Source organism: Adiantum capillus-veneris, chromosome 20, assembly GCF_014529385.1.
Source record: "Adiantum capillus-veneris isolate H3 chromosome 20, ASM1452938v2, whole genome shotgun sequence".
Lineage (NCBI taxonomy): Eukaryota > Viridiplantae > Streptophyta > Polypodiopsida > Polypodiales > Pteridaceae > Adiantum > Adiantum capillus-veneris.
The window spans coordinates 39,997,878-40,069,966 of record NC_140950.1 but is presented as its reverse complement, the minus strand read 5'-3'; the positions used below and the strand labels follow the sequence as shown (position 1 = coordinate 40,069,966).

The following is a 72,089-nucleotide window of genomic DNA, read 5'->3' as shown; positions in this document are numbered from 1 at the left end:
AAGCTTTTAAGGCCTCTAAAGCCTCCTCCTCTTCTGTTCTCCAATTTGCAAACTCCTCACGCCATTCGTCCATGTTGTAGATTGCACATCTTCATTGCTAGTGGACTGAAGGTCTGTGTAGCCCTCCTCCGTGGGGGCACCAAAATGATAGCGGGAAAAAGAGCAGTGCAATCGGGTGGCCTCTGTACTCGTGCACACTCCACAAACCACGCCTCATGCAAACAAGCAAAGAACAAAACAAAGGGGGCACCACCCTAAATTAAGAGGTTTAGGGACCTCACACATAGTGCACATAGGCAAGTGAGACTTCTGGCATTATGATGGCATCAAAACATATGGCAAAACACATAGAAACGAAGCTTAGGGACCTTATGTAGCATATATATACACAAGACATCAGCTTAACAATACAACGGCATCTGATCATACATAACAAGGATATAGAGAAGCAAGCCAAGGATGGCATAATCCCTTGTCAAAAACAATCACCCCAGCAAGTAGGTATGATCCTACTAGCAACACATCAATACCTTAGAGAATGATGGCGAGGATGGTGGCCATGGAGCATGAGAGAAGACTCCTTATTTAGGTTTTAGGGCTAGTAATGTAGCATACTAGAGGGAGAGAGAGAGAGGGAGAGAGAGTAGAGCTCCATCCATAGCTCCTCGTTGTGAGCAATGTCGTCAGCTTCGTTGCTTGGTGAAGTGGGTGAAGTGTTGGTTTTGAGTGAGAGAAGGCCTCCTTATATAGGTTTCTGAGAGGGTTTAGGATTAGGGATAAACATGCTTAAATCCGCTAATTGGGGTTACTTTTTGCTTAGGGTGGTCAACAGATTGAGGTCACCTGATATGTCACCATCAAGATATTCTCTAGAGTGATGTGAGAGGGGAGGGTAAATGCTGATTTTTCTGATTGTGACACATGGGGATAAGACCTTGACCAGCATTTAAGAGCAGGTAAGGTGGCTGTTGAAACTGGAGGTTCTGCACATGTCAGGGGGGGACCTGCGGGGGGGAGGTGGCAGCTGGGTCCTCCTGAATATCAAATTCTCAAAAAATCCTCAACCATGGCTTATTTTGACATATGTTCTTTGAAAAAATCAGCATGTCTCTTTTCAACTCAAAAGTCTTTATCCCTGTTGACTCACCTTTACCATAAGATTTTCCCTTTTTCTCCTCTTGTAACTGCATTGTTGATGCCCAATCACTGCTTCTAGTAACAGTGAACTGTTACCTACCAAATACTTATTGTGCAGTAAAAAATATTTACCATGGGTAAAAAAAGTTACTGTAGGTAAAAAGTGATTTGTATTTACCATGTAGGTGAAAAATATTTACTGTGGTAAAAATTATTTACTGTCGGTAAAAAAGTGAAAACGGAGTATGCTGTGCTGTGAGTCCACACGAACATCCTCGTGTAAATTTCACTAGAAATTCACACCTAGAATGGGCTATTCTGTAAGATATAGGTTGTAGGCATGCATAAGCGCTCGTTCCCACGTATCTTCTGTCCATGGCACTTTTTACTCTTTGGTGCTTGTGAAGTAGATTTTTCTTCTCTTTCGAGATCCCTTGGACTAGAGTATCCTCATCTCCCCAACAACTGACTGTGCCTTTATTGCATCTTCAGAAGGGGTCCTAAAAACCATGCATCAGGTCTTTATATAGTTTGGACATGATGGTGGTTCTAACTTCTGAAGACATGAAATCCATCAATTTGGCAATGTTTAACGGCACCTTTTGGGCTTCAGTCCCTTGACGTGGGGAAGATGGGATCTCCATTTCTTCGATAGGATTAAGTAGTCCCTCTGTAAACATTCTTTCCATCAAGAAGTGAGTACGCCCACTTTCCCATGACTTTAAGTCACTTTCTTCTTGGATGACACTAGGTATGGCTAAGGGTCTATGGACTTGGTGAGGTTTTTGTTGCATAGGGAACACGGTGTCTGTTATCTGGATCTGCCTAGGTGCTAGCTCTAGATCCCTTTGGGTATCTTCTAGCAAACTCCTTGATTGCTTGACTCGCTCAATCTCCTCTGTAGGGTTTGGATAAGATCCTATCTTCTTCTTGGATCCTGGCCATTGTGGCTCATGAAGATCTTCCTTGTTGGTTTCTATCTTAGTGGTCGTTTTGGTCTCCATGGTTTCACCTGAATCAGAATCCTCTTCAGCGTTGTTCATATATACGGGGTCGTCACCAGTCCCTATGTTGGTCTTTGAACTGGGCTCTGACTTCGTTGCTTTTTGCGATCTCTTCCTTCGTGGTTTCTTCTTTTTCTGAGATTGGGTAATTGATGATGTGTCTCTTTCCTCAAGACGGAGCGCCTTTACCCAACAATCCCCCACTTAAAGGTGACGTGCCGATAAGTGAGACCTACTAGCGAAACTACTAGTATGTACAAGAAAACTAGGTGAGAGACTCTCTCAACCTACGCCCCACTAGCTCACTTTGTCAATCTACACGCACTCATATCGGTTGTTTGCGTAAGCTCTTCTAGTTGCTCATAATGACTTCACATACCTCCATCATCTGACACTTGAAAGACACAAGCATCCTCATCCTTTTCCTCTTCAAGAAGCAAATACGAGACATCAACTTCACTATCGGAGCTAGAATTAGTAGTACTGCCCTCATCAGTTGATTGCTCTCCACCTTTGAGCTTTAAACCCCCTTTGAGGTTGGCAATAAAACGAGTCTTCTTTAACATGGGGTCTGTGGAGTCTCATCTCTAAGAGATACACACCAATGATCCCAAACACGTGTAAACTGCTTCAAGTAATCATCAACACTTTGATTCTCTTTCTGCACATGATTTAGAATCTCATGCCAAACAGTATCTAGCTCCTCTCCTTCTCTAAGGCGATTCAAAAAATCATGCTTAACTACATTCTCTAGATGTGGAGAATGTCTTAGAAAATGATGTCAGGAAAAGTGACATCTAGCAAGTACGATATGTACTTGTGTGGGGGGGTAATTGCAAACACTCAACGAAATGAGTGAGAGGGACCCTCACAGACTTTGCTCCACACTGGCTAAATCGAACACCATGAGTCCCTAGACCATGTTGCACACCTTGTGACCAACAACATGTGCTAAACATTTTTTATTTATGTTTCTATGTTGATGTCAATGCACAATAACCCTAAAAGGAACCTAAATCAAAGACTTAATTCACGGGAAAAGTGCCATACTTAAGTCACATGGTACAGTCACAACGACATACAAGGTAGGTGGGTCAAGATGTGACTTATATTACCCTCTCTCTGTGAGAGCGTTGTACAAGCAGACTATTGTATGCTTATAAGCTACCAACTAGGTATAGGATGCACAATAGCATACCCAAAGGGTACATGCTACAATAACTTAAGGAATGTTCCTCAACCCAGCATTTTCTTTATCTTTCCTCTTTCTCTCAAGGACTAACGATAACCTTCTAAGTATGATAGTAGACAGAATACTAATTTAATATTGGCATAAGGACTAAGAGCAACAAATGCTAAGAACCATCTATTTTAACGGGCTACAAGCCAGCTATTTTCACTCCATGAGTGATTGTTCTTAAGATCAAACAAGATCTACCCAATGGAGTACCCATCAACATTAATGGACAAGCAAGAGTCTTGCCATTGATAATATTTTGGGTGTCACTTTAGCACTACGTGTTTTTTGTGTGAAGATCGAGTTGAGTTCTTCATGATCTTTAACTTGTATAGGCTTATATATACCACATTATATAGATGCAGCAAGCATTTCAGACTGTACGACTATCCACAAGAACTAATAGTCCCATTTGAGTAGATCCCTTGGTTCCTCTATAGCACTAGGAGTGTCTATAGAAGCACCGTTCTTGGCCTAGGACCCAGTTTTCCAAGGCAACACCCAAGGTTAATAGTTTCAATTGCTTATGCTTTACAAGAGGTATGCATAAGCTAGAAGGCTTTCATCCACATGACAAGGTCATGTAAGAGGATTGCATTTTGGGAAAGTAGTGTTTTAGGAACCACTTTGGCAACCTGTCAGTTTCTCTCTTCATTGTTCATTAGGATACTGTCATGGTTTCATTCCCTATTGCAACAGTTATTGACCTATATGGTATTGTTTGGCACATGTTGTTAATCACACGGCGTGTAACATGGTCTAGGAACGTATGGAGTTTGGTTTAGCAAGTGTGGAGCAAACTATATGAGGGTCCCTCTCGCTCTTGTTGTTGAGTGTTTGCAATTACCTCCACACACCAGTACATCTCATACTTGCCAGATGTCACTTTTTCTAACATTGTTTTGTGAGACACATGTGGAGAATATGTGTCTCTAGGACTGACACTGATGCTTGTTTCTTACTAATGTGTTGCGATAGAGTTCTTAGGTGATGGTCACATCCATTTGTTAGACCATTTTGAGCACACAATACCAAGAACAATATTTGTGGCCAAAATTTGTCAGGTACTAAGTACACACTTGTTGAGGTTATACGTATGATAAACAACATTAATGGATGGTTGTTTACATACATGGCAAGGCTATGTTTTGTTATTGAAAATGTTTATTCTTTGGAACTTAGATATGATTAAGGTTTCACATTCTATTATGGTCCAAATTTTGTCTCAAAGGCTTTCACGTACATACCATGGAAAGTCTCGTCATGAAAATGTAGATTCTAATAAATTTGTGTTAAATGCATGCATGCTAGGTGTTATGGGCCCTAGTGTTTAACACAAGTTTGTTTGGAAGGGCATGCAAATTCATGAACACGATAGCTTACGAAGCATATTGCACCACAAGTGCCATATTTCTATGACATTTATTGTGGATCTACCAACTACCACGGGACGAAATAGGTGTTTGTAGAATCAACGGTCTAAACTATGAAAGTTTATTCCAATCAAGTTGGTTTATCACAACCGTATATATTATATGGATTTCACCACATTTTGGTGCGTAATTGTGAACCCACATTTACCAATCCTTTTTTGGGCATGTTTGTAAAGGGTTGGGGAGATACAACAATACATATTACCACTCGTCTAGAAATGGATGGGCAGGTAAGTATTAATCTATTGCTAAAGGATATGCTAAGAGCATGTGTTAGCAAAAGAAGTGACACAACTAGAACGATTACCTTTCTAGGTTGGAGTTTGTTTTCATGATGCAAATCTCATTGTGACTAGTTTTAGTCCATGCATGTTATTGTCAGGTTGTCCACCTTGATCATCATTTCTAATGAGGTTGTAGGTCTGTAATTGTTTAAATAGGTAACAAACTCGTCATGATATCTTGATGAACAGGTAAGAGAGAAAGTGACACTACTTTCCCATAATGCTATGCTCTTATATGACCTTGCCATGTGATTGAAGAGCAAATTAGATAAAAGCATACTAAAAAATACATCCCATTTGTAGAGCGTAACAAAACTTATTTGGAAATAAAATGAAACCAAATCAGATGCTTATGATGAGTTTAAAAATACCTTACACTTACCCGGATGGCCAATGCATCTTTCCACCTAGAAAGATACATTACCAAAGTTCCTTTGACCTGTTAAACACTAAAAATAGAGATTATTGAAGAAAAAGAAATTTTAACTGTTAAACGTGGGTGTTGCCTAAGTAATTCGAACCCCTTGGTTTGACCTAAGCAACCCAAATCCGTGGGTGAGGGTCTGGAAAGAACTCATGGACTACCCCTTGAAAGAGAAATTACAGTTGTAAAGAGGCCAACAAATGACCAACAACACGTATAGGGTGATTTATAAATCACAAGTTGGGTCATACCCCTAAAAACTGGGCTCCTAGAGACACATCCAATGCCTAGAAACACGAGATCCGTTCAAGTTGGAATCGTATTCGCAATTGGATATGTGCTAGGCGTAAAAGTCTATACCCTTGGGTTCTTGTGGGTAGTCATGTTGTCTAAAGCACTTATCTCATCCATACATCATGGTATAGATAAGCATGTACAAATTTAAGATCATCAAAAACTCAGCTTGATCTTTGCACTAAGAAGTACATGGTGCAAAAGTGACACCTAGACAATCATCAATGGCAAGACACCATAGTAGAATAAGGGATAGAGAGAGAGATAGAGAGAGAGAGAGATAATGTTGGGCTAAGGAAAATCCCTTATTCTACTATGGTGTATGCCCCTGCATATGCTTCTATGCAAACGATGTATGTGGCGTAGCTTATCCTATAAGCATACAACAATCTGCTTGTACATCGCTCTCTCATAGAGATGTAGCAAAAAACATAAGTAATAGCTTGACCCACCTACCTTGGATGTGATCGTGCCTGTATCAAATTGACTTACTTTTGGCGCTTCGTTCTTGAATGAAGTTCATTTGATAGAATGATTTTAAACATTCAATATCTGTTTGTGTCCTTGATAGAGTGCTCGGTGTTATAGCGAAAGCATAAACAATGATGAGGTGGAAAAAATTCCACCGAACTGGCACGCCATGCATGCAAACTAGAATAGAAAGTGATAAGCCATTGGCTAGAGTGATGGTCTCAATAGAATGAGCCAATACCATAAGTGTCGTGCACAATGGGACTGGCATGGATACCAATATAAGACTCGTAGGCCCATTGACTTGGGATCAAGGGCATTGGCACACAGGTTTGGGGATTTGGAAATATAGGGATATAAGCTCACATTTTTTGTTTGACAACATTGAATTATGATGTATCCCTACCAGTTCAGATTGTGCACAACACTTATGGTATCGGCTCACTCTATTGAGACCATCACATTAGCCAAGTGTTCGTCAATTTCTTTTCTGTTTTTCATGCATGGCGTGCCAGTACAGTGGACTTAATTCCACCTCATCATTGTTTACACTTCTGCTATAACACCAACCACTGTGTCAAGGACACAGTCAGCTATTGAATGTTCAAAATCAGTTAATCAAACGAACTTCATTCACGGGTGAAGTGTCATAAGTCAATCTGATACAATCACGATTACATCCAAGGTAGGTGGGTCAAGTTGTGACTTATGTTTTTTGTTGCATCTCTATGAGAGAGCATTGTACAAGCAGACTATGGTACGCTTATAGGATAAACTACAACACATACATCATTTTTACAAAAGCATATGCAGGGGGCATACACCATAGTAGAATAAGGGATTTTCCTCAGTCCAACATTCTCTCTCTCTCTCTCTCTCTCTCTCTCTCTCTCTCTCTCTCTCTCTCTCTCTCTCTCTCTCTCTCTCTCTCTCTCTCTCTCTCTCTCTCTCTCTCCCCTAATTCTCTACATGGATAGTGAAATTAGACATGATTTTACTAAAATCTTTCTACGTCGGTATGGTAAACGGAAGGGCGAAGAGCCATCTATTTTGGAATGGTTAAGAGCCATCTGCTTGTAATCCATTAGGAATTGCTTTAGAGACCAAACAGATCTACCTAGTTGTGTCGTCTCTAATGGATAGGCAAGAGTCTTGCCCTTGATGATTGTCTGGGTGTCACTTTCAGACCACGTACTTTTAGTGCAAAGATCAAGCTGAGTTTTTTATGATCCTAAACTTGTACATGCTTGTCTATACCATGGTTTATGGATGAGATAAGTGTTTCAGACAGCATGGCTGTCCATAAGAACCCATGGGTATAGACTTTTACGTCTAGCACATATCCAGTTGTGAATATGATTCCAGCTTGAACGGATCTCGTGTTTCTAGGAATTGGATGTGTCTCTAGGAGACCAATTCCTAGGGGTATGACCCCACTTGTGATTTATAAATCACTCTACACGTATTGTTGGTCATTTATTGGCGTCTTCACATTTGTAATTTGAAGGAAAGGCGCTTAAAATATGCCAAGGGGTAGGGTAGTCCATAATGTCCTTCCAGACCCTCACCCAAGGATTTGGATTGCCAAGATCAAAGGAAGGGGTTCGAATTACCGAGGCAACACCCATGGTTAACAGTTTAAATTTCTTTACCTTCACTCTATTTTTAGTGTTTACCAGGTCAAAGGAACTTCGGTAATGTATCTTTCTAGGTGGAAATATGCACTGGCCATCTGGATAAGTGTAAGGTATTTTCAACCTCGTCATAAGCATATGATTTGGCTCCATTTTATTTCTAAATAAGTTTGGTTACACTCTACACGTGGGATGTATTTGTGAGTATGCTTTTATCCAATTTGCTTTTCAATCACATGACAAGGTTATATAAGAGCATAGTATTTTGAAAAAGTAGTGTCACTTTCTCTCCTACATGTTCATCAAGATATCATGAGGAGTCCGTACCCTATTGAAACAGTTATAGACCTACATGATAGGGTTCTATTTGGCACATGTCGTTAGTCACAAGGTGTGCAACATGGTCCAAAAACTCATGGAGTTTGGTTTAGCCAATGTGGAGCAAAGTATATGAGGGTCCCTCTCACTCACGTTGCTGAGTGTTTGCAATTGCCTCCACACACAAGTACGTTCTCTGAGATATATTCCACATGTGGAGAATATGAGTCTTTGGGACTGACCCTGGCACCTGTTTCCTAATGATGTGTCATGATAGAGTCCCTAGGTGCTAGTCACATATGTTTGTTTGACCATTTTGATCACACTATATCCGAAACAATTATAGTGGCCAAAAATTATTGGATAGAGACTTGCTAAGAGTACAAGTATTGTAAACAGTATTGACGGATGGTTGTTTAGAACTATAGCAAAGATAAGCTCTGTTAATAAAAATGTTTCATGGTGGGTACCTAGATGTCATTATTTTTCACAGTCTGTTATGGTCCAACGATTTAACAAGGCTTTCAAGAGATTACAATGGGCTATTTACCCATTGTTTTTCCTCCTATTATTGGAGTGCTATAAGAATAATATTCACCATACACATTGGCAATTAAAATCATGAAAATGCAGGTTTGAGTACGTTTTTGCTAAAGATATGCACACTAGGTGTTATGGGCCCTAGTGTTTATCAAAGGCTTACTTGGAGTGGCATACAAATTCGTGAAGTTGATAGCTTACAAAGCATTTTTCACAGCAGGTGCAGTATCTCTATGATATTTACTGTGGTGTACGAGTTGATGGCTCGGTATGGGTGCTTGTAGATAACAACTCACTTCAATACTACCACTCTTCCAAAGATGGATGAGAAACTGGTAAGTATTGATCTAGTGCTAAGGGATTTGCTATGAGCATATGTTAGCAAGAAGCAACCCAAATGGAAAGATTATCTTTCTGGTTTGGAGTTTGTTATCATGATGCAAAGCATGTTGTGACTAAGTTTAGTCCCTGCATGTCAAGGTTGCCTACTGATAGCAATGACAACAAGTCAAGGACTTATTAATACAGGCTGATGAGTCATGCCAGCAAGTCACTGGTATGGAAAGTAAGAAGAGATATTCTCAAATGTTCCAGTATCTTCGGAAAGTTTGACTCCTGGTCATTGAATTAAACACTCTTAGTTGTGGTAACTGGTTTACAATACTTAAGTGAGTTATAAATAGAGTCTACACACTATGTTGGCTTTGAATCGGTTACACCAACAATTGCACACGGACAACAATATGGAAAACCAAGATGTTTCTCTTGGTTTCATTGAACCTCCTACTGAACTGTGTACTGGGCACATGAATAGCTGGACCTCTGAGAGGTGCCACTTTGGAAAACATTAATGTCCTTGAGAAGATCTTACCACTTGTTTTCGAGGACGAACACACTTCTCCAAGGGGGGAGTAACGTCATGCCAAGGGTAGGACTAGGAGGGCACGGCCTTGGCAAAGTGATGTACACACTTACAGTATAGGGGTCTATATATAGCTAATAGCCAGAGGGCCATGGGCCTTATACTCTTTCTTGCACAACAGATATGGCTTTGATCCAGCTTCGAGCGAGTTTTTCCTTCGGAATTTCAGGACAGCTAGCTACAGCAAACGACCAGGTTAGACAATTTCACGTTTTTCTATGATTTCACCTTTCAAAGTGACAACCATTGCCTATTGTACAAAGCAAAGTGCTCTGACGACATTCATGAGAAGCAAGGCTTCTAATCCGTGCCAAGGTACTGCCCATTAACTCGGGATCAAGGGCACTGACACACAAGTTTGAGGAATTGGCTCTACATACCAGTATAGATTGTGCGCGACACTTAAGATATCAACTCAATCTCTACGGGCTATCATTATCACCAAGGGCTTACACCTCTGCGTGCATGGCATGTCAGTGAGGTAGACATAATTTCTCCTCATTATTGTTTACGCTTTCGCTATAATACCAGCTATTCTATCAAACATTTTTTATTTTTGTTTCTTTTGTTGATGTCAATGCACAACAAATCTAAAAGGAACCTACATTAAGGACTTAATTCATGGGCAAAGTGCCATACTTAAGTCACCATGGTACAGTCACGACCACATACAAGGTAGGCGGGTCAAGATGTGACTTATGTTACCTCTCTCTACGAGAACGTCGTACAAGCAGACTATTGTATGCTTATAGGATAAGCTACCAACCAGGCATAGGATGCACAACAGCATATGCAAAGGGTACACGCTACAGTAACTTAAGGAATATTCCTCAGCTCAACATTCTCTTTATTTTTCCTCTTTCTCTCAAGGACTAATGATAACCTTCTAAAAGTATGATTTTGATACATGTTTTGGTTGTGTGTAATCATGAGGGGGATAAAGGCTAAGAGCCACAAATGCTAAGAGCCATCTGTTTTCAACGGGCTACAAGCCAACTGTTTTCACTCCATGAGTGATTATTCTTAAAATCAAACAGGATCTACCCAGTGGAGTACCCATCGACGTTAATGAACAAGCAAGAGTCTTGCCATTAATGATATTTTGGGTATCACTTTAGCACTACATGTTTTTTGTGCGAAGATCGGAGTTGAGTTTTTGATGATCTTAAACTTGTACATGCTTATCTATACCACAGTGTATAGATGCAACAAGCATTTTAGACAGCACGGCTGTCCACAAATTAAGACAAACTTGCGAATAACCACCCGACCATCCTATATATAGGCCCCTAACACTCTGACTCTTAGCTATATAGAGACCCCTATAGTGCAAGTGTGTCCGTTAATTTGCCAGAGCCCCCCTCCGAGAAGCATTTTTTTCCTCAAAAACAAAAGTGGTAAGATCTTCTCAAGAACACTAATGTTTTCCACAGTGTCACCTCTCAGAAGTCTAGCTGTTCATGTGACCAGTATACAATTCAGTAGGAGGTTCAATGAAACCAAGAAAAACATCTTGATTCTTCTGATTGTTGTCCCTATGCAATTGTTGGTGTAATCGGCTCATATATAGACCCCTATACTGCAAGTGTGTCAGACAATTAGCTAGGGTCGTGCCCTCCTTGTGCTCGTAGTTGTTGGTAATTTGCCAAGAAGTGGAATCTCTGTGAGTGCGCGAATGCGGTGCATGTACAGAGGGTGAGAAGGGGAGAGGGAGTGAACACGGGATCTCACTGTGTGAGCACAATGTGAGAATGAGTGAGAGCTCCTTATTCTTTGTATGTATAAAGAATAAGGAGATAAATGTGGGTGGCCGAACATTGGCCGGCGGACTCAGGCAAAGCACGGTGAGGTACACCGCCTTTACCTAACATTCTCCCACTAAAGGCTGTGTGCCGATAAGTGGCGAGAGAAGACTAGCCTACAACTAGTATATACAAGAGGTGAGAGAAGACAGCTCTCAGCCTATGCCCACTGGCATAACCGCTCTAGTGTAGATGAAACATGCATATCACTAGGGCTAGAGCACAATGCCAGTGTTAGCCATCGCACGACTGACAACTCTCACTGCAAATGCACCAACACATAAGCAAGATCAGGTCTCGAGACCAAAAGGTCAGACATGAGAGACCCAAAAGCCAACAAAAAAATGCACTATATGTGCCAACCTATCCCTGTCAGCAACCTCAGTGCCATATGCATCCTCATGAGGAACCACCTGACTGTGCATCACTATGTCAACATCGTCTGGCAAAGGCATATCTGCTAAGAATGACTGCAAAACTCAAAAATCAACACCACTGCAATCACACACAATTGTCTAAAGGACACTGTTGCCCTCAAACGTACCATATGCATCATAGAATAATGCATCGGTCTCTGGCTCAACTGATGTCACCTCAACTGATGAATGGCCAAGCTGTGTATTCCAAGAAATACCACTATCTACGTGAACGTCACCACAAGACAAATGCACAACTTGCTCTTCATGCACCACATCCGCAAAAGAGACACGCCTCGTCTCCTCTCCAAACATGGCTGCAAATACACAGAAACTACACAGCCTCGTGTGTCAGAAATATGCAAAGGGTATACCAGACCACTCCTAGCACCTCTAGCTATCACCAGTGATCCCCTATGCATCTAAAATGACTGCTCTCCAAGCAGTACACAATATCCACTACTCTGCAAAAACTGATGCACTGAAATGAGACTCTGGCTGAGTCTTAGTACATAACGTACATCTTGTAGTGTAAGCAATGCACCGCTAGGTAAATACATGCATACATCTCTAGCACCCTCTATTGTTGGGCTTGCGAAGCTATGGGGGATGCCGCCTGAGAATAGCCATGGTCTTGAGGGCGTGCAATAGATGAGAACAAGAGAGAGAAAGAGTCGACACAGCAGGAGAGCCAAAAAAAGATACGCTATATTAATTGATAGACAACCATATATAAAGTGATACTAGCCATGCAAACTGCAAAATAACTTGAGCTATGTCTGCATGCTATAAGAGATTGTGCCCACCATGGGTATGATGACCGAACCAGGCTTGTAAACCAAACAACCCCCCCCCCCCCCCCTCAAGCCCAAACCACTGACAATGGACTCGAGATAGACAGACCATGGCAGAGTTCATTCACCTGAAACCATGAGTAGAAGTCCTCCCCCTTGACTATAGCATAGGTGTGTGTGTACTTCCCTTAAACAACCATCTGTGTGAGACATACCAGAACCCGACCAAAGAACAAAGGGGTGGTCTTACCCCTTTTTATGTGGCAGTGTCTATAACCCGTACAAAATTTTTGGCATGACTGACAACTTTAAGGTAAAAGAGGTTTTGGACTGAAAAAGATAATTTTGTTGACAAAAGACTAACCTTGGATAAAACTATAACACTGAATTGGCAAAAATAGTTTTGAAATATGAGAGAAGATTGGTAGTTGCAGTTGAGAAGCATCTTGGTTGGCAACCCGCTCAAATGTGGACAGCTTCTAGAGGCTTGATAGCAAAACACGCTCCAATTGAAAATGAAAATTGGCCACCGCTACTAACCTTGTCATATTTGAATTTTTTGAGTTATCGAATCATTAATCGTCAATCTTAACCGCCTTTTAAATGCTTGTCAAAAATGCAACTGCCAATCATTGCAGCTCTCGGTATTTCAAAACACCTTTTCTAGTTGCCAGGGTCGTCGATGCTCATAACCCGGCTTCACAATTTTGGCAGATGGTGTGAAAAGGTTCTTGGTTGAAGACGAAAAGAGGCAAAATGGAGGGGCCTTTGCATGAAAGAAAGAAAAATAACAACCCACCTGATGAACCTGTGCGCTATTCCTCTGTGCTCGAGAGTTGGAGATGAAAACAAAATTTTCCCAGCATACCAAGGGAATTAATGGTGGTGGTGAGCAGCTCTGAGCATGTCAACATCAAGAACCTGTTGTCGCTGGTTAAAGCAAGGTCATGTGTGCGTCCCACTTTTGGCAGAGAGCAGCGCCAACTGTAAAAGCGTGGTTGTTCACTACTATCACCACCAAACCAGGGGGCCTGCGGTCCTGTGTTTCAATATGCAACAAGGCTCAACAGCCTTGACGGTACTCTTGTCTGCCTAGAATCCACACAGCGTCAGCATCTTGAGATGTTGTGACTGTGTAGTGGGTTGTGACTGGATCTGGACTCTACCCACAACCTCTTGAGAGGTGTTACCGCCTTGCAGTGTTTCAGTATGCTGTTGCGACTGCCCTGCCTTGCTAGCACCAAGCTTCTCCTCGCTTTGATGGCCCACCTGGGCTCTGATACCATTTCTTGGGCTTGCGAAGCTATGGGGGATGCCGCCTGAGAATAGCCACGGTCTTGAGGGCGTGCAATAGATGAGAACGAGAGAGAGAAAGAGTCGACACAGCAGAAGAGACAAAAAAAGATACGCTATATTAATTGATAGACAACCATATATAAAGTGATACTAGCCATGAAAACTGCAAAATAACTTAAGCTATGTCTACATGCTATAAGAGACTATGCCCACCATGGTATGATGACCGAACCGGGCTTGTAAACCCAACATCTACGTCATATGTTGAACCATCAGCAAACCGCACACAACCAAGTCTCTCACTAGAAAAAGAGAAAAACAAATCACGACATGGCGTCACATGAAATACTACATGCTTGTCTAGTAGAAAACACATAAACAATGTGCTATCTCAAGACACAAAGTAGTCTGAAGGCAAGCTAGACTCAAAAGTGACATGTCTGTCACATGCATACTCTCTAGCATCTGCCCTCATAGTAGCACCATGCATCTGCCTCTTCCATTGCCTCATACACCTGAAGCAATGACGCCTAATATGCCCATCGTGGCCGCAGTGCCAACATGTCAGTCGCGATCGTGAGCCAGAAGCACATGTGACCTGAATCGTCTTCATATCCAAGCCAAAACTATGGCAAACAAAGTGGGAGGTAACTCGACCACTACACAATGCTCAAAAGCATGATCAATCGCATCAAAATTGATGCTCACATATGCATAAAACAACTCCCCAATCTGCAAACTCTGCAAGCATAAACTGGGACAAACTGCTCAATTGAGCGTAAAGCGTATAACCATATACGCAAGAAGAGAGCAAACTAGCTCAAAATGCGTCCCACAAGAGAAACTACCTGCAGAAATTTGCAAAAAACTTGTCAAACCTGTGACTAGCATGTATTGTAGCCACACAAGCATACACAAATCCTCACTCCTACGACAATGGATACAAGTTGTCCAAATTGACAAAACCTGTCAAAAGTGAGAGTAAACACTCGATCACTATCAAAAGGGGAATACATCGACACTATACCATCAAAGAGAAAACTACTGCGAATACGCACCATGGGGAGAACTCTTGGGAAAAATCCGACAGAGTTTCCCCTGGAAACTCAACAAAAACTCAAAATCTCACCAAATACGCATGACAATAGACACTGTCTTAGTAGCAAAATCCACAAATGGTCTACATGCAATGCCAAAAGCCTGGCAAACTAACTCACTCCTGATCGAGTATCTCTATGGACATGTACCTACCCAAAAACATTGCAAACCTCTAAACCTGCTACCTGTGAGTTATAGCTAGCTCAAACTTTATCGGCATAATGCATACATAGCATGAAACTGCACAAACCGTGCTAAAAAAGCTTTTTGAAATGCCCCACACAGTCAAACAATGCGCATGAAACCGCATCCGGATGTGTATAAACTCTCCAAAATTCACATCCCAAAGTATCCCTTGCATACGTAGAAACAAGGTGAATTCTCTCTCAAATAGCACCAGAGTGTGCCATACATAGCCAAAGATGCAAACCGCATCACTCTCTACACTGTAGGAATCAAACTGTAGAACCTCGACATGTCGAGATTGGTAACAGGCTGCTGTAAAAAATTCAGCACTTCGAATTTCAAAATTCTGATACAATCAGCGCATCTGGAATATGCCAAAACCCCAAGATAGACTCTTGGATCACATGTATTCGAGTCAGAGCATGAGAGATATGCCAAAAACCTTCGTTTGCGACCAAAAAACGCAGCATAAACTTGTTCCTATTGCAACTATAATTCAGAGTAGAATTTTAGAAAATGGACATCACCATCGCGTCTGGAATGTGTCAAAACCCCAATCTAAACTCCTGGATCATATCCATCCGACTCCATGTGACGGAGGTATGCAAAAAACACTGTTTCGGGAGCCAAAAACAGCAAAAACGAGTTGCAACACTTCTTGTCCTGCTCTTTTTCTGCAAAATTCAGCAATGGATTGCTACACAAGCTCTACACTAGGTGAATATACATGCCTAAGCTGAGATCTGACACCGTCGAGCAGTATCCACTGCCGCAGAGCTCAAGCCGCCATAGCCAAGCTTTGTCGCTTTCGTCTCTCCGAGAAGCCGTCGCACATGCGTCGCCAAAGCTTTGATACCAATTGTGAGTGCACGAATGCGGTGCGTGTACAGAGATTGAGAAGGGGGGAGAGAGAGAACACAGGATGTGGGTGGAGCTCCCAAACCTCACTATGTGAGCACAATGTGAGAATGAGTGAGAGCTCCTTATTCTTTTTATGTATAAAGAATAAGACCGGAGGACACGGACAAAGCATGGTGATGCACACCGCCTTTACCTAAGAATCTCGACCTCATAAAAAATTTGTACTATGATTTAATTTCTATGGATTTTTTGAAAATACAAAAAATCAGTTCAGCTTCGTTCCCCTAGATGCTTTGACAACACCGCGAGCTTAATGTTCTTCCTTGAGAACTTTGCCAAACCAATAAGGAGGATTGCGAAGGGGGGGGCACCCTCCCTTAAACTTGAATTGGCAATCAAAGGTGGCTTGCCTTGGGCGGCCACCGTATGAAAAGAAGTTCGTTGAGAAGAACTCAACGATGGTAGCGACAAAGGAGAGGTAGGTGAAGACCCCACCCTCGCTACAAACCTTCAAGACTCGAGTGCAAAAAGCAAAAAACGATCCTTTACGCAAACTCGCCAAGCCAGAGCACACTCAATTTTGTGCTAGTTGACAGCGGTCCTTTCCCTTGCTAAGCAATTGTGCACACACGGTTTCTCTTCCTTGACGCCCTCGTTTCTTGCTAAGCAGCCATACCTACGACCTTCGTCTTCACGGCCTTTGCATGAGCATGCAAAATCATGCAAGCCTAGAGAGAGACCACGCCTCTTGTTTCTCAAAAAGCTATGAGCTGTGATACTAGTGTGAAAACCCAAGGATCTGCCTTGACAATTCTGCGCCCTACCAACCTTTATATAGGCCCTTGCCATCTAATCCCCTATCCACACCTAGCAGCCAACCCATTACTTGGGTGACCCTGCTAGGTCTGCCCTTGGCATTACACCATCATGGGTAAATGGTACCAATTGTCAGTACCACATGTGTAAATACCCCCACTACTTGCATGATGCGACCACCTTCTCTCTTTTTAACCCCATCACCCCACTCTCCCCTAACAAAAAAAAATCGCCATCTCTATTGAAGCTTGCCAAACCATGGACCCACCACTCTTATGCTATTTACGAGATATGCATGGAATCCTCTAAGTCTAAGATTAGAAGATATCCTCCTTGGTCCTCATGCCACTAGCAAAAGCTCCTCAGCTGCTATGGCCAATCAGGTCCTTGGAATATCCTCAAGCTCTTAATATGTTGACGTGTATAGCACATGCATTGTTTCTATGACATCTGCAGTCCATAAATTGAAGGCTAGTTATAGTTGTTTGATTTATGATGGGATGCAAGTAACATGAAAAATGCTTGCATAGAGAAGATATTGTACCCAAAATCCTTTTGAATGGATCATTACTTTTTCACGTGTCTCTGCTTTTAGTCTTATTGATGTGATTTTTTTATGTTTTTGCTTTCTCTCTCACTCACTCAATCTCTCTCGCTCTCTCTCTCTCTCTATCTCTCTCTCTCTCTCTCTCTCTCACACACACACACACACACACAAAGTCTCAATCCCAACCCCTACTCACCTCTAGTTTATAAGCTATGTTACAAGTAAACTAAGCTTCTATTGGGGGGCTGTTTGAACTAGTTATCTATGCCGAACCAGTAAGACTAAGCTCCTTGGAAGACAAGGAGCTTAGTCTTACTAGTGTAATGTAGGACGTTAGGACTGATTCAAACCGCCCTAAAGGAGCTTGAGTGGAAGGCCCAACATTGGCCAAAGGACAAAGTGTTTGCACTCCCCAAGACCCAATATACCTATAACAAGCTGATATACAAAGTAGAGTGGTTCGCTCCACTTATCAAGAGATGGAAGGAAAATTGTTCGGAAGAGAGTTGGCGGAAGAGGGTTAATGTCATATGGGAGATCAAATGGCCAAGCTCCATGAAGATGTTTACATGGAAGGTGCTATGGGGAGCCATCCCAACTAGGAAGAAGACTTGTGCTAGAGGGATTGGCACTAACACTTGTTCTGGTTGCAGAACAACCTCAGAACAATCTACCCGTGAAAATCTGTGAGTGGGCGCAAAAGACTTGGAAGATGTCTTCTATACCAACGACCTAATCCTGGGAGGGTATAGAGTGCAAAACCAAGCCATTTTGATTTGCACCCAAATCACTAGATACTATTATCTGAAACAGATATAAAAAACTAAAAACCTTCACGTTTTTGAGGGAAACTATGTTGTGGCTCAATTCAATGATGTTGCGATTGAGAGCATTGAGCTCATGTACGTTGTAGGATCAAAGAGAGAGGCAAGCGTTGATTTTGAAGAATACCGGCTACTTGAGTGGGAATCCTTGACAGCTCTTTGTCAACCTCCTATTACGTATTTGTACAAGAATGAGTCCCCCGTCAAGGCACATGTAGTGCTTGAGATTGATTATATATAATTTTCTTAGTCATTATAAATGAGTCCCCCCTCAAGGCACATGTAGATTGTAGTGCTTGAGGTTGATTATACATTCTTTTTTTAGTCAATATCTACTAACATAATGTGGCGGAAGGGGGAGCCATTTACACGTGACGCAATCTGCGACTTGAAGGCTAAAGTTCAAAACAAAAACAAGCCCCTTTGCATGTGATAAAAAGAGAGAGAGAGAGAGAGGGAGAAGGCGGCCAGGCCGGTAGTACTATTAACATCTACAATCACAATTGTGAGTGTCTCAATGTGGCAAAAAAAGAAGAAGAAAAAAGACTAAGCTCCTCTCCCTCTCTTAATACCAGAATACATCTTGACATTTGACCTTGTTATAAAAACCACTCGACTGACAGTAGGCTTACGTTGCGCTCTCTCTCTCTCTCTCTCTCTCTCTCTCTCTCTATATGCAACGTGTTACGGACATGGAAAGCTTAAGCTCATTGCGGGTGGCTTCATCTTCAGGGAAACAGCCCGTAATTCCTGAGGCGACAACAAGGGCTCCTTGCTCGACCCGCACAACTCGTTTTCCTTGCTCCTGTAGAGTGAAACTTGCTGCTGCAACCAGAGCTTCCCATGGCGAACTGGACCAGCAAGCGCGTTTTGGTGAACGAGTAAGTACCTGTGTGTGTGTGTGTGTGAGAGAGAGAGAGAGAGAGAGGGAGAGAGGGCGCGGGGGTGTGTGTGTGTGTGTGTGTAGGGAGGGAGGACATTGAGTTTGCTGCGCAAATGTCACCTTTCTTCTGCCATTGCACCACTTCCACAGAGGACATGGGACAGTGCTTCATTACTTGCGAGTCGTCCTGTTGCCAGGATGATTGTAGCTAGTGCTATCCTGCATTATGCGTCACTACTAAATAGTGGTTCACCGGGAATGCCTTTCTTTTTGATGGTGCTACTGATGTCTGGACAGTTGTTTTATGGCTTCGAGGTATCCTTCATTGGAATCTCTATTTTCTCATCACTGGATGGGTCACATCTCTGACATCTTGGCGGGGACTTTCATGTCATGATTCCCTTGCAGTTGTGCTGTAGGAGGTGTCAGTTCTATTCTTGCATGCTTTGTTTTTATACACATGCCAGACATGTTCCGTGATGGTCATGCATGAGTCGTCTCCCATGGTTGCAACAAATGGATTTTGAAGAAAATGTCGAATATTTGATTTAGTCTTGTTGATCAGGTACAAATCCTGGCAGCAAGCTGACTAGCTTTTCTACACAATGAATGATCAAACACCAAGTAGCTTGCCTTTGTTTCTACTTTTATTTTGGCAAAAGCTTATGCATTCCTGTGTAGCTTCTCAGTTTCCCTTGGTCAAGTGGGCACTTTTGGTCAATCAGGCTTGACTTGCATCGGCGTAGTACAGAAGTCTTGTTGGATGATGTATTGAAGAGTTCTCTCTTAGGTGAGGTGGCTTGTTTTGAAATTCTTGTGGGCTGGTTTTGATAGTGCATGTGATATGTGTGCTCAAGTGGTTCTCCATTCTTTGATTTTCTCATGAGGAGAGGGGCCTTGGGTGTAACCAAGTTAATCATCCAGCCTATGTTTCTAAGGGATGGTATATCAATGTTTTCGGGTGGGATTTGTAGGTGCCACATGCCCCTTTTTCTCCTTTTATGTGCTGTATTATGGGGGACTTAATCTTCCTCGTGGATATGCAAGAGCTGGTTCTTTTGCAGGAGATTACGAGGAAGCCGTTGGTTTAAAGACTATGTTTGAAAGATTAAGGGCTGCCAGATTTGGGATGTAGTCATATAGGTTGGATTTTTCTATCTAATGGACCAATATTGGATGTCCTTGAGATAGATATATTATTCTATAACTATGCAGAAGATATTGCTTATATGGTGAGTTGGGATTTTGGTCCTTGCTTTTCCCATATGTAGTGGACCATGACTAAATGCCCTTGATTACGATCTTCTAGCTGACCAATACTAGAAAGGTTGTTGCATTTAGGGTTGCAAGAATTTGCACTCAAAAGTTTGGAGATGCAAGAGCAGCTCAAGATAATAGTAAGTAGCAAAACTTAGTGTGCAAGTACAAGGATAAGGTGCCCTAGAATGATGGGTGTATATACCATGCACGAGGAAAAAGTACCCTCTAGTGACGGGAAAAAAGTGCCCAGGCGGTCCTTTGTGCTCACAACTTCACACGCATCTCTACCAAGATATGGTAACAAATCCCTTCTAGGATCGTTGCAATGATCAAGAGCTTGCACATAAAGCATAGGGAAGTGCTAGGCCCTATGAACTATGACCCATCTACAAATGCGAGTAAGCCCAAACCTTGACATAGTTTTGAACTTTCCACAAGTCAAAGCCTTCGTGAATAGATCAGCAAGGTTGTCCTTGAGGCATAAGCCAAGCTGATCTCTCTAGCAGAGAGTATCCGCGTGACATATTGATAGTGCACCTTAATGTGCTTTGTGCGAACATGAATTAGTGGATTCCTTGCAATCGCCAATGGGCTTAGATGGTTTGTTTAGATAGTTCTAATAGACAAATGTCAATACCTAAACAGGTTACCACAATTTAGAGGAGTTTTACATAATAAAGTGCAACTCCGAAAGCTTCTTTGCACTCTGTGTCACAACTAGAAGTGGCCATAGTAGGTTGTTGTTTGCTAACCCAAGTTTTGCTTCTATTCCTTTGTTTGAAGTAGTAACTTAAGATGGATAGGAGCGACTGACAAGTTGACAATTGCGGCAACAAGTGCGTATATGCCTTTATTCCTATGGGCAACTTTGATAACAAGAGATGCTACAAATCTGCAACTGATGCCACTTACCTCTCTTAGGGCCCTTTGGATAGGGGTACACAACGGTTGTCCAACTTTTCTCCAAATCACCCTCTTTAAATAAATGCCCAGCAAATGGGTAAGGCCAAAAGATAGGGCACCCTCATAAATGAGACTCTAGATGTCGGTATGCACAAATGTCAGCCTTGCTTCAACTGCATGGCTTTACTAGGAACATATTATCACCCTTTCAATAAATTTTTTTTCCGAGAAGAAGATTCTTCCATTAGTTAATAAAACTGCCCATAGGGCTACAAACCACATCTACTAGAGAGGGCTACTACTCACCCTTTCAGTATTCATTGAATGCACCAGCGCTTGCATTCAAACATTCAGATATCATCAAATTATCATAGAGGATCTTATGTAGATAGAATCATAGATACGAAGAGGACATTGGTTGTGGGACCTAGTATACTATGAGATGAGATGTGGGCCGGTTTCTTTCTCTTAAGAGAGGGCTTCGTTCCTCTGTCGAAGGTGATGGTTGTGGTGATGAGAGATGCCTGGTGTCACAATGTCAGGCGCAACGGAAGTGTTTAATGATTTAGCTTGGATCTAGTACTCTGCACAAACACAAGGTTACTTTACTTAACTTGAAAAGAGAAACTGAACTGAACACAATGGAGGAGAGATAGCTAGAGAGAGAAAAGAGAGATGACACTCCATGTCGGGTCCCAACCACCCTCAAGGGCCCCCTTGCTCTGGCATAAAAGCAAGGGAGCTCTTGAGATGTTGATTGGTACTTGCTAGATATGCTTGGTATTGTTGAGGTGCTGAAGCCTGATATGTACTGGGCCCTGGCTAGAGATGCTTGGTACTGCTGAGGTTAAGGGCTGGATATTGCAGACGCTTGCGCTGAGGGGCTGAAAACTGATGCTGAAATGCTGGTGAAAAATGCTGGAGTGCTGAAGAACGGATGAGATGATTAGATAGATAGTTTCTTACAAAGTTCGGTGAGGCTTGGATGAGATGCTAGATAGATCATAGATTGTCTGGTATTCGGAATCCTGTGTGGACTAGGAAATGAATGTTGATTGTGGACTATATGCTTATAGGACTGTTATTAAAAATCTAGTGAGAACCAGGATATGTGTGGGTGCATGCTTTGAGCAAGAATTAAGTTTCTGTTTTGCAGAGGTAATTAAGGGCGATTACTCTACTCTTAAGGGGTGGGGTGGGGGGTATGCCACAAAGTGATGACATGAAAAGCCTACACTGGACCAAGAAGTGAAGAGTCGATCTAAACCCACATCAGACTTCTACTCTCTCTGACCAAAGACCAGACCAACCAACACTTTACTGACATCTCCACCAAAGCACCATATCTGTATCAAGTTCTATGAATGAAGCAGGGGGGAGGGGGAACTTTGTTGTGAACGCCTCTATGCGCGCAAGGCCTTTTTGGGCCTCTTCTAGATGTCCTTTTCTCACTACCACTCCCTCTCTCTTGTTTATCCGTCACATGGTTGCTCTCTTTAATAGTTTGTCCTTTCTCTCTGATGATGATATGTAGGCCGTTGAAGGGTAAAACAGGGCTGAACATGAGTGTTTTCAGAAGACAAGTTTTATATGCTGGGTGCTTGAGAATTTTTTATGTGCTTGCCTCACGTCTTGTTATTTGTTTTGTTTACAGAAAAAGGCACTAGATGCCGTGATTGCAGACATAAATAACTCCTTTGGCAGAGGCAGTGTAACAAGGCTTGGAAGTGCAGGTGGAGCACTTGTGTAGGGTTTCTTACATTAACTGAAAACGCTTTTAGATGCTGACTTCTGTGGATGTGGTAACTGAGTTGTGAAATGCTGAAAGACTCGGTGGGTCCTTTGGCAGAGAGACTTTTCCGAGTGGCTGTATCACACTAGACTTGGCACTAGGAGGTGGCTTGCCCAAGGGTCGAATTATTGAGGTATACTTCCATGTCTTTTCTGATTTCGTGTGATGTTCTTGTTCTTCAAATAAGCACTGGACTATAGAAAGATGTCAATATCATATATTTCTCCTTGAGATCTGTTTTTGCCTTTGACCTTATTGGCCAACTTTTAACTTAAACAATGCTGTCAGAATTCTGCAGGTTGCGCATAGAATATTCCTACACCTAGTTATGTCTAACATTTCTGCACCTGGCACATGAATATTTCCTGCTCAAAGTAGTTGTCTGCGCATTGAACATGGATGTTTTTTACTTAAAACAGTTTTGCCATTATATGGTAATCTCAGCCGTGTATTTTGCTGCCGAAGAATGGTGAGGCGTTATCCAAGATTTAAAGGTGAAACAAGAAACATCATGTAGCTAGCCTTGAACTGGCCAGGCACAATAGACCATGAGATGCTTGGAATTTGTCAATGATGCCGGTCGTTATGAACATGCAATGTGATCTTTGTCTTGCTAAATCATTTGTAATCAGGTATTCATCCCTCACCATAATGTTAAGCTGTTTGGGTTTTGTTTGTTTGGGTTGATTTACCAGGTTTTTGGTCCAGAAAGTAGTGGGAAGACCACTTTGGCGCTCCATGCTATTGCACAAATCCAGGTTTACTTTTTGATATTCATGTGTTAAAATGCGCAGTAAATAATGATGATCAGAATTTTGCAGCACATTGCTTTTAATTAACTTGGATCTATAGTCTCAAGAACAAGACTTTCAATTCACAATAGTGAGACCCCGTCTTTCCAAATACTTGTAGTTGATAGTATAATGGTTGGGAAGATTGTGACTATGCCCATTGGCTCACATTGTGGACTTTTGTTTCTGAAGTGGTGGTCAGTTAAGTTGCATGCCTTGGCTAACAGCTCACTCATTAGAAGTTGCAAGGTTGCTGTTTTTCTGTACATAAAATGATAGTGCAGTTATTATGATTAGTATTGTACCTTATCAAATGCCTTTACTGTTATGGGCAACACAGTTTCGTGCCCTTGTAGGGATTATTTGTTTCATGTCATAAAGAAATTAGGTAGAAGTCTGAAATATTTATGAATTCACGTCATCACTTCTAAGCGGAAGGAATTTGGATAGTGAATTAGATTGATGTTTGCAGATTGAAGGCTTATAGTCTTATCTGTGCATATTGACGGCTAGGTGTTTGCAGTTATACGTTAAGTGCAGCATCATTGTTGGCCACAGTCTTATTTGCACATAATGAGGGTGTTGAAAGAAGGCATCAATATAGTAACACAAACATTGCAGCTTCCTAGTGAGACATACTCAATGAGCTTTTCTCAAAGGCCTCCTTGTTTTGGCAGAAAGTCCTTTCATGCTTGGAAACACCATGAGCATATTGAGAGAGTGCTTCTGCAGTTGCCACTTTGTGTGCTGCAATCTAGCATGATAGTGATGCTAAATGGAAAGCTAAGATTTATTTGCTCCCAAGTTGCATTATCCATCTCGATTTATGGCTTTTAATCAATAATACGAATTTATGTATTATTCGAGAACTTATCTTAAAGAAAAGAGCTCTATTTATATTTGCAAGCTGTATGAGAGAGCAATAGTGAGTGCTTGTGGTTTAAAACATGTAACTGCAATAGTGATCAACAATGCTTCCAGTTATTGTAGTTTTGATGTAACAAAAATATCCTGGAATCACATGGGCTCCATGTGGATCTCTCTTTATTAATCTGATATTGAAAGATGTAAGCTCAGCCTACTTTGTTGGAGGCTTACCATATTCAAGTTTATCAGAGATCATCGGTTTACTTACGCATTGTATCGACTACATTGTGACGTGGTGCTCTTAACATTTTGTGCAACAAGATTTGCAACCGCGTATTATCTTTTGGAATACAATACACTCTTTGGAAGAGAGATGTGAGACTGCTATGAATTGTCTGATTGACTCGGACATTTTTTTGCACAAAGCGGAAAAGGTTGTCTCAATTGCAAAATCCTTTGTTGAGTTGTTGAGGATTGTTGACAGAGATAGAGTGATCTTCATTCTTTCATAGCCTCTTTGCTTGATTATGGAGGTGAGCCATAAGTTGGTGAAACAAGCTTTTCTATGTGCGGGAGAAGCCTATTTCCCCTCCGCGTGAATGAGAGAGAAGGCGCTCAAATTTCATTCACATGGAGAATCACATGTTGCTTGTGAAAGCACTCGAAGTGCTAGAGTTTGCAAAGTGGGTGTGCAAGCCCCCTAAAGTCTCCCACCATTTCACACCCTCTTGCATTCTTTTCTCATTGTTTGCATCTCCAAAGCATAAGTGTGTGCCTCATTCTCATACGCATCAAGCTTAAATGAGAGTGCCTTGCAAGGCAAGATCACCTTTTGTGTACCTTTGTAGGAACGTCGTTCATCCATATGTAATTCATGATCCTGATTCTAACGTTTCCACAGGATGCAAAAGATAGCATGCTGCATGCAATGGTATCAATGCATAAGTCCCTCATTTCTTGCATCTGTTTAGAGTCAACACCCTGCAATTTCATCTTCTCTAAAAGATTGACATGCAATCATGAGCTCATAAATGAACCCCATGGTAGCACCTTCCCTATCAGCCAAGCAAAGTATCTTCAAAATTAGGCCACAAATTTTTACAATGGTCTTTGTCACCAATTGCTGGCGTGTCAACCTGTAGATCCCGGCCGAGGGGCCTAAACCCTAAGGGAAGAAGCCGAAGCAGCAGAATAAGTTTTACCGATTTACAAAGTCTTGCCGAGTGGCCTATTTTTAAAGAAGAGTTCCCACCAACTTATGGGACCCCACCAACTTATGGGACCCACTCTGATGGGGTCTGATGGGGCTCAAGTGACATAATGGCATTAAAATAAAGCAAGCCCACACACACACACCCGGATAGCATGATGACATGTGTATGGATTTCCGCAGTTTGTGCTAACATGATGATGTGGCAGTTGTACGGATTTTCACAAATCGCGTTGACATGATAACGTGGCAGCAGTACGGATTTTTGCAAAATATGCTGGTAGCTTTTGGACGCCAATGTTTTTAAAGACTAGATGCTTTTTGAGTTTAATGCTTTTCATGTAACTGCTTTTCAAGGCTAAGGGCCTTTAAATTTGTGCATAGGGCTCATTCTCTGACACACTTCTGGGTAAAGGTGCAGAGCGTGAGAACCGGCATTGTATCGAGTTCAAGTAATATAAAGAAATACCGAAAGGGGCACCAAGGTTTGGGGCGAGTACTCTCTGGGGTGGAATTCCGCCACTTTGTGTCACGTGTGCTCTCTCTCTCTCTCTCTCTCTCTCTCTCTCTCTCTCATTTCAATTGTTATTGAAGTGCTTAGTGTGTTCTTTTGTGTTGGCACGTGGTGCCTGTCTCGTGACAGTGGTATTACGGCTTCAGGTCCCGCAAACCGGCGCTTTTAAAGTCTGCTGGATTTTTATTTGAAGAATCTTCGTGTCCCGACCCCGAACTTATTAGCCACTCCCACCCTTACTTCAACGCGCATCTGGCGCACTCCCGAGCGCACTCGTCTTCACCGCTCTGTCTTACAGGGCAGAAGCTGTAACAGATGAGACATCATTGATTTTTTTAGAGATATGGAAAGGTCCGTAGTAACTCAGACTAAGCTTTGGAAAAAGCCTCTCCTTTCCCTTCTTCTTTCTCAAGCGTGCCTTCTCAAAACGTAAGAGCACCCAATCATCCTCCTTCAATTTCAAATCGCGACGATGGCGATCTGCTGCCTTTTTCTGTCTTTCCTGAGATTTTTGCAAAGCCTTGCGGACCTTGGCGAAAGCCGTGTTTAAGTCGCGCGTATACTCATCAGCTTCAAATATCTTATCTTTCGTGCTTAGGAAGGGTGGAACCTTCGCAGCACCTTCAACAATCTCAAATGGCGCCTTCCCCGTCGAAGAGTGTATCATGTTATTGTAGGCAAAGTCCACCAAAGGTAGATACTTTTCTCATTGAGTCTTCTGATCCAAGATGTAAGACTTCAATAAATCTAAAACCACTGAATTGGCAATCTCAGATTGCCCGTCAGTCTGCGGGTGGAAAGACGACGAAAAGTGCAACTGCGTGCCAATGTTCTCCCAAATTGCCTTCCAAAACAAACTTGTAAATCTGGGGTCCCTGTCGGAGACAATCGTCTCAAGCATGCCATGTAATTTGAAAATCTGGGCTACAAATAGTCTCGCTAAGTGATCCGGCTTGACTGTTTTCTTCACTGGAATGAAATGAGCCTGCTTGCTAAATTTGTCAATAACAGTCCAGATACCATCGTGACTACTCTGTGTTCTCGGGAGATCAAAAATGAAATCCATTGCAATACTCTCCTAGGGGCGGGTGGGTATGGCAAAGGCTGTAACAATCCTTGTGCTTTATGCCTGTCAAACTTGACCTTTTGGCATACCAAGCAACTGTGCACAAACTCGTCCACATCCTTCCTGAGTCTCGGCCAAAAGAAATATTTCTCTACCCCTTTCATGGTGGTAGCAATGCCGCTGTGACCCGTAAAAGGTGGACAGTGGCATTTAGTCATAACCTTTTTTCCCTCAACGGTTGTGTAACACACAACATGGTTTTCCTTATCAAGTAGCCATCCCGAATGGAATATCCCGCTACTGTCTCCCCATCTCGTATCTGTGTGAAAACGTTTGCAAAATCAGGATCTGTGGCATACTGGTCAACCATATCCTCGAAGCTCCTATGATGTATCGCGGAAATAGCCAAAACCAACAGCTTCCAAGACAAAGCATCTGCCACCAAATTCTTCTGTCCCTGAACATGGACAATCTGGAAGTGAAATTGTGACAAGATGTTCGCCCACCGCATCTGCTTTTCTGAAAGTTGCTTTTGAGACAAGAAGTAGCGTAAACTCTGATGGTCTGTGAAGATAGTAAAATCCGCTCCGAGTAGGTAGTGCCGCCACTGAGTAAGAGCATGGATAACCCCCAAAAGCTCTTTCTCATAAATCTGTGCTGTCAATTCCGTCCTTGAGAACAATCGGCTCTCATAAGCAATGACATGGCCTTCTTGCATTGCACCTAGACTACGACCACAAGCATCACAATATACTTCAAATGACTTCTGCAAGTCCGACAAAGTCAAAACTGGTCCCGTAGTTAGTTTCTCTTTCAAAGTCTGAAAGGCAGTCACCGCTGTGGGTCCCCACGAGAAAGGGACTCCTTTCTGTGTCAAGATAAGCAAAGGGGAAGCAACCTCTGCAAACTTTACCGCCTGTAGTACGAACACAGTCCCAAGAAGCTTCTAACTTCATGGACATTCTTCAAATCGGGCCAATTACGGATAATCTCTATCTTGGTCGGATCCATTTGCACTCCTGCTGCTGAGACAATGTGTCCCAAAAAGTGTTTTTGGTAGGAAAAATTCATTTTTCTTCGCATTAATCACTAACTTGTGATCTCGTAATGCCTGAAAGACGTGAAGTAGATGATCTCTATGTTCTGCCTCATTCTTGGAGAAAACAACGATATTGTCAAAGAAAGTGCCAACAAATAGCTTGTACTCTTGAAAAATCCTGTCCATCATCCGGTTAAATGTCGCAGGAGCATTGGTTAAGTCAAAAGGCATCACCAAAAACTCAAATAACCCAAAAGTCGTCCGAAAGGCTGTCTTGTAGACGTCTCCCCCCGCGATTCGGATCTGATGATATCCACTCTTCAAATCAATCCTGCTAAAACATGAGGATCCCTATAATCTGTCAAGTATATCATTGATCTTGGGAATCGAAAAGCTATTCTTGATGGTGATTTTATTGATAGCTCTATAATCGATGCACATTCTCCAAGATCCGTCTTTCTTCAAAACCAACAACATTGGAGAGCAATACGGTGAAGTACTAGGCTGGACAAGACCCTTTCCCAAAAGGTCTTTCACTTGGTTCACAATCTCTTCGTTCTGTGCTCGGCTCACACGGTAGGGTGGCTGGTTCAGTGGTGTGCTTCCAGGTATTAGATCAATGGTATGATCTTTAGGACGAGTTGGTGGTAACTTGCCTGGCAGGCCCTCTGAGAAGCAATCGGCATGAGAGTGGAGAAAATCTTGGCGTTCTTTATCAAGTTCAGACATATTTGTCCTAATCTCATGACTCAACTCTTTCAAAAAGATCGAGTAAACAAACAGATTGTATTTCATTAAATTTTTTTTTTTTCCAAGAAAAAGATCCATTAGTTAATGAAAACTGCCTGTAGGGCTACAACCACCTCTGCAAGAGAGGGCTACAACAAACATGATGGGGAGACTCTCCCAATGAAAGAACAACATATATACAATGAGGCTAAATCAAGAGATGGGAGGAGGGAAGAGCCACACAGGTGGATGGTAGTGCCATCTGAGCACACCCTGGACAATGGTGTAGAAAGGCCCAGGGCGCCAGAGTCAAAGGAAAGCCTCGCGGCGCTCCCGCATGCGGTTGGAGCTGCCCTGTAGTCCCTCAAGCTGTCCTCTGAGAGTATGGATCAGCTCTAGCCAAAAGTCATGAACAGTCTCTGCTGGTGGCACAGAGCGAGCCTCAAAAATGCGGAAACAGCGGGCCCGCTAGATGAACCAAAGTGTAAGGCCACTGATGAGCTCCCAACACTCCTCTCTCTCACTGCACCACTCTTGTGGAGTAAGCTCTGTAGCAGGCTAGAGTGTAGGTCGCCCCCCTTGTATCACTATCATCCTGCTGGTGGAAGATAGCTCAAACTGAAGTGCCGTGCCCGTGAGAGTGGACCAAGCCGTTGCCCCCCAAGTGTACTGTCTAGCCGTGGAGAGAGTAGGCATCAGCCGAAGAACTCGTAGCCACACCTGCTGGGCCGAGGGACAGTCCCAAAGACAATGACGTTGACTCTCCACCAACTGGTCACAGGCTGCACATGCGGCCGAGAGACCACTATGCACAAGCCAGCTCCCTACTGCTGTAGCTCTGTGTGCAACCAGCCACTGAAACAAAGTGATGCGCCTCGGCTGTCTGGAGTCTCACAGCCTTTGCCAAAAGGCTGCCAAGAACTCGATTGTGAGGCCCTCCTCCTGCCAATGACGTGCTGTAGCGGGGCGGGCCTCTCTGTGTGCTGCAAGTATATGACGTCCAAGCCAAAAGGCTGCCAAGAACTCGATTGTGAGGCCCTCCTCCTGCCAATGACGTGCTGTAGCGGGGCGGGCCTCTGTGTGTACTGAAAGAAGGGGACTCTTGGGTGGTCTGCAGAAGAGAAGGGGTCCCTCCATAGCCACTCACCAGGATCCCATTGTACTCGTGCCAGTGGACAACACTCCCAAGCCCATAGCCTCTAGTGTCCAGTCTCGAGATGTTGGGTCAGGGTCTATGACGCAAGTCCTCCCACAGATGTCCACAACTCGGATCCTCTGGAAACGGCACTCTGCTACCTGCGGGGCCTCTACTGCAACTCGCTGTAATCGTCCCCCACCCTGAAGCTCGAAGAACAGGGCTGGGACAGTCTCTGAGCAGGCCCTGACTGAAATGAGAACCTCCAGTCGTGTGAAGGCTCCCATCCATCGGGGTGCTACTGGCTCGAGAGGCGTGAGCCACTCAGCTGGAACTGACTCTTAGATGTCTTGACGCATGCTCTGCACCCCTCTCATGCCCTGTAGCTGGAAACCCTGCACCTCCTCTGACAAACCTGTGAACTCTAGCCAGTCACCTAGAGAGCGTGTTGGACCTGCTGCCATGGGACCCCAGGAAACATGAGGCCGACTACCAACCAAGTGGCCTCTCTGAGTGATAACCATGGGGTTCCAGACGAGGGGTTGCCGTAGGCGCTCCTTCGTGCACGTCGGCTGTCTCTGCTCCAGGCCACGCCGTAAGAGCTCCCAAGATCGAAGCAAACTCACAGCGAAGCGGTCCTCCGGTCTCCTGCTCAAACCAACTCGGCGCATCTCTGTAAGATCCATCTGGTCGAAGGTTGCCAAGGGCCTCCTGACTGAGGCACCCCGGCACGAATCCTCTGCAGTAAGAACTCCTTCCAGGGCTCCTCACCTGGAAGAAGTCCTCTGACTATGAACTTCCCAAGAAGGGCTCTGCTCTGCTGTGCTGGATCAATGATCCCAAGCCCTCCCTGAGAACAAGGAAGCGTGATGACCGACCAAGCCACCTTGGCTCGGGCTATCTGAGTGTCACGTCCTGACCAAAGGAAGTTCCCGATCAGCCTCTCTACCTGGCTGATACAAGAACTTGAGAAGATCCAGCAGGAAGTGATGTACCACATAGTCGCTAATAGCACCTGCTTGGCAACTACTACTCTACCTGCCAGCGAAAGTCGTGCTGAGCTCCAATGTAACAGCTTTCTCCTGATGGACAGGAGAAGAGGAGCAATCTGTTGCTCGGGAGACAAGTCCAAACCACTGACAACCCAAGTACCGAATTGCAGTCCCTCTGGGAATCCACCTGAAACCCTCTCCTGGCATCCAATCTGGCACAGGAGCACTACCAACCGAGAAAGCCATCGTCTTTCTCCACTTGATCAGTGCGCCCGATGCACAACAGAAGGTCTCCAAAGCCTGCTCACATCTGCGAAGATTGGCCTCTTGGCCATCTAAGTACAAGGCCGATTCATCGGCAAACTCAGCGTCCAGTAGCTCATCTCCCCGAATAGGGAGTGCTAAGCCTCGTAGACCAACCTGCTGTGACACCAAAAATCTGCTCATCGCCTCCGCATAGAACAAAAAGAGAAAAGGGGCAAGAGGACAACCTTGTCTGACCGTGCGTGTGAACATGAAGCGCTCACCTCTACCTCCTGCCAAAAGCACCTGACTGTGAGCCTGTCTGTACAAAGCTGACACCCCTCTGATCCAAGCATCTGAGGAGCCCATCCTGCGTAGAGTGCCCTCTAGAAAGTCCCAGTCAACTCTGTCGTATGCCTTCTCAAAATCGAGAAGAAGAATCACAAGGTCCTCACCACGGAGCCGTGCCAGGGTAGAAGCCTCCCAAAAAGTAAAGATGTCGTCAAGGATACTGCATTCCTTGACAAAACCTGTCTGAGTCCCATGTATAAGGCTCTCTAAAAGTGATTGAATCCTCAAACTCAGAGCTTTGGCAAGAATTTTGTAGGCTGAGTTGAGGATGGTGATGGGGCGCCACTGTCGAATCTCATCCAAGGAGCCACCCTCCTTGGGAATGAGGTAGATCAGGCCCTCACTCATGCTGTCAGGTATCACTCCTGTGTGCAAAATGTACTGAAAAGCACTACAATGATGTGGGCCAAGCAAGTCCCAATACTCCAAGAAAAGGCTGGGAGTCAACCCATCCTCACCTGGACAGCTACCACGAGGGAGGGCCCTAAGAGCCGTGTGCAGCTCCTCAAGCTGAAGTGACATCTCTAGCCTCTGGGGCATCTCCTCTGTCACAAGACATGGCATCTGTGCCCAAACCTGCTCCTTGCATGCATCCTGCAGCTCTGACTGGGGCTCAGCCGACAGTAACTCACGGTAAAAGTCAGTAGCAACTGCACGCATATCCTCGGCCTCACAAGCAACTGACCCATCGGGCCTCCTCAACTGAATGACCTTGGCATGCGAGTGCTGAGGTCCCATTGTCTCAAAAAAACCACCAGTCACTCTGTCACCCACTTGAGTCCACTGAGATGCCCGTCGATGAAAGGCAAACTCATGACGCCTCTCCTCTGTGCTAGCAAGCTCATGTCGAGCCTGCTGTAGCTTCTCCTTTAACCATGGACTGTCTGGATGCTGCTCGTGCATCCTCTGTAGTGACGCAATGCCTCGTTTGAGACGCTGCTCTGCCTCTCTCGCTGCAGCCCGGCGAGCCAGAGACTCTTGAAGAAAAAAATGGCTAAGCTGAGCTAGGCCTGAGGCCACTCTGTCTGCGGGTGAAACCTTGCTGTCCATGCCCTCTGTCTAGAGAGCCTCTACCCTCTCTCTGAGTGCTGAGTCCAACAAGACCCTCTCTGGGATGCGAAGCATCGTGCTCCCACTCCTCTGCTTGTCTGCCACTGTGAGGATCACTGGTGCATGGTCCGAGAAGGATGTCCCTGCCAGGATGCCCACTGATCCCCCCAAGTCACTGAAGTGGTTACTAGTGTAGAAGCGATCTATCCGCGATAGATTCACTCCTCCCACTTTGCGGTCCCATCTAGAGAAGGCAAGACTGTCTGAGGGCCTCACAAAACGAGAGTGTTGCCATGCATCCGAGACCCTCAAAGTCATACACAACCTCTCCCAAGCTGCCAACTCGACTCCATGCACAGTAGCATGGCTGCCACCAATCCTGTCAGAAGGGTCCTCCAACATGTTGAAGTCCCCTCCTATACACCAATGATCGGCCTGTGGCAAAGACTCAATAGTCTGTGACCAAAACTCTGCACGAGCACTCGCCACATTGGGCGCATAGATGTTCAGGAAGCCCACAAGGCCACCCTAAACCTGCATATTAATCCACTGAGCCCTGCCTGGCACAATAATCCCTCTGCCCACAATGGCCTGCTACAATGAGTCCGCAATAGTCATACATACCTCACCCTGGATGCCTCCAGGTCCAAAAGCAGCTGACCAAAAGGTATCATATCGTCCACGCAAAATCTGACCACATCGCCGAATGCGGCTCTCACACAGATGGTGCCCATGAAGCATAGGGAGATCAATCTCTCCTCCCACAAGGCAACGCTGAAGCTCCTGACTCAATCGGCCCTGCTGTCGCTAAAACTGGGGCCCACCTAGTCCTTGCACGTTCCATGAGACGATCCTCATGGGGAGCAAGAGAGAACAGATGTTGCCGTAGCAGCAAGACGGGCTATCTTCGAGGCTGGCTTGGATGGGGAGTAATCCGCATCCGAGCGTCCTCTAGATAGGCGTGACTGTAGTGAGTGCCTAGCCCAAGCCCAAGCAGAGCGAGCTGTGCGTAAAGCAACCTCCTCTGTCCAGGAGTCCTCATGAATGTATACATAGCAAGGCAAACACTGCATATCAGCAAAGAAGTACACCACAAAGCATGGACCCTGAAGTAGGCTGCCTCATGGTCTGTTGCGGAATCGTTGAGAAAACGAGTGAACCCGTAGTCGAAGAAGTCCCAGCGGCGTCGGATGTCAATGCTCGTCAGACCACGAGGCATAGCTGCAAGGGAAGATGTCTGAATCTGCAAAGGGGGCCGCAAGAAGGGCTGATCCTCTCTCGCTAGGCGAGTCGTGGCAAAGACACTGCCAAGAATCTCCTAGCCGCCGGAGAGGGACCTGTCTCCTGGGTCGAGTGTGAAACTGGAGCAGGAGGGGGGGGGAGCGGAGGAGAAGAGGGGCGGGATGGGGCGACAGAGGTAGAGGGGCAAGGTGGAGAGGCGACGGGAGCAGAAGGCAGGGGGGAGGATGAGGAAGAGGGGGGGAATTGAAACCGGCCTGTTAACTTCAAAAAGGGCGGTAGACTTTACTTCAAACCTTGATTTAGCTTTCACCCATTATTAGTCGTCTATTCCATCTGTGCTATAATGACACAAGAGAGGGGAATGGGATACAGATGCTAGAATGCATCTGTATGCGAGTCAGACACCAGACTGGCCCCTAAATTAGGCGCCCCTTTCGGTATTTCTTTATTCTTTAACAGAGGGAATAAAAGCTGTGGTTTCCTACAAGCTACCCCGCACAATCTTGGCTGAATTTCAACTGTTCTGGCTTGATTTCGGCAGCATAACTGTACTAGGACCCTTCACAGTCAGTATTCCCACGCATTGGATGACTTTCCCGACGCATACGGACACTTTGCAAAACCTGGCGAGAATCTGCAGCACGCTGAATTCTCTGTTTTCTGCCCCGAAAATGCGCCAGATCACCTGTACAGCGGTCCCCTTGCGTCCTCGAACGTCCTGGGGGTATTAGGGTCCGTTTAGGGCCAAAACCCTAAACCTGCAAAAATACACAGCAGGCTGTAATTCACTGTTTCGGGCTCCGTTTCGCGTGCCGGTCGCATCCGTAGCAAGTCCTCGAGCTCCCGCACCTGTAGGGCTACTTGCCCTTTGAATCGGACGAGATTTCGCACGTGAAACCTCTCCGAATCACTTGTACCTACGGGGGATTAGCCGCTAGCTAATCCAGTACCTGTGCAAGAGGCTCTTGCCTCGGCAATCGTGCATGAACCCACACAACTGTACATGGTCAATCTGATGAGCCCACTAGAGGGGCATAACCATAAGAATAGGGGAGAGAGAGAGTAGTGAGAGATGTGCAGGTCATGACATCCTACACCTCACTGTACATAGAGGGTAAGCCAGCACTCCATTGAAGCTCTCCCACCTGTGACAGCACTCAAAAACGAGCTCACAGCTGAAAATCACGTTTTTGCCTTCTCTTTAAGTAGTAAACTTGCCTCAGAGTGCCAAGTGTCACTCATTTGTGCATTTTCCTGCTTTAGATCCTTGGGTCTAAAAATATCTCACCTGCAGCCTCTGTTGACTTGGCCACAGAGTAACAAAATGATCCCCATGTCAAACTGCACGTAATGACGCGGAGACATTTTGCCGGCCAAAAATAGCAGTCCCTAAAATTTAGGAGTTTCTGCCATTACATTCTTCTAGGTCATCTGACCCTCTTTGTACACTGCAGCCACACCTAGAACTGAAATGTAGCCTATGTAGCAAAGGATTCCGCTTTGGCTGGCCAATGACCCCACTTTGGCTAACCATAGTCCTTGTCCAACCTTAGTGCTCTTTAGCCCTCAGGCCTGGACTCTCTCTGAACAGTTCCACACTGGCTATGCAATGTAGGGCAGTTAGATTTCTAGAGGGGTGTTTCCAAAAGGTAAAACAAACGAAATTCCCCAAAGAAAGAGAAATAAACAAAAATGGAATTGCCACTGGCTGGTGACAGGAACTCTGGGGGGGGAGCGGCTGTCGAGGGTGAAGCGGAGGTGGGGACTGACGCAAGGATCTCCTCCTGCTCAAGAGGACCAAAGCGGTTCCCCATGGGAACCCACTGCTGCTGAGTAGGCACCTGAGGGCCACTATGAGTGCCAGGCTGACGCTATAGCCCCTGGCGTCGTCGGCCACGGGCCTGCTGCCACCCCCCCTCCGCTGGAGCCCCAGGCTCGGAGGGTGGCTTTGCATGTGTGCGCTGTGCCGTTGATTGTGGCTGCGGGCCAGCCCTGGCAGGCTGGGGCTGAGGCTGTGGTGCAGGTCGCGGCCTCCTCTGTGGACAGGCCTTCGCTAGATGTCCCATCTGTCGGCAAATGAAGCACTGGTTCGGGAGGCCCGAGTACTCCTACTCCACACTCTGTCTTAATCAACCCCCACTCACCCGAGGCAGAAGGATAACCTTCGGGAGCGTGTGGGTATCTCTGACCAAAATTCGAACTAAGGGGATGCCTGCCGCCTTGGCAGCTACTGATGCTGCCGTACGAGGTGTCTCCAAGACAGTCCCAATGGCGGAGCCGATCCTAGGAAGAAGTGGTAAGTACTCCCTCCGTAAACCCGGAAAGCAGACTGAGATGGGGATGTCTGCCTCCTCTACTAGAACATCCGAAGCCGGGTCAAAACCATGTCGCCACTGTCGAAAGTGGGCGCGTGATGCTCGGATGGCCAGTGGACTCATAGCTATGACCTTGGACGCCATCTCGGAGGTCTCAAACTCGATCTGACAGTAACCCCGTCCGAGAATCTGGACATCTAAGATCTTGCCCACCTCTGCGAGAAGGCGGACCTGGAGAAGGTCTCGCAGCTCTCCTCTGCTAGGTCGGGTGCCGAGAATCTTGCAGATGACCGAAGTCGCCTGCAATCACTCTACCTCTGCGGCAAGGCTCACTTGCTCTGTCGGCGAGAGAGCAAGTCGAATGTTGGGCTCAGCGGGGTCGGGCGAGGGGGCTTCTAGCGAGTCCCTCTGTGGCGAAGCTGGAGCCTCCATCTGTGTCTACTGCTGTGTCGTAAGAAGAAGTCGACGGGAGGACGCTACAATTAGGCGCAGAAAGCACCGCCCCAAGAATTGAGTCAATGCTGAATGGGCCGAATTGCAGGGGCTGTCGGGGTGAAACCCAAGCGGGCGGGCGGGGGGGGGGGGGGGGGGGGGAGCAGAGGGCTCGGGCAATTGTGAGCGCTGGCGGCAGCAGGAGGGGGTGACGGGGGCGGCAGTGGCAGGAAGGCAGCGCGGGGCCTGCAGGCAGGGGGCGGCAGAGGCGGGCAGGCAGCGCGGGGGCAAGCAACGCTGTCAGGCAGGCAGCGAGGCAGTTAGGGTAGCGGGGGGGGGGAAGCGATGGCGTGCGAAGGAAACAACAGCCGATTTCATTAATTTAGAAATGGCCGAAGCCGATACAATTGGGACAGACTCGCTCTTAGGTTATATCGAGTACAATGGTTCTGCCCTTCTCTGTAGTCAATGTTGCTTTCATCGCCCGATAGTCGACCACGGCGTTATTCTTGTGGTACCAGGGAATTCCCAAGAGAACATCACAACTTTCCAAAGGCATTATGTAAAAGTCCTCATGCCCCAAATACCCCTGACAATGCAACCGAAGTTTGCGAATGACAGGTGTAATGGCTACGTCCTTGCCGGGTGCCGCTAGAACTGCCTCCGCAAGTGGTCCCATCCGATCGGGAGTGATCTCGAGCCGCGCCGCCAATTCCGGTGAAATGAAGTTGGCCTTGGCTCCTCCATGAAAGAAGATCATGGCTTCTTGGTCTTTCACTTTGCCCCAAGCTCGGCAAAGTTCTGTACTCTCGTCCATCGTGCCGGGATCGGTACCCATGCAATTTGGAGCCAGTCCTGTTTTTATCTTGCCTTTTCTTCCACGTTCCTCAGCTGCTCTCGAACTCTCAGGCCTTTCGTCGGCCTTGTCGTTCTGTTCTTTTTGTGCCTTTTTAGGGCACTTCACGGAGATATGTCCAGTTTTCCCGCATCCATAACACTTCCCTTCCCTGATGTAGTGAGCCCGCTCCTGAGGAGTAAGCTTGGGTCGTGCATCTTGGGTCGTGCATCTTTCTTTTCTGGATTGCTCTTCCTCTTTATTTTTTCATTTGTCTAAGTTTGTTCGGCTCTCTGTGTCATGATCTCATCGGTGGGGTAGGTCAAACTGCCAGAGTGAATGGCAAAACCCCGTTTCGCATGACTCATCAACTCCTGAATGGAAGCTGACTTCTGTTCCAGGCAGTGGTCTCGGATCTCTGTAGGTAAACCCAAGGTAAACCGCTCAATCTGTTCGTTGAACAAGATCTTCTTAAATGAAGAGGCGGGTAGAAAAGAGCTCTAGAATCTTTCGCAATAAGCGTACACTGTATCCTTCTTGGTCATCCGAAGATGGTTCCAAGCAATTCGTATATCACTTTCATACTCTTGAGTCAGCCAAGAAGAAATAAAAAGCCTCTTAAATTTCAGCCATTTAATTGGCGCAGTCTTGCTTAATAGAAGTGTGGATCACCAAGTTCGAGCATTCCCCTTAAAGTAAGAGGCAGCTCTCCGAATCTTAGAGTGCTCTGAGTAACGCCCTCCCGCGAAAGCTATGTCAAACGCTGTACAAAAGACAAAGCCTTCGAATCATCTCTATATCCAGAAAACGTGTCAAATTTAACTGACTGTCCACCTTCCTTAAAATCTCGGACTTTCTTGCTTTTGTCTTCCAGAAAGTCATACTGGTTGGCTTTGTAAAAATTCTTCTTCTTTGCATAAAAGTTGTTGTCGTCAGAGTCTGAACTGTCTGTAGACGAGTTCTTTGGAGAACTGTCACTCACGAGGCGAGATTTAAACTTCTTTGTCTTTTTCTTGCCCTTTCCGAAGCCTTGCTTCTTGCTTCGCTTTTTACCTTTTCGGTCTTCTTCGCTCGAGTCAGATGAGCTAGAAGAACTATCAAAAGGAGAAGAAGAAGAAGAAGAACTGGGTACTCCTTCAAATTGAACACGCTTCTTTTGCTTTCTTGCTTTTTCAAAAGTAGATTGACGACCCAAACAACCCTGGAAGTCAGTGCCTTTCTTCTGCTTTTTGCCGTGCTTTTCAGCTTTGTTTTGCGCGTCAAAAAGCTGAGCAATTCGTGCATCAACCACCTCTTCTAATTCCTTATCTGTATACTTCTTGGGAGCAAGAGGCTGGTTTTGGGGGTGGTGTTGTGGTTTTCTGCCACTGCGCATGCACCTCCTCCAAAGAGGTCTTGCTCATATATTTTGCCATTTTCGGGTCCTTGGCAAAATTAAGCATCATCTTTGTTGCGTCGCCGATCAATCGTTGACGCTCCATCTCTCGACGCCCCGCCTGAGTAGGCCGAGGCGGGCCATACTCCTTGCTTGAATCTTCGTTGTGATCCCTTCCCGCATCGCCGGATGCAGAGGGAGTCGACTGATCTTTGCCTGAAGCCATAGGTGCCGCGGAAAAAAAATTGGGATCGGATTTCCCGTAGAAGAGAAATTGGCCGTGCTCTGATACCACTATAACAGACTTGGACACTCCAAGTCGAGAATCTACCGCGACAACACCAATTAACCACTTCAAAACAGTTCACAGTTCACAATTTATTCGACCTTGGCCTGGCGACCCTGGCCCGGCGGAGTTCCGTGCCTAGTTATATTGGCCCCAAAGACTGGCGTCCCTTTCGGTATTTCTTTTTGTATTAATCTGAGTTCAAAGTACGAGTGCGGGCGGCGCTCACACCCAGATGAGTTGTGAGTGGCCTACCCACATATTTAAAGAGTACAAGGGTTGCTAAAAGCAGAGCCCCAAAAGCTGGTCAAATCAAAAGCCTTAAAAATCAAAAGCAAGGCCCTCTCTCTCTCTCTCTCTCTCTCTCTCTCTCTCTCTCTCTCTCTCTCTCGCTTGTAAATTAAAGCAAGGCTTTCAATAATAAAATAAAGCGCTCTCTCTCTGTCTCTATTCAACGTAGAATAAAGCAAAAGCCACAAGCTGCTTTTTCGTGAAACGCGGGGGCTCGTACAGTTCTGCCACGTGTCAGTGTGAGATGCGTTGCAAATTGCGGAAGTTGCCACATCAGCAAATCTGCGTAGTTCAGGAATTTCAGCCATGTCAGCATTTAGGGTTGTGTGTGTGGATGTGTACTGGCACGCCACGTCACTCGTTTTTGACATAAGCCATAAAGAACCCAAGACATGGCATTCATGGATTCAGTAGAATATTTGCAGTTTTTCCTCGACGAGCTTCGCGATATTCTTTCGTGGCATCCTCAACAGAATCTTCTGATGCTGCAAAGTTTTTCAACAGTTTTGAATTACATGTTATCCCCTCTGATGCCCTAGGTGGTATCTCCTTCTCCGGCACCAGAAAGTACGAGGGCTTCCAATCGGCAACCTTCCTAGCAGTTTGTTCCGATTGAGGGAGTCTTCAGGAATATGGTGCAGTTATCTGACCCTGACCCTATGCAACCGCCTTTACCACCGCCGTTGCCCCCACTTCTCCCGCCACCACCGCCACCAGGCTACAATGGTTGGAGCCCATATGGATACCCTTATTATCCGTACCCGGGATACGCCCCTAATCAGCCGAAAGATTTCAAGGATGGAAGCATGACAATCAAATTTTTCACTTTTTTTAGGGTGAAAGATCGGAAGAAAGCATTGCAGTTCTTACAACAATTCGACAACATCTATGCTTTGGGAAACTATACAAAAGAATCCAAGATTTCTTGAGCAATGGGATTTCTTAAAGATAATGCGATGTAGTGGTGGAGTTCAATTGCGACACAACCGCATGCTCCAGGGACCTGGCAAGATTTCAAGACAGTCTTTGCACACAGTTATATGACTTCTCTCTTTGAAGTCCGGATTTTGGCAGAGTGGGGCTACTTGAAAATGCTTGCCATCGAAACCATGGACGACTATAACCAAAGGTTTTTCGACGTGTACCTTTCGGTGTCCTTCTTTAGGTTCGTTCCGTTGGAGGCCCAATGCGAGCGATACACCATTGGACTACCTTCACCATTTGCAGGAATATTGTCTCTCCAAGCAAGTCTTCACCCTGCAAGAGCTTATGGATCATGCCGCGGTCGGCTACAAACTGATGAAGGGAAAGCTAGAGTTTATCACAGAAGAATCTTCGGCCACAAACCACAACTCTCGGCAACAACGAACAAATTCTCGAGTCTCCTGAAAGTCAACCGCAAAGGCCTTGTTTGACGCCTCAACAATGAGACACCTTACTACAAGAAGGCCAATGCTTTGGATGCTTATAAACAGGGCATAACCATTCTAGTTGTCCCCATTGCACTGATAGACCAGCGAAGGCGACGCCCGCATCGACGATCGACAAAACCCTAGGGCCACCTCCAGCTAAGAGAGCTAGACCCACTATTGGACTAGTACTTGATATCTATGGCATACGCCTTGATAGTACTAATGAATTGTGTCGGCGTAAGGCAAAGTCAACGGCTTGACAACCCTTATTTTCTTTGACCCTGGAGCTACAGAGAACTTCATCCATTCTAAATTCTTGAAGCAGATGCACTTTGATTATGATGCAGAGAGTGGAGAAATTGAAGCCGAGCTAGCCACGGGGCAAACTCAAAAAGTAATACCTCTCATTGGTGCTCTTCCAGTAACCATCCAAGGATATCGCGGAAAAGCCGATTTTCACATTATGAAGTTGGGCAACCGTGACATTCATTTGGGCTTGCCTTTGCATGACAAGAATGACGTGACACTCCAGATCCGAAACCGTTTAATTACCGTTATACAGAAAGACAAGCCAATCGTCCTCAAAGTTCGGCTGTTCGAACAAAAACCTGAATGAATTTCTAGTTGTTTTGTGGTTGGATACTTTTGAACTCTGTTTGAAGAAGTAGTGTTTGAAATTTGTTTGAAATGGATGGTATCTGTTTAAAACATGTCTTGGTGCCGATTTGAACTGTTTGGTTCTGGTTTTAATACTGGTTTCATTGATTGGTGATTTTACTCCTGGGTGGAGTAGAGAGAAATGCTGTTTTGGTATTGTCTGAACCTCGGAACGTCGACGAGATGTTTGGGGAGTGTTTTGTTGTATGTTGGAAACCCTCCGAATGACGCAGACGGGATGTCTGGGGAGCGTTTGGTTGTATGCTTGAACCTCCAAATGGTGCAGGTTGCGGTCTGGGGGGCCGTTTGGTTGTAAAAGGCCTCTATATCTCCCGACCCGGACCTTTTTAGGTTATGCGGGAGAGTGATGAGGGAGTCGTTGAACAGCTCATGGCCCAGACCTGGTTATTTGCAAGGAGAGTGTTCATCGGCGACTTTATGTTTCTATGTCTTGTAACATGCATATGTGAGCATTTGTGTTGCATTGTGATGTGCGAACCACTGAATATTCCTTATTGGATGAGATTCTTCTGGGAAGCCAATGACCCAAGAAATCAAGAGCTCCAATCTGGAATGAGACTCATCGGATGAGATTCTTCTGGGAAGCCAACAATCCAAGAAATCAAGAGCTCCAATTTGGAATGAGAACTAATTGTCCCTCGGAATTTTTTTTTGAGCTAACTTGAGTTGTTTTCCGAATGATTACTTTCTTTCAAGAAGGGGGGATGTCACAAATTGCTGTGTATCAAGCCACTGAAGAACGGAGCCAACTTGCAGATCTCGATCGAGGGGCCTAAACCCTAAGAAGAAGAAGTAGAAGAGGTCAAAGCAGTAGAAGAAGTTTTACCAACTTACAAAGTTTTGCTGAGTGGCCTACTTTTAAAGAAGAGTTCCTACCAACTTATAGGACCTCGTCCGATGGGGCCCAAGTGACATAAAGGCATTGAAATAAAGCAAGCCCACACACACACACACGCGCGCGCGGAGAGCATGATGATGTGGCAATTGTACGGATTTCTGTAATTCGTGCTGACATGATGACGTGGTAGTTGTACGGGCTTCCGCAATTCGTGCCATCATGATGACGTGGTAGCTGTACGGATTTCTGCAAAACACGTTGGCAGCTTTTGGGCGCTAGTGTTTTTGAAGAACATATGCTTTTTGAGTTTAATGCTTTTCATGTAACTGCTTTTCAAGGCCAAGGGCCTTTAAATATGTGCATAGGACTCATTCTCTGACACCTTTTGGGTGAAGGTGTTGAGTGTGAGTACCGGCATTGTATCGAGTTCAAGTAATATAAAGAAATACCGAAAGGCGTGCCAAGGTTTAGGGCCAGTACTCTCTGGGGTGAAATTCCGCCACTCCATGTTACGTGCTCTCTCTCTCTCTCTCTCTCTCTCACACACACACACACACAGTTCAATTGTTATTGAAGTGCTAAAAGGGTGTTCAGTCTGTTCTTTTCCGTTGGCATGTTGTCGTGCCGTGGCACGTGCATAATGTGAAAATAAAAATATCTACCTCACTCTTTATGTTTTTATTGTGTGGGACCAAACGCTACAATGTACATAGTGTGATATATGAAAACAAATGCCATGGTTGCAGGTGTGTACATACCTTGCCAGGCAGGCGAGACCTGGGATGTGGCACCGTTGCATGTTTTACCTCATTAAATAATGCCTAATTTGCTTTAGGGATGTACAAATGTCAAGTGTTTCGAAGTGGCACGCCCGTTTTGCCTAGAAAGTTCAATGCGGTCGATCTTGGCCAAAAATAGGAGGTTTTGTGTGCGGGAGTACAAGACGTCCAAAGTGCTTACCAAGTGGAAAAATAAGGTTCAACATGAAATTTGAGCCCAATGGGATTTTTCCACAAATTTAGGGATTTTCTCAGCTCGTTTGGGCTTTTCACGAACAAAAATGGATAAAAATTGCCATAGAATGGTAAAAAATAGCCTAAAAATAGCTCACAATAGCTCAAAATGCCACATTAATGACGGTGCCGTCGTTGACTAAGTAGAGAGGAAAGTTTGAGAGCCAAGAATGACCTCATTTGGGCATAGAAGCAAGGAGATATAGCCATTCCATTACAGGGTGCTAGTGCAGTCTTGTGCTGCTTCCACTACATGGTTGAGATTGTGAGGGCTCCAATTAGGGTTTCCCTTCCTCAAATAACTGCTTGGGCTTCTCCAATGAAGTATTGAAGCTTCCATGAAATGGTCACGACTAGAAATCGAAGCGTCATTTTAGGGTTTTTAACAGGTCGAATGAGCATTGCATTTGTGCAATCTTCACACACACAAGAGTTTTGAGTTAGTATTGGTTCTTTTTGAAAGTGGAGCTTTCATGGCTGGAGTTTGTTCTATTTGAGTGTGTTTTTGGCTTCAAATCATTGATGAGTGCGAAGCGGTGTGTGCACGTGAAAGAGTACGCGAAGAAGTGTAGGGTGTGCACCTTGGAGAGGGGCGAGTGCAAACAGAGTGGAGGGCGCTAGCAGAACAAAGAGGGAGAGAGAGAGGGTGCTACTCGATAGATGGGGGAATAAATGAGTGAGTTAAAATGAACTCACATTCCCTTTATTAAAATGTATAGGACCAATTTTAAAGTTAGTGGCCAAGTTCAATGTGAACTTGGCCACATTGAACTTGGTGAAAGGTTAATAACCTTTAAAACTATACACAAAGGGAAAGAGCACGCGAAGAAGTGTAGGGTGTGCACCTTGGAGAGGGGCGAGTGCAAACAGAGTGGAGGGCGCTAGCAGAACAGAGGGAGAGAGAGAGGGCACTACTCGATAGATGGGGAATAAGTGAGTGAGTTAAAATGAACTCACATTCCCTTTATTAAAATGTATAGGACCAATTTTAAAGTTAGTGGCCAAGTTCAATGTGAACTTGGCCAAAGGTTAATAACCTTTAAAACTATACACAAAGGGGGCCATTTGGGCCTTTAACCCAACAACCTCCCACTTAAAGGCATAAATGGCGCCTTTAAGCTACGTGACTCCCACCATCTGTATGCATAGCTGATGTTGTGCTTTTGAGAAGCCTTTAGTGAGAGCATCTGCTGGATTTTGTGATGTATGGACCTTAACCAATGTAATAAGGCCATCCTCAAGCACTTCTCGAATGAAGTGGTACTGCACATCAATATGCTTTGTGCGTGCATGAAACATGGCATTCTTTGCTAGACATATGGCACTCTGGCTATCGCATAGGTGCTTTGGCAGGCAAACCAAACTCACTGCATAGGCGTGCTAACCAAATAGATTCTTTAGAAGCCTCAATGGCTGAAATATATTCAGCCTTTGTTGTAGACAATGCAACAATCTTTTGCAATCCAGAACACCATGAAACAACACCTCCCGCAAGAGTAAACACATAGCCACTTGCGGATTTCCGTGTATCCACATCACCAACCATGTCAGAGTCACAAAATCCCTTCAACTCCAATGGTCCTTTACCATAGCAAAGGCGTTTGTTTTTAGTCCCTTTCAAGTACCTCATAATGGACTTCACTGCATCCCAATGCAACCTGCCTGGATTAGCCATAAACCGGCTCACAACTCCCATTGCATGGGCTATGTTAGGCCTAGTAGCAACCATAGCATACATAAGTGAACCACAAGCTGAAGCGTAAGGCACACTTTGCATGTCATTGGCTTCTTCCTTTGACTTGGGACAATCATCCTTGGAGATTTTGACATATGGCTGTAATGGCACACCAAGAGGCTTTGCTTCAGCCATGTTAAATCTGTCCAACACCTTTTCAATGTACTTTTCTTGCGACAAATACAATAGGCGCTGGTCTCTTTGCCTTGTAACACGCACTCCAAGTATATGTTCAGCTGTCCCAAGGTCTTTCATTGAAAATGCAGATTTCAGCTGCCCTTTAAGAGCATCAACAATGCTTCTTTTCTTTGCAGCTATCAACATATCATCTACATAGAGCACAAGAATGATAGGGCTGCCATCCTCATCACGTTTGGTATACAAACAATGGTCTACATGGCTTCTTTTGTAACCATGTTTAAGCATGAAGCGATCAAACTTCTTCTACCACTGTCTACATGATTGTTTCAGCCCATACAAGCTTCTATTGAGCACACATACCAAATGTTCCTTGCCAGGAATAACAAAACCCTCAGGTTGCTTCATGTAAAGCTCTTCTTCTACATCACCATGCAAGAAAGTGGTATGTACATCCATTTGGTCCATTTCCAAATCAAGAGCAGCCACTATGGCAAACAATACACGCAAAGTGGTCATCTTCACAACAGGAGAGAACACTTCTTGAAAGTCTATGCCCTTGGTTTGAACATATCCCTTTGCAACTAGCCTTGCCTTATACTTGGGTTTTGCATCAACTGTCTTGATTTTATATACCCATTGTTCGGAATAGCCTTCCTTCCTTTGGGCAATTCCACCAAATCCCAAGTATGATTAGCATGCAAAGCTTTAATCTCTTCCTGCATAGCAAGCTTCCACTTCTCGCTGTGCTCACATGTCTTTGCCTCTTTATACGTAAGAGGCTCTCCCTCATCTGTCAACATAATGTAATGCAAAGAGTGTTCATATCTATCACAGGCCGTCTTTGACGAGTAGACCGCCTCACCCAATGATCCACATTATCCGGCAATGGGTTTACATCAGGTGGCATGATAAAATCATCAACAATGGGCTGCTGTACATCATTTTCAGCACCATTTTCAGCATTGTTTCATGGTTGCAAATGCCCTTTAGGAGCCTTAGGAGCCTCAATTTGCTGCCCAATACCATCTAGCTCAAACACCACTGGATCATCTACATTTTCAGCCATATGTGGTCCATCCTTAGGGTCAAAAATAGACCTAACAGGTGGCTGGTCATGCTGAAATTTGACCCTTTTATGGTCATGATTTGAGGCACAATTAATTGTTTTGAAGCAGCCTTGCCTCATTAAAAACAACATCCTGGCTGCGTACAACCCTTTTGAGCTGATGTAACCAAATCCTGTAACCCATTTCGCCTTCTTCACCATATCCCATGAAAAGGCCTTTAATGGACTTGGCATCTAGTTTACTCCTCAACTCAGGTCTAACATGCACAAAAGTCTCGCAACCAAAAATGCGTAAGTGATCATATGAAGCAGGCTTGCCAGACCAAACCTCTTCAGGGATGTCACCTTTCAAAGACATGTGAGGGGATTGATTGGATATATGCACTGCAGTTTTCAAAGCTTCTCCCCAAAATCCATGAGAGAGATTAGCTGTGGACAGCATGCATCTCACCCTCTCACAAAGTGTCCTATTGAATTTTTCAGCCACACCATTAGAAGAGGGGCTGTATGGCACAGTAAGCTCCCTCTTAATGCCCAAATTTTCACAAAATTTGTTAAATTCAGCACTTGTGAACTCCCCCCCATTGTCCGTACGCAAGCATTTTAGCTTTCTACCAGTTTGGGTGGTCACAAATACATGAAATCTCTTAAACGCAGCAAAGGCTTCATCCTTAGATTTAAGCAAATAAATTTTCCTAGAATGATCATCAACAAAGGAGACAAAATAGCATGCACCTCCCATAGACTTAGTAGGCTTGCTACATAGAATGTACAAGATCAAGCACACAAGATTTACGAGACACACCAGAGTAATAAGAACGCTTTACTTCCTTGTCATATTGACATTCATTACAAAAGTCAAGCTTTGTGCCTTTAGCATCAAGCTTGTTCAAATTACAAAGTTTAGAAAGACCCTTTTGGCTCATATGGCCAAGCTTCTTGTGCCACAACTCCATGTGAGAGTTAATTTCAGCCAATGCAATAAACTTGCCCAACACTGCATTTCCATGCATGCAGTAAAGTGTCCCTTTCTTTGTGCCCTTTACAATTAGCCTTGAGCCTTTAGTCATTTTCCATGATCCTCTCTCAAACAAGATGCTGTAACCATGCATATCCATCTGACCAACAGAAAGCAGACTCTTCTTGATTCCCGGCACGTATCTAACATCATGCAAGACAAGCTCATTTGTGCCATCTATGGAGAGATACACAGTGCCAATACCCTCAATGGAACATGCATGATTGTTTCCAAGGTATACATGGCCACGCTTGCCTGCATCAATAGTAAAGAAACACTCTTTGATAGGAGTCACATGAAATGAAGCACCGGAATCAACTATCCAAGTCTCGGATAATGCATCATTGACAGTCAACAAAGCATCAATAAGATCACTCTTGGTGATCTGCATGTCCTGTGAATAAACATTAAGAGGCATCAAAGTCATAAGCATCATCATCTGACAAAGTGGCACTCAAGATGTCCTCTACATCTGACAGCTCCTCAATCATAACACTAGAAGCCACATTGGCCTTCTCTTTGTCCTTTGAGCTATCTTGTGCATCTGTCTTGACTTCCTTCTTCTCTTTCTTTTCGTCTCCGCCATTCTTTTTCTGTTCTAACTCGGCTTTGTAGTACCTGTTGTCATAAAATCTAATATCTAATATCTAACCAATCCAAATGATTTTCTCATATTAAATTGATCACTTAATGTGGGAGAATAAATGGGAACAAGTGTTAAGATATAGACATGTGCTTATAGATCTATCTCAACACGGGGCCAATGTAAAGGGGCCCAAATGAGAGATGGTCTATCAAAGAGAAAGGCTAACAAATGGAGCATAAGACCTTAGGGTTAGCTTCATTGAAGACCTCCAATAATGTGTGTAAAAGTCCTTTGACCTTAGGTAAGCTACGGCTGAGCTTGAGGCGCGGGAACCCGATCCAGCTCGAGGTGCTTGTCTTGCTTGTCATGCTTGATGACTAAGGTGCTTGAGGTGCCTGATGATTGAGGTGCTTGAGATGCTTGAGGTGCTTAATGATTGACATGCTTGAGGTGCTTGACATGCTTGAGATGCTAGGGTTACACTTGAGGTGAGAACACAGCCCAAGCTTAAAGTGCTCAAGAGCCAAGCTTGTGGTGGGAACTGGGCCTATGCATGAGGGGCTTGAGGTGTCAAAAAGTCAAATATTCAATCCCTACAAGGAGGGGGCGAGCCCTACATGAGGGGGGATAAGAGAGAACACCCATACACTCACACAAGGCATGCATGGTACAAAGAAAACAAAAGGGACACTTGTCAAGTTCCTCCTCATGTTGCCCTCATGGTGTGCCTGAAGCCTATTGGTTGGCCACCCAAGGGGTCCAATAATAATTGAGGAGATTTAATTAATTGATTTAGTATTTATCTAGCCCTCTGTTCCAAAGGGGAAAGGGGGACACTTGTCTCAAGGCTACCCTTGCTGCTTGTAATGCCTCCTGCTTATGATTGGCTAGGCCTGGAGGGGTCCAGACTCCAATGAGCTTCAAGCATGAGCTACAAGGGGGGGTAGACGCAAGAAAGCTAGGGAGTTGCTTAGGGGGTATACTCACCCACACACACTCACAAACACTCTCATTGTGTGCTATGCAAAGTGCAAGAGCTCCCTCTTCTTCTCCAAGCAAGTAGAGGTTGAGAGCCTACACCAACACTCTTGGATATAGAGTGCAAATCCAACCAAGAGCCATGCTTCAATGCTTAAGCTTGCCATCTCCTTCTTCTTCATTACTATGCTATTATGTATGCTAGCAACAAGAGTTATGATAAGTGAGGAACTAATTCTTTCTCCTACGAAATGTTTCTTCTTCCTCTTCCCTACCCTCATTCCCTGCTAGCTCTCTCCACCTTTGAAGGTGTTTGAGATCTTGGGACTGAGGCTTGGGATAGTTAAAGCTTTCTTCAAGTTTGTGTTATGCTTTTTATGCATGAAGCTTTCCATCTTCATTGCATCACCTAGGTCACAAGGAACACAAAGATTGTATTGTAACAAGTTTCTCTTAATGGGAGAAATCATAATACAAATGCCTATTGGAGGGGGGACCGGCTCCACATAAATCCGGTCCTCAAATGTTGTCATGTTCTCTAAATTCTCTCCCTTGCAAAAGTATTGTTCATGCCAAGTTAACTAATTGCTATGATTATGTTGCTATCTTCAATTATGTTCACCCGCTATGCTCACAAAGTCATTTCTCAAAAGTACTCTCATTAATTTCCGCTACTCTCAAATTAAATAGGCCAATTCCATTACACTTGCAATCGGGTTTCTTGTGACCTTTCTTGCCACACTGATAGCAAGTCACATCACCCTTGCCTTTGATGGCATTTCCTCTTTCCTTACTCTTACTCTTACTCCTTTGTGCATAGGCATTCTTCTTTTCTGTCCTGCCTCTAAACATGTTGGCAGAGCTGCCTCTCTCTCCACTTGCTTTCCTCCTGATTTCCTCAGTCAAGATAGAACCCCTAACACCATCAAAGGTCAAATTGGGGTTATTGGACAATGAAACCACCAATGTTTTGCATGACTCAGGTAAGGTCATAAGCAAGAAGATAGCTTGCAGCTTATCATCAAAAGGAGGCAAGCCTGAATCCTGTAATTGCGACAAAGTACCTGCGAAGAACGACGAGTACTCTCTGCAGCGCTCTTGGACTCATCAAGTTGCATGCCAACAAGTTTTCGCATCAAATGCACTTGGTTGACAGGCGTTGTATTCTCATACATTCCCTTTAACTTCTCCTACACATCAAAAGCACTCGTGAGACCTTTCACATCAATGACTGTCTGATCAGTCATGGCCATTTTAATGTATGTAATAGCTTGCCTGTTCAGGCTAACCCATGCTTCATCCATCATATTTTGTGGCTTTACTTGTTCAAGTGCCCCTTCACAATCCTTAAGAAATAGGATTCCCTGAATCCTGTCTTTCCAAAGGTCGAAACCTGTTCCATCGAACCTCCTAATCTTGAAGAGATTCTTCACATCCGAAGAAGATGAGGCCATAGTTGAACGAATAAGAGGACTAATACGCTGAATTTTTGGGCAAAATGCACAAAAACCGGAGTATAGCCTAACAAAGGTATGCACTACAGCTCCAAATGGTCACAGGAGCAATTTGGGGCAAAATAGGTCGATTTAGGCACAAAAAACAATTTCTGAAATATTTGGGAGTATTTTAAGGAATCGATTTTGCATGCTAGTAATGAATATATGTCTAAGGGAAATGGGATATGATGATGAGCAAGCACCAAATGATGAAGAATTTTGGAAACATTTTTGTGTGAAATTGGCTACAGAGCAAGATGCTTTGGGAGATATAAAAAAATTGAAATTGATGTAGATTTTTTAGAATTACCTAAAGCTAATGCATGTGTCATTAGCAACCCAAGTGAAGCTATTAATGAAGATGCTAGTTGTTCTATGATCAACACAGAGGGATACCATGCATGTGGATTGTATACAAGTCTGTGAAGGGTCTTTGAGTTTGAAAGAAGAAGCTTATCATGATGCAAAATTTATGCGCAAGACTTTTTCGGCAATTTCGGTGTTTTCGGGTAGCGGGGGCTTAGCAAAGATGTTCCCACACCTTAATACATGATTTGCAAAACCTGTATTTTGCTATCATAACCTGTAATTTGCTGATTTTGACATTATTTCAGCCTGTTTTAGGTCAATTTGACTTGCCTGTAGCTCTCTAGTGTCCGGGGACGAGTTCTTTGGCGATGAAATTGCAAAATCTCACGTGAAAGTTTACCTCCTTGGCTGAAAATCAACGTTTGCAGGTTTGGGAGCAAACCCTAATTTGGCTCTGATACCAATTGATGAGTGCGAAGCGGTGTGTGCAAGTGAAAGAGCACGTGAAGAAGTGCAGGGTGTGCACCTTGGAGAGGGGCGAGTGCAAACAGAGTGGAGGGTGCTAGCAGAACAAAGAGGGAGAGAGAGAGGGCGCTACTCGATAGATGGGGGAATAAGCGAGTGAGTTAAAATGAACTCACATTCCCTTTATTAAAATGTATAGGACCAATTTTAAAGTTAGTGGCCAAGTTCAATGTGAACTTGGCCAAAGGTTAATAACCTTTAAAACTATATACACAAAGGGGGCCATTTGGGCCTTTAACCGAACAATCATCAATGCCTTGCTTGATTTTGCTATGAATCCTCACAGTTAGAGGCCAGGCACCTTCCTAGTCGCACTGCGCACTTCTTGACACGCTTTTGGTGAACCCAACACGAAGTAGGCTACGGTGAGGGTTCAAAAGCTTCATTGAAGGTTTCAAATTAAAGTTTTAAAGCTATGGAGCAACAAGAGCAACAGGGGGTTCGGTCTGATCCAGTCACAATGCAAATGTTCCAAGCTTTTGCAGTGTTTATGCAGCAGCAGCAAGCTGCGGAAAGGAGGGAGCGTTCCTCAACCAAAGCGCTTCAATTTGTGGTGAAGAAAATGGACCAATTTAAAGGTAAAGATGTAACAAAGTATCTTCGTGGGTAAGTAAAGGAGATGGAGCTGCATCGAGTGCCCGAAGCAGAGATTGTGCAAAGTTCTGAACTAGTTGTGGTCTCCGAGATCAGAGAGTATGTAAGGGGAATTAGAAATGAGCATGGGGCAACTTGGGAAGCATTCAAATTAGCGTTGAAGGAAGAGTATTTCATGGAGGACTCCAAAAGGGGTAACAAAGAGGACTTTTTGAGAGTGGGTAGTTTGACCAAAAGAGGGGCTTTCGCCTACCGAATTGCTAAGGGAATTTGAACGCCGATATGATCAATTGTCAAGGACTGAAAAGGCTATGCTAAACTCAGAGAAGACAGAGCTCTTTTTGCAGGCAGCAGGTAAAGAGATTCAAGAGAAGCTAGAGTTACTACTTGAGGACAAAGATACTGAACAAGGCTTAAAGATCGATTGGAATGAGGTCGAAGACGCCATTTCATTGCTAGCTAAGCGACAACGACGAAGAGACAAGATGATAGTTAACCCTACTCAATCCCCAAGTGTCCCTGAGAGTCCCATAAAGCCTGTTATTGTGGTTCCAAAGAGTGACAAGTCCATTCTAGATGATATTGTCAAGGGAATGCAAGAGCTCAAGTTAAAGCTTACAAGGCTAGAAGAAAAGGGGCAACCATCGGGTCAATCTATAGGGCAACAACCTCAAACTAGAGAAGGCTTTGTCAATAGATGTATATGGTGTGATAGTACTGACCATGCAAGAAGGGATTGTGAAAGCTTTAAAGACGCTTTGACAAAGGAGCTTTTTTTCTTTAAAGATGGAAAAATTCACTTAAGTGAAACAGGTAAGCTCTTGGGGACGAACTTTGGCAAAAGGTGGGATGAAGAAGCTAGTTGAGGACATGGCTACTAGCCATGCCATCTCAATGGTAGAGGCAACCGCCTATGGGTTGAAGGTGGAGCCTATTAATAAAAAAGGATCATTCAAGGTTGGAGAAGAGGAACCTAATGGTATTGGAGAGTTATGGCCATTCGTTCTAGAGTCTGCTATGAAGGGTAAAATGACTACAGAGGTTTTACATGAAGCTGGAACTGCATTCGGCTAGTAACAGGTTGGAATGACCCTGTGGATTCTTTGTCAGTGTATGCGTACTTTGCCAAATGTCAAGCGAATGAGACCATTGTTGAAGAGAAACGTAGATGCGAGAATGGGGATGAAGGGCCTTCAAAGCGGGCCACGAGGAGTGGAGGCAGAAATGACACAGTGTGTCACAATGTGATGACGTGGTTACCGACAACAGAATCTCTAATTTTTTCCAGAAAACCCTAATTTTCTGCAAACCCTAATTTCTACCAAAAACCCTAATTTCAGAAAACCCTAATTTCCTATCCTAACTGCTGACTGGAAACCCTAATCTGGCGCCAGTGCCATGTGGCAGCTGCTCCGGATTTTGCGGCGTGAATCACGGAGGTGGGGAAAAAAGCATCAGCGACGCAAATTTTGAATGCTTTTTGGCTATGCAAGGAAATTGGAAGAGAGAGAAAGAGAACTTGCTTTATTTTTGGCTCTCATTGAAAGAGAGAGAGAAACCGATGTTGCTTTCAAGCTCTTGGGGCGCTACTTTTGGGCATCCCTTGTAACCTTTTTATATGCTGTGAGGGCCTCACTTCTCAGAGTATCTGGATGCAGAGTCTGAGAGTGAAACCCTAACCGCTCTTGTACTCTGACATTGATTTTTAATACATAAAGAAATACCGAAAGGGGCACCAGTCTTTGGGGCCAATATCTCTAGGCACGGAACTCTGCCGGGCCAGTGCAAATCTATTGTGAATTGTTTTGAAGTGGTTATTTGGTGCTGTCGCCATTGATTCTTGACTTGGAGTGTCCAAGTTTGTTACAGTGGTATCAGAGCATGACCGATTTCTCTTCTACGGAAAATCCGATCCCCAATTTTTTTTCCGCGGCACCTATGGCTTCACGCAAGGATCAGTCGACTCCCTCTGCATTTGGAGATGCGGGCATGGATCACAACGAAGATTCAGACAGAGAGTATGGCCCGCCTCGGCCTACTCAGACGGAGCAAAGAGAGATGAAGCGTCGTCAATTGATCGGCGATGCAACAAAGATGATGCTCAGTTTTGCGAAGGATCCGAAATTGGCAAAATATATGAGCGAGACTTCTTTTCAGGAAGTGCATGCGCAGTGGCAGAAAACCACTACACCACCCTTGAAACCCGCTCTCAAGAAACTTTCTGATCACAAACAGTATTCAGAGAAAGAATTACAAGAGGTGGTGGATGCACGGATTGCTCAGCTTTTTGACGCGCAAAAGAAAGCCAAAAAGCGCGGCAAAAAGGAGAAGAAAAGCACTGACTTCCCGGGATATTTGGGTCGTTAGTCGACTTTTGACAAGGCAAAGAAACAGAAAAAGCGTGTTCGATTTGAAGGAGTACCCAGTTCTTCTTCTTCTTCTTCTTGTGACAGTTCTTCTAGCTTTTCAGATTCGAGCGAAGAAGATAGAAAAGGTAAAAAGCGAAGCAAGAAACAAAGCTTCGGAAAGGGCAACAAAAAGGCAAAGAAGGCTAAATCTCGCCCAGAGACTGACAGTTCTACTGAGGACTCGTCTACAGACAGCTCAGATTCTGATGATGGAAACTTCTATGCGAACAAGAAGAATTTTTACAAAGCCAACCAGTATGACTTTCTCGAAGATAAAAGCAAGAAAGTCCGAGAGTTTAAGGAAGGTGGCCACTCGATCAAGTTTGATACTTTTTCAGGATACTCATATGCTTCGAAGGCTTTGTCTTTTATACAACAGTTTGACATCGCTTTCGCGGGAGGACGCTATTCAGAACACTCCAAGATTCGGAGAGCTACCTCTTACTTAAAGGCGAATGCTCGTACTTGGTGGTCCACGCTTCTTTTAAACAAGACTGCGTCAGTTAAATGGTTGAAATTTAAAAAGCTTTTTATTTCTTCTTGGTTGAAGCAAGAATATGAACGAGATATACGAGTTGCCTGGAACCATCTTCGGATGACCAAGAAAGATACAATCAATGCTTATTGTGAAAGATTCTGGAGCTCTTTTCTACCCGCCTCTTCATTCAAGAAGATCTCGTTCAGAGAACAGATTGAGCGGTTCACCTTGGGTCTACCTACAGAGATCTGAAATCACTGCTTGGAGCAGAAGTCAGCTTCTCTTTAGGAGTTGATGAGTCATACAAAACGGGGCTTTGCCATTCACTTTGGCAGTCTGACTTACCCCACAGATGAGAACATGACACAACGAGCCGAACAGACTTTTGGGAATGAAAGTAGAAAGAAAAAGAGAAACCGAGAGAAAAAGGATGCACGGCCCAAGCTTACTCCTCAGGAGCGAGCTCGATTCATCAAGGAGGGGAAGTGCTTTGAATGCGAGGAACAGGAACACATCTCGGCGAAGTGCCCTAAAAAGGCACAGAAAGAACATAATGATAAGGACGACGACGGGCCTGAGAGTTCAAGAGCAGCTGAGGAACGTGGACGAAAAGGCAAGATGAAAACATGACTGGTTCCAGATTGTGTGGGTATCGATCCCGACACCATGGATGAGAGTATAGAACTTTGCCGAGCTTGGGGCAAAGTGAAAGATCAAGAGGCCCTGATTTTCTTTGATGGAGGAGCCAAGGCCAACTTCATTTCACCGGAATTGGCGGCGCGGCTCGAGATTACTTCCGATCGGATGGGACCACTTGCAGAGGCAGTTCTAGCGGCACCCGGCAGGGACGTAGCCATTACACCTATCATTGGCAAACTTCGGTTGGATTGTCAGGGGTATTTGGGGCATGAGGACTTCTTCATAATGCCTTTGGAGGGTTGTCAAGTTCTCTTAGGGATTCCCTGGTACCACAAGAACAACGCCGTGGTTGATTATCGGGCAGTAGCTGGATACTCCCTTCGGGAAGACTACTTGATGAAAAAGACTATGTTGTGAGTTACACAGCCGTTGAGGGAAAAGGTTATGACTGAATGCCACTGTCCACCTTTTACGGATCATCGCGGCATTGCTACCACCATGAAGGGGGTAGAGAGATACTTATTTTGGCCGAGACTCAAAAAGGATGTGGAAGAATTTGTGCGCAGCTGCTTAGTATGCTAGAAGGTCAAGTTTGACAGGTATAAGGCACAGGGATTGTTACAGCCTTTACCCATACCCACCCGCCCCTGGGAAAGTATTGTGATGGATTTCATTTTTGATCTCTCGAGAACACATAGTGGTCACGATGGTATCTGGACTGTTATTGACAGATTTAGCAAACAAGCTCATTTCATTCCAGTGAAGAAAACAGTCAAGCCTGATCACTTAGCGAGACTGTTTGTGGCCTAGATGTTCATATTACATGGCATGTCTGAGACGATTGTCTCCGACAGAGACCCCAAATTCACGAGTTTGTTTTGGAAGGCAATTTGGGAGAACATTGGCATGCGGTTGCAGTTCTCGTCATTGTTCCACCCGCAGATTGATGGGCAATCTGAGATTGCAAATTCAGTGGTTCTAGATTTATTGAAGTCTTATATCTCTAATCAGAAGACTCAATGGAAAAAGTACTTACCTTTGGTGGAATTTGCCTACAATAACACGATACACTCTTCGACGGGGAAGGCGCCATTTGAGATTGTTGAAGGTGCTGCGAAGGTTCCACCCTTCTTGAGCACGAAAGATAAGATCTTTGAAGCGGATGAATATGTGCGAGATTTGGATACGGCTTTTGCCAAGGTTCGCGAGACTTTGCAGAAGTCTCAAGAATGACAGAAAAAGGCAGCGGATCGCCATCGTCGCGACTTGAAATTGAAGGAGGATGATTGGGTGCTCTTACGTTTTGAGAAGGCACGCCTACGAAAGAAAAAGGGAAAGGAGAGGCTTTTTCCAAAGCTTAGTATGCGATACTACGGCCCTTTCCAGATCACTGAAAAGATAAATGATGTCTCCTTCCGATTGAATCTGCTAGATACTTGGAGGATTCACAATGCATTCCATGTGAGTCTCTTGAAACCTTTTAAGGGGGATGTGCCTGATGATGGGGAGCCCGATGAGCAACCCGAAGTGGAAGAAAACGAGGAGATCCTTGTTCCTGAACAGATTTTGGCACATAAGGATACGAAGAATAAAGGTAAAGTCCGAAGGCGGTTCTTGGGTTAAGTTTAAGAACTATCCTGCATTGGATGCGAAGTGGATGGAGGAGGAGGACCTACCAGATACTCCTCAGATTGTGAAACTTTACCTCGATGCTTTTGGTTTAGCATAGTCTATTCCAAACGGAACCCAAATTCAGCTTGGCCACAGATTTGGTGCAGTGGGATGCAGAAGAGGGGAGTCGCTCCGCTCCTTTGTCAACAGATGCCTTGATTTAGATACTAGAGTCACTGATGTCTCTTTGAGTTTCAAGGATACTGAAAGCTGACAGTATTCTCCTGTATGACTTTAATGAAATGGAATTCTTGATTATGATACTTATTTGTTCTTGACTTCTCTTAAGTGCAAGAACTGATAGACGAAATGGCTCCAGCATTTTGGTCTGATTAATCTCGAATAGACATGGTTGCAATAGGGGTTAGTCAATCGGACATCGATGAGGTCTTGATTGGACGTAGATGTGATTGCTAGCTACATTGCCGATAAATCATGCTCTAAGATCGGAATGAATGTTGAATGTCATGTGATGTCTTGTGATGTCGTGTGATGTGACTGTCGATTTGGTACATGTGCTAGATGTGTGTTCCTAGTACGTAGGTACTAACAGTCAGTGTCTGCTAAGACGGTTTATGGCTTTTGTCGGTTTTACAGGCGTAATCGCGATCGATTACAATGCTTTCAAGAGAGGGGTATGTCACAAAGTGATGACATGGCTACCGACAGCAAAAACCCTAATTTTTGCCAGAAACCCTAATTTCAAAAAACCCTAATTTCCTACCCTAACTGCTGGTTGGAAACCCTAATCTGGCGCCAGTGCCATGTGGCAGCTGCTCCGGATTTTGCGGCGTGAATCACGGAGGTGGGGAAAAAAGCATCAGCGACGCAAATTTTGAATGCTTTTTGGCTATGCAAGGAAATTGGAAGAGAGAGAGAGAGAACTTGCTTTATTTTTGGCTCTCATTGAAAGAGAGAGAGAAACCGATGTTGCTTTCAAGCTCTTGGGGCGCTACTTTTGGGCATCCCTTGTAACCTTTTTATATGCTGTGAGGGCCTCACTTCTCAGAGCATCTGAATGTAGAGTCTGAGAGTGAAACCCTAACCGCTCTTGTACTCTGACATTGATTTTTAATACATAAAGAAATACCGAAAGGGGCGCCAGTCTTTGGGGCCAATATCTCTAGGTACGGAACTCCGCCGGGCCAGTGCAAATCTATTGTGATCTGTGAATTGTTTTGAAGTGGTTATTTGGTGCTGTCGCGATTGATTCTTGACTTGGAGTGTCCAAGTCTGTTACATAGTGCCTTCTACCTTCCCCGTAATGGACACCTGTCCCCGAAGTGCCTATGCAAGAAGCCTCTAAAGAAAAGAAGAAGGATGCAACAAAAGCTAAGTCAAAGGGTTCGGCCTACAAACTCCAATCTAATATAGAGGCAGCAACTAATCTCAAAAAGGTTTTGGAAGAGAGGATTTTGAACAGTAAGGTGGAATTTACCTTGGGTGAGGTCCTTGGAATAGCGAAGAGGAAATCTCCACACTCATGCCGATTGCTTTTCAGAGGGCTTGTTAGGCGAGTTACCACCCGCTCGTCCTGAAGATCATACTATTGATCTGATACCTGGAAGCACGCCACCGAACCGGCCACCCTACCGTGTGAGCCGAGCCTAGAACGAAGAGATTATGAACCTAGTGAAAGACCTCTTGGAAAAGGGTCTTGTCCAGCCTAGTACTTCACTGTATTGCTCTCCTGTGTTGTTGGTTTTGAAAAAAAAGACGGATGTTGGAGAATGTGCATTGATTATAGAGCTCTCAACAAAATCACCATCAAGAACAGATTTTCGATTCCTAGGATCGACGATATACTCGACAGATTACAAGGATCCTCGTGTTTTAGCAGGATTGATTTGAAGAGTGGATATCATCAGGTCTGAATCGCGTCGGGAGATGTCTACAAGACAGCCTTTCAGGATGACTTTTGGGTTATTTGAGTTTTTGGTGATGCCTTTTGGCTTAACCAATGCTCCTGCGACATTTAATCGGATGATGGACAGGATTTTTCGAGAGTACAGGCTATTTGTTGACACTTTCTTTGACGATTTCATTGTTTTCTCCAAGAATGTGGTAGAACATAGAGATCATCTGCTTGAGGTTTTTTCGGCATTTCGAGATCACAAGTTAGTCATTAATGCGAAGAAAAGTGAATTTTTCCTACCAAAGATACACTTTTTGGGACACATTGTCTCAGCAGCAGGAGTGCAAATGGATCTGGCCAAGAGAGAGACTATTGGCCCGATTTGAAGAATGTCCATGAAGTTAGAAGCTTCTTGGGATTGTGTTCGTACTACAGGCGGTTCATTCGAAATTTTGCAGAGGTTGCTTCCCCTTTGCATATCTTGACACAAAAAGGAGTCCCTTTCTCGTGGGAACCCACAGAGGTGACTGCCTTTCATACTTTGAAAGAGCAATTGACTATGGGACCAGTTTTGACTTGCCGGACTTGCAGAAGTCATTTGAAGTATATTGTGATGCTTGTGGTCGTAGTCTGGGTGCGGTCTTAATGCAAGAAGGCCATGTCATTGCTTACGAGAGCCGATTGTTCTCAAGGCCGGAATAGCACAGATTTATGAGAAAGAGCTTTTGGTGGCTATCCAAGCTCTTATTCAGTGGCGACATTACCTACTCGGAGCCGATTTTACGGTTTTTCACAGATGATGGGAGTTTATGCTACTTCTTGTCATGGAAACAGCTATCGGAAAAGCAGATGCGGTGGGCAAACATCTTGTCACAGTTTACTTCCGGATTGTCCATGTGCAGGGACAAAAGAAATTGGTGGCAAATACTTTGTCCCGAAAGCCGTTGGCTGTGGCTATTTCCGCGATACATCATAGGAACTTCGAGGATATGGTCGGTTAGTACGCCACATACCAGATTTTGCAGATGTATTCAGTTGAATACAGAAAGGAGAGATAATAGCGGACTATTCCATTCGGGATGGCTACTTGATGAAGCAAACCATGTTGTGCGTTGCACAGTCGTTGAGGGAAAAGGTTCTAACCGAATGCCATTGTCCGCCTTTTACGGGTCACCGCGGCATTGCTACCACCTTGAAAGGGGTAGAGAGATACTTTTTTTTGGCCGAGACTCAAGAAGGATGTGGACGAGTTTGTGCGCAGTTGCTTGGTATATGCCAGAAGGTCAAGTTTGACAGTCATAAAGCATAGGGATTGTTACAGTCTTTGCCCATACCCACCCGCCCCTGTGAAAGTATTACAATGGATTTCATCTCCCGAGAACACAGCGTGGGCACGATTGTTTACTGCCCAGGTCTTTAGATTACATGGCATGTCTGAGACGATTGTTTTTGACAGGGACCCCAGGTTCACGAGTTTGTTTCGGACGGCTATTTGGGAGAACATAGGCACGCAATTGCAGTTCTCGTTTCACTCGCAATCTGATGGGCAATCAGATGCTAATTTACTGGTTCTGGATTTGTTGAAGTCTTCTTGGTTGGATCAGAAGACACTTGGGAAAGGTTTTTACCTTTAGTGGAATATACCTACAGAAACACGTTTGACTCTTTGATGGGGAAGATGCCATTTGAGATTTTTGAATTTGCTACGAAGGTTCTACCCTTTCTTAGCGCCAAAGATAAGACTTTTCTTTGAAGCCGACCTGTTCACGAGGGACTTGGTCCGGAAGGGTTTACATAAATTTTAGGAAAGATAGAAAAAGGCAGCAAATCGCCATTGTCGCGATTTGAAATTGAAGGAGAAGAATTGGGTGCTCTTACATTATGGGAAGGCACGACCGAGAAAGAAAACAAAAGAGAAAGGAGCGACTTCTTTGTAAGCTTAGCATGACATAGTGTGGACCTTTCCAGGTTTTCCGAAAAGAAATGATATCTCCTTTGGACTGAAGCTGCCAGAATACTTGGAGGATTCACAATGTTTTTTTTAATGTGAGTCTCTTAAAGCATTTTGAAGGCGATGTGCCCGATGATGAGAAGCCAGAGGTGCAACCCGAATTGGACAAAAACGAGCAGATACTCGTTCTGGAATAGAAATTGGCACAGAAAGAAAGAAAGAAGGTAAAGCGAATTGACGGTTCTTGGTTAAATTCAAGACCTACTTCGTATTGGATGCGAAGCTAATGGAGGAGGAAGACCTAGCAGATATTCCTCGGAATGTGAATTTTTACCTTGAAGCTTTTGGTTTAGCATAGTCTATTCCAAATGGAACCCAGAATTCAGCTTGGCCGGAGATCTAGTGCAGTGGGTTTGCACAAGAGGGGAGTTACTCCGCTCCTTTGTCAACAAATGCCTCGAATTTTTGAATACTAGAGTCACCGATGTCTCTTTGAGCTCCAGGGATACTGAGAGTTGACAGTACTCTGCTGGATGACTATATGAAATGGAATTCTGGAAAATATGAAACTGACTTGTTCTTGACTTGTTTTTAAGTGTAGGAACTGAAAGACAAAATGACTGCAGCATTTTGGTCTAAATGATCTCGAATCGACATGGTTGCAATAGGGGTTAGTCAATCGGGCATCTTTTACAAGCAAGAGAGAGAAAGAGCCTTTGCTTTATTTGGGCTTTTGATTTTCAGCTTTTGGGCTCTGCTTTTCGCAACCCTTGTAACCTTTAAATTCCCGGGTTGGCCTCATAACTCAGAGCATTTGGACGCAGAGTTTGAGTGTGAGCGCCTACCCGCACTCTTGTACTTTGAACTCAGATTAATATAAAAAGAAATATTGAAAGGGGCGCCAGTCTTTGGGGCCAATATCTCTAGGCATGGAACTCCACCGGGCCAATGTCGAATAAAATTGTGAATTGTGAACTGTTTTGAAGTGGTTATTTGGTGCTGTTGCGGTAGATTCTTGACTTGGAGTGTCCAAGTCTATTACACTCTCTCTCTCTCTCTACCTCTCTGTCCTTCCTTGTGTGCAGTTCAATTTCTCTTTTCAAGTGAAGTGAAGTGACCTTGTGTTTGTGCGGAGTACTAGATCCGAGCAAAAATCCTTAAACACTTCCACCTCACATGAACTTGTCATCAACGATTAGCTTGCGTAAGCCCAAAATACATTGCTCATTCAAGAGATTGACCAACATTATGAACGAGTAAGCAAAACGAGTTTGTGGCTTTACTACATGCTTCTTGCCAAGGTTGCAAAACAATGCTATGGCAGTGAACTTCCTTGTGATAGATGTCACAATTTGTGTTTCTTTGTTCAATATATCTGCAACCAAGGTAGTTAGGTACGCTAGGTACTATGCGTTAGGTACGGGTATAATACATGCATTGTTCATCACCCTCAGATAAGGTACTTGATTTACACCATAACATACACTCCAAGTTGGGAATCTACCACAACACACGTGAGCAAACTGAAAGAATTGAACAAAACTGAGTGAGAGAGAGACGACACGGCACGGCGCAGTTCGTGCCTAGAGAGATTGGCCCCAAAGGTTGGTGTCCCTTCCGGTATTTCTGGATTATTAATGCTTCACAAAGTACAAGGTCCGAGGGTCCTCGTCTCAGCAGTGCTTCCAAGCGTATCTGCTTGAGGCTGAGGCCCTGACACTTTATTTATAGGCCTTGGGCCTTCCAAAAGCAGTGTACATGAGAAGCTTCAAGTCTAAAAGCATCTGGGTCCCAAAAGCTAGCGCTCTAGCAGCCAACGCAAATCGCGGAAATCCGTACAGGTGCCACGTCAGCAGCCATCACGATTTGCGGTACGTCTGTTCAGCATTGCCACGTCAACATCTCCGTGCGATTTGGGGTTCCCGCTTTATTTTAATCGTCTAGTGTCCCTTTAGGCCTTGTCGGGACAGGTGCCCATAAGTTGGAACATCTTTAAAATCCTTCGTCTTTATTTTCAAGTCTCTCGGCTAGGCTTTGCAAGCTGGTAGTACTTCTTTGCATCTTTCCATAGGGCCCTGGCGCCTCTCTGTCCGGAGTCTGTCCTTTAGGTCATGCCACGTCGTCACTTTGTGACACCCCTCTATCTTGAAAGAAATATAATTGCCCTCGATTACGCCTGCAAAACCAACATAAGCCAACAACCAAATCAGTAGACATTGACTCTAAGTACCGATGTGCTAGACAACACATATCTAGTACTTGCACGAAGACGACAGTCACATCACATTCACATCACTATCCCCGTCGAGATCTTTGATGAGAATCATGATCATCGTAATGTATTTAGCAATCTTATCGAGATCTCATTGATCTCTAGCAGATGTTAGGATTGACTAAATCTTGTTACTATCATATCCACATCACCCCTTAGGTGAACAAGACCGAAATGCCGCAGTCATTTCGTCTTTCAAACATGCACTCAATCATCACACACATGAGAGAGCACTTATATCAAATTCATTTAAGGAATTCCCATTTTAAAGTACTTCTTTTCATAAAGTCATACAATAGAATACTGTTAGCCCATCAGTACCCCTGAAATCTCAAAAGAAATCAGTGACTTTAATCCATATGGGTAATCTGTGACAAAGGATCGGAGTAACCCCCCTCTTTGCACCAGATTCAACCCGTTGATCTTCGGTAACTCTTGGGAAGTTGAAGTTAGACCAAAAGCCTCAAGGTAAAGCTCTAAAACCCGAGGAGTATCTGTTAGGTCCTCCATCCATTTCGCATCCAATGCCGGATAGTTCTTGAACTTGGCTAAATACCAGCGTATCAGCTTACCTTTCACTTTTCTTTTCTTGTGAGCCAGTATCTGTTCTGGAACAAGAATCTCTCGTGTCTCTTCCACTTCAGGTTGCTCCTTAGGCTCCTTGTCTATTGGCACTTACCTTTGAAAGGTTCCAAGTATCTGGTAACTTCAGTTTGAAGGATACATCATTTATCTTTTATAAAGGGCCATAGTATCTCATACTCAACTTTGGGAAAAGTGGCTCCTTACCCTTTCGTTTCCGTATGCGTGCTTTCTCAAACCGTAGAAGCACCCAATCATCTTCTTTCAATTGCAAGTCACGTATTTTGGGTGATATAGAGAAAAAGGGGGTGGGGGAGGATTCTCCTGTTTTTACTTTCTTCTTCTTAATTGTGCTCTTTGTATTTGCTAATTTATGTATTACTGGGACAGAATACGGGAGGAAATGCTGTGCTTATTGATGCAGAGCATGCATTCGATCCATACTACTCTAAGAATGTGGGAGTGGATGTTGAGAACCTGATTGTTTGCCAACCTGACAATGGAGAAATGGCTTTAGAGAGTAGGTTTCCTTCATTTCAGCTTCAACTATCATATGGTTGTTCAAATTCAATATGTTTGTCTGGTACAAGTTATGGAAACTATCTTAGCTTATCAAGTTGGTGTACAAAAGATTGTACGGGATGTGTTATGGTAGCCGCTTGTGGTTCTGTGTGCATCTTTGGAACTTTTTGCTGAATCCTGTTCCCTTTTACAGCTGCTGACAGGCTTTGCAGATCTGGTGCAGTGGATTTAATATGTATTGATTCAGTGTCTGCTTTGACTCCGAGGGCCGAAATAGAGGTTACTTCTCTTTTGTGGAAGGTTTGATTGAGGAAAAGCTCTGAATAGTCTTGACTGAATGTGTTTAAGTTGTAGGGAGAGATCGGCATGCAACAGATAGGCTTGCAAGCCCGTCTTATGAGCCAGGCCTTGAGAAAGATGGCAGCCAATGCTGCTAAAGCAGGGTGTACACTTCTCTTTATCAATCAAATTCGGTACAAGGTGCACCTACAGTCACACTGTCTGCATCTCTGTTCTTGAGATAACTGTTAACGAGTTGACCTTATCAGTTTTATGGCATAGATAGCAGTTATGTATGGGAATCCAGAAGTTACCAGTGGGGGCCTGGCACTGAAGTTCTTTGCATCCTTGCGACTTGAAATCCGTTCAACTGGCAAATTAAAATCTGTACGTCCTGTTATTTTCTCTCACACCGTTGTGTCAGGTTGATTGCTTATGGTAACTTTATTGTGTTTTCAGGTGAAGGGGGATGAGGATGTGGGCGTCCGAGTTCGAGTAAAAGTGGTCAAAAGCAAGGTGTGCTTTACCTCATGCTACTTTGTCTAGAATTGAAGTTATCAACATCATTATCTGTCAACCCTTCTGATCCATTCTAATACTACATGAGGTTTTGAAGGTCACTCCTGGTTAGATTTACTTAGTGAATTTTACAAATATGAAACGAAAGTAGTTATCACGAAGTTTTCTGTCCAGATACCCTGTGTTGGAAAGAGAAGCATTTTATAATGCAGGCAGTGCTTTTAATAACTTCAAAGAACTGGTAAAATTGCTTGCTAGTTGTAAAGATCTTGATCAAGGAAGAAGTGGGTGGTCTAATTTAAGAATAAACAGTAGCTTCCTAAATTTGGATGGAATGTTTGGTTGTACTGCAGTTTTCAATCTTACATAAATGAAAGGGTGATGGAGTTCTTACATTGTTGAAGCAAAGACGGACTGGGTTTAAGATTTCTTCCACTGAGGGGGACAACATGTTAAAGGTTTCTAGGATCCCCAAGATCCTGTCTCTCCTCATGCTTCAGAAGTGTTTATGCACATTTGAGTTACACCATCGTTGGCTGATTCTTAAAAGGGAACCCCCTCTTTCTCTAGTCCATTGCTCAAACTAACATCAAAACTTGTCACTCATCTAAGAGGAGGAACCCCAGATAATAAAGGCCACTGCCAAGTTGACATGGGGCATTTTGAGGACAAATGCCTCTGCAAAAGGTTACTCTTTAGTTTCAAGTGTTCGATTGAGTGAGTCTGACCAATACTATCACTTAGGAAGGATTGTCACACCTGGTCTAACTTTTTCTAAGTTATTGGAGTGATTTGTGGCACTTTTTACCAAGGCGCCCCCCCCCTGACTCTGTGTGTGTGTGTGCACTGAGAGCGGTACAGTGGGTCTGCAAGTAAAAGAAGAAATAGAAGAGCTAAACTAAAGTTACGAACGGATTCAGGGCATGGACTGATGTGGTAAAACAGCATGAGGAAAATACCAAATCCACAGATGCCAAAACGCTAAAATTAGTTTCTCTGTGTATCTTCTAGTCTCATAAGTGATACAGCATTGTCTTTATGCATATAGATGGGGGTAAAAGAAAAACTGCCCATAGATGCATCGAGAGTGGGAAGGATGCATCAAAGAAAGAGACCACTTATAATGAAGTTTGTTGAATTGGAGAAGAAATATCTCGCATTGGTGTGCCTTGAAACCGGTGGATGGTCTGCCAGAACTGTTGTGTATTCCATATTGTGACCATCCCACCGTGGGAAGCTGCCCATGGGCCAACATAAAATCTATCTAATCTCTCCAATAACCATCCATACTGTCTCCGAAGTCCCCATAAAATCTGCAGCGACTGAGGAGTGCAAGTCAAGGGTACATGCCACTCATCAACATGAGAACAAGAAATTTTCCTTTTTCACGTGTAATTTTCTATATTTGTATATAAAGACACTGATAGACATGCACAAGCATTACATGTAGATGTAGACAAAGGAAGAAAGAGGTTCACCAGGATTGTAGATGACATTAACATCATATCTTGGTTAGATTTTCTTCTGGAAAATTTATATATAACCATCGGCGACTCTCGTTTCAAGCAAACAATTGGTATCCCTATGGGCACCAATTGTGCTGTTTTCCTTGCTAATTTCTATCTTTTTACTTATGAGCTTGATTTTATGGAGGGTCTTGCCCTTGCTAACACTTGCCCAATATTTTTTCACAAGTTATGCAATGTAAGACGCTTTGTAGATGATCTTTTTGTTCCTGACGTTCTTTATTTTCAAGATTTTATGTACTTGAATTCGAGTTCTGTAGGTGGAGAAATTTATCCTAAGGAGTTTTGTGAACTTAACTGTACCACAAATAGTGATTGTTGTGCCTTTTTAGACCTTAAGATTTTTCAGATTCCCTCGGGATTAGAAGTAAATATCTATGATAAGCGCCTTGAACCAGGATATGCCAATCTAAACATCATCCGTATGCCTCACATTTTTTCGAACATATCTCTTTTAGCTAAGTACAATGTCTTTTGCTCTCAACTATTTAGATTTTCTCTTCTTTGTTCTAGTAAATCTGCTTTTGTTGTTCAATCTTGCCATCCTATTTCTTTACTAGTTGAAAAAGGATACTCATTCAAAAGAATCATGAAAAATGTTCGTTCATTTTTACATCGTAGTCAGTTTATTTTTAATGTTTCTTCCTTTGGAATGTTCAAGATAATCAGTAGTAAATTCAATAGAAGTGGGGAGCTAAAAAGCCTACTTATTGTTTGACTTAATAACACCTTATAATGTTGTTTTGATCTCTAGCGCTTCTAGTATTTCTACTATAGCTTGACGAATGCTAGCCTTTATCATGGCTAAGTATGCCCATCACCTCCGGAGGGTGATAGAATCACAACTCGTTGGTTTTGTAGAGTACGTTCAAAGCGTGAATGACCTCTATACAAACCTGCATCTACTCTTGGGCACTGACGACGTGAGTAGGGATGTCGTAGTTGTTGTCCAAGCTATGCATGATAAAGGTAATAATCTTATTCTTCCTGTTTGGACAAGCAGCGAAGTTGAGGTCACATATTGTCAAGTTTGGATCTTTGCTCTTCGTAGGTTTGTAGTGGTATTCATTTTTCGATTTCATATTTAGTTTACCTGAGGACTTAAGAATGTGTTCCTTTAGAAGTTGTTGTGTGAAGTTTAATTTCTAGGGTTAAGTTTTTGAGATGTCTTATCCTTTTTTGCTTAAAGTTGAGTACTTATTTTAAGCCAAGTAAGGTGCGTCAACTTATTTTATGCATGCCTTTTCTAAAAACTTTTTTAAGTTAATGATGTTTTGTTTTATCTAGTTTTATTTCGTAGCAAACAAAGTGATTTAGTTTGTTTGTTTGTTTGTTTTTGTTTTTTCCTTTCTTTTCTTGTGTCCCTTGCTTTTATAGTTTTATGAGTGCTTTAGTCCCTCTTATAATTCATGAGTTCAGACTATTCTGAACTTATGAAGGTATATATAACATATGAAGTCTGGGACTTTGGGTTTCTTCTGTATAGGAAAAAAAGTTTCTCTCACACACTTCGAAAGACCTGTACATTTGGCTTTTATACTTGTCTGCAGGTATCAAGACCATATAAACAAGCTGAATTTGACATTATTTTTGGAAGCGGTATATGCAAGATGGTAAATTGTGAATGCGTTCCTTATTCCGCACGAATTGTGTTGTGGACTAGAATGCAAGCCTCTGACGTTTTTTACCTTTACTTTAGGGTTGCATTTTGGATTGTGCTGAGTTGAAAGGTGTTGTACTAAGAAAAGGATCGTGGTACAGCTATGGTGACACGAGGTTAGCCTTATTTTACAGCCGAACACTTCTGTGTTCTTTCCCTTGTACATGATCTTTCGGTGGGTTTTCCTCGTTTTGAGGTTTCCCACTAGTAAATTAATCAAACTGATTTACAAAAAAAAGTGTGTGTGTGTGTATACTATATACATATATATATATACACATACATCATCTCCTCAAGTACAAATTTTACTTGCTATGTGGCAATTGCAGGTTAGGTCAAGGCAGAGACAAGGCCGTGCAATATCTGAGGGAAAATCCTTTAATTTGTGATGCAATTGAAAAGGTCTCTTCTTGCGAATATAAAAACCTTTTCTTTGAGGATGCAATTGGGCTTAAAACTGTTTTTACTGAAAAAAAAATGTAACCACCCACATTTTTGGTGGCTTGAATCAAGTGATCGCTGACAAGTTGCTGTTCAAACTTTATTCAGGCTGTTCGTAGTAGATTGTCTGACGAGGGTGATCTGAAACAAGGCCATCAAAATGGATCACCCGTTCTTTCGGACTTCACACCATCAGACATAGAAGATGAAGAAGATGAGGATGATGATAACTTGTAGACTCACAAAATTTGAATCTTGCAATTTTCCTTCGAAGATGTGAGTGTATCAATCTTGCAGGTGGTGTATGCATATAATTTGCTTGGATTCTTAGGTGAGATTCACCCGATTTTAGTTGGTGCCAAGGCCATAAAATGGTGAGAGGAAAGATCAAACAGTCTAGAGGAGAAGGCAAGGGTCATGTGGAAATCTGTAGCAATCTTCTGGTTAATGATGCTAATGTCAAGTTATTCAGCAAGGCCAAAAAGAACTTGTGAGACAAACCTGATTGCGATGGTCTTGTGTTCAATCCCATTGCTTATACAAGGCTCATGAATTTCATATGGGGCTTGCATGTTTATGATTCGAATTGTGGAAAAAAATGTTGTATTACAAGTTATATTGTATGGTGCTTCTTTTCAAAAACTCCTACGAACAATGTAACGTCGTACAGTGCGTTATCATATGGTCATACCGTACAGTCGGTAGAGTGCGTCGTGTTTGTACGACATGGGCATTCATACATGGTACGAAAACGTCCATGGATGCCGTACGAATCTCTTACATAGCTTGAGTGAAGAAAGATACATCCAAAGTTGTCATCTAGCTCCATCCGCAATTACAAACTGTACATTTAGTTGGGACTCGGGAGCCAAGTAACCCAATTTTGCAAAACTAGTGTAGGTCTTGCAGCTCAATGATGTAAAGATTAAGAAGTATGTGCCTCGGATGTCGATTCAACAGAATGGGTACAACTACGATCACTCAAGAGACAAAGCTCCATAGATCATTGTCACTGTAATTTCTCTACATGGTGTAAGCATGGAGATTGGTTTTCACTTCCTCCTTATCTGCTTCTTTTTCAAAATTTGCAAGGTTGACTTGACCCTTCTTCTTGAACCGGGTGCTCCCGATGCTATCTTTGCTTTGACACTTGGATGATGGATGTCACCTTTTGCAACAATTGGTACAATATTTGCAGTTGTAGGAATCCTTGCAGAAGCGTCCATGATTGCTATAGTTGTAACATAATAATCGTAACTTGTTGCGGGCTCAATGAGAGTTAGTGTGTCTAAGTTGCAGATTCAGTACGTTGTGGAGCCTTAGTGCCTTGGGCACCCAGACATTGCATATTTTTACCTTAGGTATATAAGGTAGTGTGTAAATGAAATTATGGTTCTCAGTCTCATTTGTTGAGACCAATCTTTGGTGAGATCTCATGAGGTGTGTGGCTATGGAGTTTTTAAGCTTCTTCTTCCTCATGCGACTTGATTAACAATAATCAAAACTGAATTCTCTTTCACTATGTCTCTCTCGTACTTTCATTTCCTAGCCAGGTAGCTCATCCCTTCATATTGACAATTATTGTTGGTCATTGGAGTTGTGCTATGATGGTACCTCCGAAAATAGAGATGGCTAGCTTTAAGGATTGGAGTCCACAAGAATCTCAATGTTCAACCTGATAGATAAAAAAGCCCATATAAATAACTTTGAAGTGTGTATGCGAAAGGCACTAATCCTCTATGACTATGATATTAATTGTCATACTATGGTGGATTGATTAGTATAGAATTCATGATTAGTGTGTAATGATCAATGACACAATACACAAAAGATAAACCAAATGAAGTAAAATTAGATTATTGATAATCAACTCTTAAGAAGTGTACACAAGAGTAGGCTACTTGAGTAGAGGTAGCAAGAGCATCTAAATTGTAGTGCAAAGGAGGTAATAGAATGTACATTGCTCCAAAATGTCCCCAAATCAGCTCCAACAAGGGGGTCAACCCATGAAGGTAGGAGAGGCACTAAGAACTTTAATTGAAGAGCATGCCAATGCAGAAGCTGTGTGGTGTGGGTGCGAGTGTGTGTGTGGTGCATGTAAAGTGATAGAATATGTGTGGATGGAGTACTCACTACTAAATGAGCGAGAATCTTATTCTTTTACGTAGAAAGAATATGGTCAGTGAAGTTAGTGGACGGTCGGACACCGAATATCCAACCTCGTAACAAAGCACATGCCGCCTTCACCCCAACATGCTTCCACTTAAAGACGACTGTGCTCATAAGCGGTTTCTACTAGCTAAATGACTAGTATGTACAAGAAATTTGTGAGAGACTCTCTCACCCTACACCCATTGGTTCGCACACTCGATCTACATGCAACCGTATCGGCTCTAGTGATAGGCGAGTGTGCAAATTGACGCTAGGACTTGCATGAAAATCTTGCAAAAAATCCACAATGCATCATGCTAGTGTCAGTCGTCGTACGATTGACAATCCCTACTGCAAATGCTCTCACTGCTAGGTTGGGCCTTGACACTAGTAGGTCGTACATGAGATACCCAAATGTTGACAAAATTTTCACAAACTTGACTGTACTAGCCTCCACAACACTATCTACATAAAGTGCTCATCATGACTACTCATTACGTAAACCCGCTCAAGTGGGAGTAGACTCAATTACTGTCAATGTGGGAGTAAATCTCGATCACTAAAACATAAGAGATTAAGCTACAAAATGTACAAAGCATTGAAGAATCTTGGGAAAAACATACAAAGTTGTCCTTTTAAATTGAGCAATATCTTTAAAAATCTCACAAAAACCGGCATACACAAAATGACATACACATCCGTTTGATTGTATGTATGTTATGCCTGGTTTCACATTTCTTAAGTGAGAGAAAGAAAGGATGAAAAAACCTTTTACTGAAAAAATGTTATCCTTGAAGATTTCTTAAG

At 43.8% G+C, this 72,089-nt stretch overlaps 2 protein-coding genes across 2 annotated transcripts; both read left to right on the top strand.

Annotated features, from left to right (window-relative positions):
- The first annotated feature begins 18,958 nt into the window (after positions 1 to 18,958).
- Positions 18,959 to 70,189, top strand: RECA1 (recA DNA recombination family protein). Its single transcript, XM_086492368.1, has 13 exons — positions 18,959 to 19,219; positions 23,039 to 23,130; positions 23,234 to 23,309; positions 23,872 to 23,934; positions 64,575 to 64,704; positions 64,900 to 64,985; positions 65,061 to 65,186; positions 65,268 to 65,372; positions 65,445 to 65,501; positions 68,581 to 68,643; positions 68,730 to 68,806; positions 69,020 to 69,092; positions 69,240 to 70,189. Exons 1-13 carry the CDS (start codon positions 19,013 to 19,015, stop codon positions 69,366 to 69,368), a joined length of 1,284 nt encoding a protein of 427 aa, XP_086348494.1. The 5' UTR covers positions 18,959 to 19,012; the 3' UTR covers positions 69,369 to 70,189.
- On the top strand, positions 65,508 to 68,571 carry LOC147432398 (uncharacterized). The gene has a single exon (XM_086492369.1). It carries the CDS (start codon positions 67,089 to 67,091, stop codon positions 67,746 to 67,748), a length of 660 nt encoding a protein of 219 aa, XP_086348495.1. The 5' UTR covers positions 65,508 to 67,088; the 3' UTR covers positions 67,749 to 68,571.
- Positions 70,190 to 72,089: the final 1,900 nt, after the last annotated feature.

Excerpts from the sequence above, each read along its gene's own strand:
- RECA1 (XM_086492368.1), top strand. The coding sequence starts at position 19,013 with ATGCAACGTGTTACGGACATGGAAAGCTTAAGCTCATTGCGGGTGGCT. Across the intron at positions 65,187-65,267 it reads TCAATCAAATTCGGTACAAG|ATAGCAGTTATGTATGGGAA; the intron begins GTGCACCTACAG and ends TTTATGGCATAG. Across the intron at positions 68,807-69,019 it reads TACAGCTATGGTGACACGAG|GTTAGGTCAAGGCAGAGACA; the intron begins GTTAGCCTTATT and ends TGGCAATTGCAG.
- LOC147432398 (XM_086492369.1), top strand. The coding sequence starts at position 67,089 with ATGGGCACCAATTGTGCTGTTTTCCTTGCTAATTTCTATCTTTTTACT.